Raw genomic sequence first — 71,010 nt, 5'->3', positions numbered from 1 at the left:
AAATATGAAGATTAATAACAGAAATGAACTATAAAGTAAAGCAAACCAGTGTTAGAATGGAACTCAGCCCTTGAGTTTGGATACCCTCGTACTAGTTGATGCAAGAACAATTAAAATATAACAAGCTGATGAACAATAGTATAAACGAAAAAGAGAATTATATTGCTTTTATATCTGTGAACAGTATGTCCTTACAAATGGCTAATACTCCCCTTTATATAGTAGAGGAATTCTACTTATGGTATAGCTCTAATTACAGAAGGAAATCCCATTATTAGCTAATTAACCGTTCCTAATTTGATCCGTTCCTATATTTCCGCCATGATCTTCGACCAGTCACGGATATTTTGCCTTTTTGTTATTATGTTATCTTCGATCTTGCTCGATCCCTGTCTTATTCGGTCTCGATCGCTGCTGGCCTCGATCTCGACAGGAACCTCGAATCCCGAACTTGGTACTTTGTCCTCGTACCTTGGTCTGATCCACTACGGGACCGACCTTCGATGCAGCTCCCTGGTCCCGATCAGATAGAAAAATTGGGCGAGCTCGGTTTTAACCGTATACAGATAGTCCCCTCGATTTTTGGAGTGTAATGACAAGAAAAAAATTGAGCCTTTTATTTTTACCACGACCTGCCATGACGTCACCGTCATGATGTAAGCGATGGAAGTGACCGAAACATCCCGTCGGTACAGTTCCCCAAGTTATTAATGTGTATGTATACGGTCGAAATAGATTTTGTCCTTCGTATGATTGATCGAGATCGAAACATAACGGATCGAAGAAAAACTTCGTAATATCGAGACGGGTTCTGGAGAGGGTACAAATAAGCTCCAGATTTCAGGTATAGGTCAAACACCGAGTTCGAAGTCATTATCGAGCTCGGTCCTGAATCCAGCTATGATGAGATGATTTCGAGCTTAAGGGGCAGAGGACAACCGGGATCGAGTCCAAATCTTCACCTGATCCTGAGTACATATTGAGTTCTAGAAGCAATACCAACCAGCACCGAGGCCGATCGAGCTCGAGCTCACAGACATGAGCCGTTGCAAACACACTAAGGGAAAGAATCTCGGCGGAAATTATGGAAAAGGTGATTTATCATGGGTTCTCCACTATGTATTTTTAATTATATCTAAAGTAGGATCCTCCACTATAAAGAGGATGGCTACATTTCTATAGAAGGCAGTGTTTTGCTTACATTGTAATTCAGGCACCATATTCTCCTATATTCAAGGATTATTTTTTTAGGATTCATGAATTAATTCATTTTGCTTAGTCCTAAAAATTATCTTTTTTCCAACCATGTTTTTATTTTGCATTCTTTGCAATCCATATTTGATATTTCTATTTGTCTTTACGATTTGTATTAAGCTATACCACATATCCTTAGAACTACGTACAAATTCAACTCTATCCGTTTTTCGGGTAAACAGTTTGGCGCCCACCGTGGGGCTAAGGATAACAGTGGTTATTTGATACGAATCTGCAAAAAGACACTGTTTTGCACTTGTTTCTAAAAGTATCTTGGATTTCGGATTAGCAACAACTAACTACCAATCAAATGGCCTCACCTATCGACAACGAAGCTGGTCTTCAAGATGAGAACAACAACTTGACAGCCAGTACCGAAAGAATACTATCAATGTCGTTGGAGCTCGAATCGAAGTGCCGATATATATCAATTTGCATGTGGCCATTGAGGCGAACCTACATTCTGAACCTGAAAATAGCATTCATGGTGGCACTCGCTCTGCAGCTCGAGATACCCATAACGTCGAGGAAAACGGCTTCAGCTTGCATATGATTTTCGAAATATTGCAAGCTCAACAGGAAGCAATAGTTCAGTTGCAGATCCAAACCCAACTACCGAGCAGGCCGGAGGCCAGTCCACCTCGAGAAATTATCCACAGAACGGAGCAAACCATAGTGAGGTCAAATGAGCAAGGATCGAGGACTACTCCTGAAATTGCTAAAATACTCGAAGAGGTCACAAAGCGAGTTGAAGCCAACGATAAAAAAGTATAAATATATAACTCCAGGGTCGATTAGATCCCGGGAGCTCCACTAATGATAAAAGGGTTAGATTCCAAAAAATTCGTGCAAAAAACTTTTCCCTCGAGCACAGCCCCAAAACCAATCCCCAAAAAATTCCGTATGCCCAAAATTCCCAAATATAACGGAACGACCGACCCCAACGAACATGTCACCTCTTACACGTGTGCCATCCAGGGCAATGATTTAGAAGACGATAAAATCGAATCTGTGTTGTTAAAAAAATTCGGAGAGACCCTCTCGAAGGGAGCAATGATCTGGTATCACAACCTACCACCGAATTCCATCGACTCGTTTTCCATGTTAGCAGATTCTTTTGTAAAAGCATACGCCGGCGCCATAAAAGTCGCAACAAGGAAATCAGACCTTTTCAAGGTAAGACAAAAGGATAACGAGATGCTGAGGGAGTTCGTATCTCGTTTTCAAATGGAACGAATGGATCCGCCACCAGTCACAGACGATTGGGCTGTTCAAGCTTTTACTCAAGGTTTGAACGAACGAAGTTCGACGGCTTCATGCCGGTTGCAGCATAACCTAATCGAATACCCAGCCATCACATGGGCCGACATGCACAATCGGTACCAATCAAAAATTAGGGTCGAAGATGATCAGTTGGGGTCTGAACCTGCTGCTCGAAAGGATATTAATCGAGAACAACATCCGATCATGGATCGATACCAACCGTATAATGGAAATCACAGAATCTGTGAATCGAGACATAACCCCAGACAAAATAACAAAAGAAGTGATCAAGGTCAAGGGTCTCGGGGGCTGATGAACAAAAGTAGGTTCGACAGGCCTGCCAGATCTAAGGAAGCGCCTCGGTTATTGAAGTATAACTTCAGCATTGATACATCTACCATCGTGTCAGCTATCAGACGCATCAAAGACACTAAATGGCCTCGACCCATGTAGACCTATCCTGTCCATAGGAATCTCAATCAAATGTGCGAATATCATGGCACGCATGGCCACAGAACGAAAGATTGCAGGCAACTAAGAGAGGAGGTAGCCTGGTTATTCAACAAAGGGCACATTCGAGAATTTTTAAGTGATAGGGCAAAGAACCATTTTAAAAACAGGGATTTCGGCAAGAAAAAAGAACAAAAAGAACCACAGCATGTCATTCACATGATCATCGGCGGCGCCGATACCCCTCAAGGACCGGTGCTTAAAGGCACTAAGACATCGATTGAGAGAGAAAAGCGATATTGAACTCAGGATTACGCACCCATAGGAACTTTGTCCTTTAATGATGAAGATGCAGAAGGAGTCATACAACCTCATAATGATGCACTGGTAATATCCGTACTTATGATAAAAATTAAAGTTAAGCGTGTGTTAATTTATCCAGGTAGCTCGGCCAACATCATTAGATTGAAGGTCGTAGAATAGCTCGGTCTACAGGACCAGATCGTATACGTAACCCTGGTTCTAAACGGATTCAATATGGCATGTGAAACCACCAAAGGCGAGATAATTCTACTGATAAATGTGGCCGGGACCATCCAGGAAATGAAGTTCCATATAATCGAAGGCGACATGAGGTACAACGCCCTTTTTGGAAGGCCATGGATCCACAACATGAGAGTTGTACCTTCGACCCTACACCAGGTCCTTAAATTCCCAACATTGAGGGGAGTCAAAAAAGTGTACGGAGAATAACCGGCCACAAGAGAAATGTTTGTCCTCGAGGAAGAGAATCCAATATCCTCGCCTTCGTCAATAAAGGGATCGGGCTCAAAAGGGGAACGAGATGCCAAATAGCAATCACAAACATCAGCTTTAACTCGACCAAAAAATCAGAAGATCGATGAAGATGATGATCAAAGGATCCCTCGATCCTTCGTGGTTCCCGATGATTCCGACGCTACCAAATCAACGATTGAGGAATTGGAGCAAGTCACACTAATCGAGCACTGGCCCGAATGGAAGGTATACCTGGGAATGGGGTTGGCCCCTGAACTCAGGAAAAAACTTATTCAATTTATTATCGATAACATAGATTGTTTTGTCGGTACCATTTAGATATAATAGGGATCCCACCGGATATAACGACGCATCGGCTAAGCTTGGACCCTAGGTTCAGACTGGTGAAGCAAAAGAGAAGACCCCAGTCCGAGGTAAAGTACACATTCATAAAGGACGAGGTAACCAATCTTCTCAAAATAGGGTCCATTCGGGAGGTGAAATATCCTGAATGGTTAGCCAATGTAGTTGTAATGCCTAAAAAGGGAACAAACTTAGAATGTGTGTAGATTATAAGGATTTGAACAAATCATGACCCAAAGATTCCTTCCCGCTGCCCAACATCGATCGCATGATCGATGCCACGGCCGGCAATGAGATACTTACTTTTCTCGATGCCTATTCCGGGTATAATCAAATCCAAATGAACCTGGAAGACCAAGAAAAGACTTCGTTTGTCACCAAGTATGGAACATATTGTTATAATGTGATGCCCTTCGGGCTAAAAAATGCAGGAGCTACTTACCAACGCCTAGTAAATAAAATGTTCGAGGAATAAATAGGTAAGTCAATGAAAGTTTATATTGATGACATGCTAGTTAAGTCCCTGCGCGCAGAGGACCATTTGACCTATTTGCAGGAAACATTCAAGATTTTAAGGAAATACAACATGAAGCTCAACCCCGAGAAATGTGCTTTCGGGGTCGGTTCGGGAAAGTTCTTCGGCTTCATGGTGTCAAATCGGGGGATCGAGATTAACCCCGATAAAATCAAGGCCATCGAATACATCGCCATCGTAGACAGCGTAAAAGCCATACAAAGGCTAACGAGACGGATTGCAGCCTTAGGCCGATTCATTTCAAGGTCGTCAGATCAAAGTCACAAATTTTTCTCTCTACTCAAAAAGAAGAACGATTTCGCTTGGACCCCGGAATGCCAACATGCAATAGAGTAATTAAAACGATATCTATCGAGCCCACCACTTCTTCATACTCCAAAAACAGATGAAAGGTATGCAATTTCCCGTTTATTATGTAAGTCGAACCTTAGGAGAATTTCCCGTTTATTATGTAAGTCGAACCTTAGGAGAAGCAGAAACTAGATATCCGCACCTAGAAAAATTCTCACTTGCACTGATAAGCGCCTCTAGAAAGTTAAGACCGTACTTTCAATGTCACCCCATATGCGTATTGACCACTTACCCGCTTCGTAATATTTTGCACAAGCCCAAACTATCAGGCCGATTGGCCAAATGGGCCATCGAAGTCAGTGGGTATGATATCGAATATCAACCCTATACGGCCATCAAGGCTCAAAATTTAGCGAACTTCGTGGCCGATTTCATGCCGACCCTCGTACCCGAAGTTGAAAAAGAACTCTTATTGAAATCGGGTATGTCATCCGGGGTATGGACCCTTTTTACGGACGGGGCTTCGAACGTGAAGGGGTCCGGGCTAGGCATCGTTTTAAAGTCACCCACGGGTAACACTATTAAGCAATCTATCAAAACTACTAGGTTGACTAACAACGAGGCCGAGTATGAGGCCATGATTGCAGGTCTCGAGCTAGCTAAAAGCTTGGGAGCAGAAGTCATTGAAGCCAAGTGTGACTCTTTGCTGGTAGTAAATCAAGTGAACAAAACCTTCAAAGTTCGAGAAGATAGAATGCAAATATATTTGGACAAACTGCTTGTCACTTTGCACCATTTCAAAGAATGGACTTTACAACATGTTCAATGAGAGCAAAACATTAAGGCTGATGCACTTGCAAATTTGGGATCATCGGTCGAGGAAGGCGAGATAAGCTCAGGGACTGTCATTGAACTCTCGAGATCCGTGATCGAACAAGGTCATGCCGAGATAAATTCTACAAGCTTAAACTGGGATTGGAGTAATAAGTATATTGAATACTTAAAGACTATAAAGCTCCCATCAGACCCTAAAAATTTGAGGGCCTTATGAACCAAAGCTGCTCGATTCACATTAATTACAGATGGAACGTTATACCGAAGGACATTCGATGGACCATTGGCAGTATGCTTAGGTCCAGGAGACACCGACTACGTCCTACATGAGGTGCACGAAGGCACTTGTGGAAATCACTCTGGTGCCGATTCATTAGTCCGAAAAATAATCATGACAGGGTATTATTGGATTGATATGGACAAAGATGCAAAGACATTTGTTCGAAAATGTGACAAATGTCAAAGGTTTGCACCAATGATCCATCAGCCCGGAGAATAACTTCACTCAGTCCTATACCCATGGCCATTCATGAAATGGGGAATGGATATCGTCGGCCCCCTGCCATCGGCCCCAGGTAAATCTAAGTTCATTTTATTTATGACTGACTATTTCTATAAATGGGTTGAAGCACAGGCGTTCGTGAAAGTAAGAGAGAAAGAGGTTATAGACTTTATCTGGGATCATATCGTATGTCGATTTGGGATACCCAGCGAAATAGTATGTGACAATGGGAAACAGTTTGTCGGTAGCAAAGTGACAAAATTCTTCGAAGACCACAAAATAAAAAGGATATTATCAACACCATATCACCCGAGTGGGAATAGACAGGCCGAATCAACAAACAAAACTATCATTCAAAACCTAAAAAAGAGGCTGAACGACGCTAAGGGAAAATTAAGAGAAATCCTACCCGAAGATCTTTGGGCATATCGAACAACATCAAAATCCAGTACGGGGCCCCGTTCTCTTTAGTATATGGCTCCGAAGCCTTGATTCCAGTCGAAGTCGGGGAACCCAGTGCCAGTTTTTGATATACAATAGAAGAGTCAAATAACGAGGCTATGAACACTAGCCTCGAATTATCGGATAAAAAATGAGAGTTGCTGTCGTCCAATTGGCTGCCCAAAAGCAGTGAATCGAAAGATACTATAATCGAAGAACCAAGCTTCGCCATTTTAAACTCGGGGACTTAGTGCTAAGGAAAGTCACCCTCAATACCCGAAATCCAAACAAAGGAAAACTAGGACCGAACTGGGAAGGACCTTATCTGGTTCTCGAAAGCATCGGAAAAGGATCTTACAAGCTCGGTATTATAAACGGCAAATAACTATCAATCAATTGGAATGTGTCGCACCTAAAACGATACTACATTTAAAGTACGACCCTCCCATATTCGTTTATATTCCGAAACTAACCCATGCAGGAGTCCGATCAGGAGCTAGGATGGATCCTTCAATACAAAGCCCTAGGTCTGAAAGCACGTGTTGCACTCTTTTTCCCTTAGACCGGTTTTATCCAAAATGGTTTTTTCAGCAAGGTTTTTAATGAGGAAACCATTGATCGTGCTAAACTTAGAAATAATTCGACAGTATCCGAGGCCTGTTCATAATCGACCTCTAATACTGGGGGGCATTAGCCCTTAAATATATCAAGTTCTGATGCAAGAAAGTTATTTCGTAACAACAGGATTCCAATAGGAAAAGTTGTAAGCGCCAAATGGTCAAAACGAACCATGCTCATGTAGTTGGCCCGAGCCCTGACGCAAAACATGAACACATGTATAATGACTTGCAAAGAAAGTTCTCTTCTTTACCGATATCTTATATCCAAGAAAGATTTCTCTATTTCGAGATTTATTATGCAAACAGGATTGAGATAAATCTCCGAGTTCGAGCAAGCACTCACTCGACCATTATGCCTACGGGCTACATTACTTCGAGTTCGAATCATTCACTCGACTACTAAGCCTACGGGCTACATTACTTCGAGTTCGAATCATTCACTCGACTATTATGCCTACGGGCTACATTACTTCGAGTTCGAAACATTCACTCGACTAATAAGCCTACGGGCTACTTTTGTTCCGAGTTCGAGCAAGCACTCACTCGACTATTATGCCTACGGGCTACATTACTTCGAGTTCGAAACATTCACTCGACTATTATGCCTACGGGCTACATTACTTCGAGTTTGAAACATTCACTTGACTAATAAGCCTATAGGCTACTCTTATTCCGAGTTCGAGCAAGCTCTGACTCGACCATTATGCCTACAGGCTACATTACTTCGAGTTCAAAACATTCACTCGACTAATAAGCCTACGGGTTACTCTTATTCCGCGTTCGAGCAAGCACTCACTCGACTATTACGCCTACAGGCAACATTACTTCGAGTTCGAAACATTCACTCAACTATTACGCCTACGGGCTTATTACTTCAAGTTCGAAATATTCACTCGACTAATAAGCCTACGGGCTACTCTTATTCCGAGTTTGAGCAAGCACTCACTCAACTATTATGCCTACGGGCTACATTACTTCGAGTTAGAATCATTCACTCGACTATTACACCTACGGGCTACATTACTTCGAGTTCGAAACATTCACTCGTCTAATAAGCTTACGGGCTACTTTTGTTCCGAGTTCGAGCAAGCACTTACTCGACTATTATGCCTACGGGCTACATTACTTCGAGTTCGAAACATTCACTCGACTATTACGCCTACGGGCTACATTACTTCGAGTTCGAAACATTTACTCGACTAATAAGCCTATAGGCTACTCTTATTCCGAGTTCGAGCAAGCACTCACTCAACCATTATGCCTACGGGCTACATTACTTCGAGTTCGAAACGTTCACTAAACTAATAAGCCTACGGGCTACTCTTATTCCTAGTTCGAGCAAGCACTCACTCGACTATTATGCCTATGGGCTACATTACTTTGAGTTCGAAACATTCACTCGACTATTACGCCTACGGGCTACATTACTTTGAGTTTGAAATATTCACTCAACTATTACGCCTACGGGCTATATTATTTCGAGTTCGAAACATTCACTCGACTAATAAGCCTATGGGCTACTCTTATTCCGAGTTCGAGCAAGCACTCACTCGACTATTATGCCTACAGGCTACATTACTTCGAGTTCGAAATATTCACTCGACTATTACACCTACGGGCTATATTATTTCAAGTTTGAAACATTCACTCGACTAATAAGCCTATGGGCTACTCTTATTCCGAGTTCGAGTAAGCACTCACTCGACCATTACGCCTACGGGCTACATTACTTCGAGTTCGAAACATTCATTCGGCTAATAAGCCTACGGGCTATTTTTATTTCGAGTTCGAGCAAGCACTCACTCAACTATTATGCGTATGGGCTATATTACTTCGAGTTCGAACCACTCACTGAACTAATAAGCCTAAGGGCTACATCACACTTCAAGTTCAAACAATAACTCAACTCGACTACTAAGCCTATGGGCTACTTTACTTCAAGTTTGAGTAAGCGCTCACTCGGTTATAAAGGCTACGAAGACCAAATTCGATCAAATTGCCAAAATCTTTTTGAAAACATTCATAAGGCATGAAAAAAATGTTCACAAGGCAGGAAACAAAACAGAAGCAAGTCGGTAAAACAAGAAGATATTTATAAATATATATATACAAAAGATTGTTTACATAATTGATTGCAACATAAAAACAAAGGGCTAAGTTTCTTGGCTATCTCCGAGATCGGTCTCTTCTCCATCGGGCTCCCCCCCATTCTCGGACCTACTCTTACTCCCATCACATCATCATTATCATCATCGTCATCATCGGAAGCTAAGGCTTCAGCATCGGCTTTGAGTTCTTTAGCGCTTTTTATCTCTTCAGCGAGATCGAAACCTCGAGCATGGATCTCCTCTAGGGTTTCCCTCCGAGATCGGCACTTAGCAAGTTCAGCGACCCAATATGCTCGAGTATCGGTGGTCTCGGCTGCCTCTCTTTCTTGGACCTGGGCAGCTTCAGCATCGTCCCGATAGATGGCCACGAGTGCATCTGCATCGGCCTTTTCCTTTTCGGCATCAGATTCGGCCTTGGCAAGTTCAGAGGCCAATCGAGCCTCGAGCTCCTCTATTCTTCTTGCTTGAACCGAGCCTTATTCATTCATTTTTTGAAGTTGGTTTTCGGCCGATGATAATTGGGTTGGAGAAGCTTCTTTCTCTGCAGCAAAGCGGTCCATACCTTCTTTCCACTTCAAAGACTCCGCTTTTATCACATCGACTTCTTCACAGAGTTTTCCGATCATCTCAATTTCCTGCTGCAGCTGTGAGACCGAAAGATTAGCCATCATTCCGGTATCAAGCCCATAGGCTTTTAAAAGTATTATTACCTGCTCGGACAGATCGGTCTGATCTTGGTGAGCCTTGGCCAACTCAGCTCGGAGGTCTTTTATTTCCTCTCCCCTTTTCCCTAAGAGGAGTTTTAGGGAGTTCCTTTCCTCCATAACTTATTGAAGATCGGCCTCGTATTGACGTACCTCGGTTTGGGACTGAGAACATGCTTCTCGATGAACTGCCGCAGCCTGCAAAGAAAGAAGAAACGAAGCTAGAAAAGAAAAGCAAACATAAAAGTAATACCAACAAAATAATTTAAGGCTTACCTGATTCAAAGCCTGTTGCACCCCCGTGAAAAAGATTTGATGCATCACTAGTACCGGCAACGTCCTCGATACCGGTAAACAGGTCACGAAAAGGATCCTCTCCATCATGAGGCCTATCTAGTTCGAGGGCCCCCAAAGCTTGGGCTTCCGGAATTGCCCCTGCGGAAAAATCAGGGAAGGTTGGCGAGTCTTCGATTGCTATTTCCCTAAGTGAATCACTTGGAGCATTCTCTTCGGTTCGAAGAGATTCAAGGAGAGCCTTTTCAAACATATCCCCCATCTGTTGGCTTCGATGGGAAGCATTTTCGATCTAAAACAACTCGGGGACTCCGCCCAACCATATAGTCCTGAGCAGTTGCAACTGGCTGGGCTGGTGGTGCCCCCAGTGTCTGGAATCCCTGCACCACCTTCTCTGCTGTGTGGGCGGCGGGAGTCTGAGCACCTCCCCCAGCCTGAGAAGTGGTTACTGCGGCCGGAGCAGAGATCGCCTGAGCAAGACTGGTACACGTAGTCAGGATCTGAGCTAAGGCCTCCTGAAGTCCTGGAATCACAATGGGCACTGGTGGTGCCTGAGCTGGTCCCACACGCTCATCCATAACTGGAGCCTGCTCCCGAACTGGGGCAACTAGAGGATCTGCAGGTGCTGCCCTAGCTGCGGTGCGAGTTGCACCTCTACCCCTACCGCATCCTCTATCGCGACCTAGGCCTCTCGCAGCCCTAACTGATGGTACCGGTGGTTGTCCATCCTGCCCCATAGTACGCGTCCTTACCATCTATGAGAGAATTAGAACAACAAAAATTTAGTTACTAGAATCAAAAGATTCGCACGACAAGAATTCAAGAATGTGAAATTTCCTAAGGGTTCGGCAGCCTCTCGAAGATAAGTATAGATGTCTACCATCATCGATCCAGCTGCCTGTGGAACGTCGGTGGTCTTCTTCGTTCGGGCCGCCAGTGCGGACCTATTATTTTCTTCTTCTTCTTCGTCTTCATCCCTTAGACGTAGAACTGATTCTACAGTCAAAGGAATGGTATTCTTCTTCGGCTTACAAGCCGTCCTCTTCTTCGGTTTTGGATCTTCGGGAACGGAGGCTCTTTTCCTCTTATTTTCTTTCATCGGCTTTGGGACAGAGGCCGAAGCCTCATCCTCAACGGACGAGGGCCTCAAAACCACATCTTTGCTCATACCTACATATGGGTAATTTTATTAAAGTATATGGAAATCATCTCGTCTGAACTACCAAAAAGTACGAGAAAGGGGCTAACCATGATATTTGGCCTCCCATCGGCCCTTTGACAAATCACGCCATGAGCGCTCGGCGTATGTGGAGGTCGAAGCCAGAGCTCGTACCTAGTTCTTGAGATCAGGAACTTCTCCAGGCATCCAGGGAACTGCTGCATCACAAAAAGAAGAATATCGGTGAGAAAAGAAATGAAAGGGCAAAATAGAAGGAAGTAACAACAGAATTACACTTATGCTTCATATTCCACTCCTCGGGAAAAGGCATCTTTTCAGTTGGAATCAGGTCCGAAGTCCTTACTAGAATGAACCTGCCCATCCAGCCTCGATCCCTATCCTCGTCAATTCTCTAGAATAGAGCCTTGGTAGCCCGGCGTTGAAGTTTTATTAACCCTCCTCAAAAAAGGCGAGGACGGTACAATCGTATGATATGGTAGAGGGTGAACGGCATCCCCTCGATTTTTTTCACAAAGTATCGAATCAAAATAATGATCCGCCAAAAAGAAGGATGGACCTGGCCTAGGGTTATTTGGTATTGATGGCAGAAGTCAATAATAACAGAGTCAAGGGGACCTAACATGAAAGGGTAAGTATACACACTTAAAAACCCTTTGACGTAAGTGGTGATATCTTCGTCAGAAGAAGGGTTTATTATTTCCTTTTTCTCCCAATTGCAATCTTCTTTAGCTGTTTGAGGTGCCTCTCAGTTATCAAACACATGTACCTCAATACTGGATCACATCGGCGGGGAATCGATGAGCCTTTATCGACCTTAAAATCAGAGGTAAGAACACACGCCCCAGGAACGCACTCCTCAGGTCGTGGCTCTACCGGTGTTTCGTCGGCGATAGACTATGAAGATGAAGCTTTCTCTTTCTGATGAATGGTTTCTGATGTTTTTGCCATTTTTGAATTTAAAGGTCGAGAATAGAAGAAAGTGACAAAGAGGAATCACAGATATGCGAATAAACTCAGAGGGTACAAAAAAGAACTTAGGAAATTTGGAAGATTGAAAATGTAAAAGTGGTAAATGGTAAAAGGAAGGGCTATATATAGATTAAAGTAATGGCGGTTCAATATCAGCGGTGGCCAACCACCGTCTGACATGCATTAAATGCCTTGAAAAACTAAATCGACGGGACAACTATCACGTACGTCATGATCAAGCCCAATGTGAACGTCAGCATATAATCCAATCGAGCCATCGAGAAATCATATCGTTTCTCACCACATCCTTCCCGAGAAATGAGGGGACTATCTGTATACGGTCGAAATAGATTTTGGCCTTCATATGATTGATCGATGTCGAAACATAACGAATCGAAGAAAAACTTCGTAATATCGAGACGGGTTCCGAAGAGGGTACAAACAAGCTTCAGATTTCAGGTATAGGTCAAACACCGAGTTCGAAGTCATTATCGAGCTCGGGTCCAAATTGAACTATGATGAGATGATTTTGAGCTAAAGGGGCAGAGGCTAACCAGGACCGAGTCCTAATAATCACCTGATCCCGAGTCCATATCGAGTTCTAGAAGCAATACTGACTAGCACCGAGGCCGATCGAGCTCGAGCTCACAGACAAGAGCCGGTGCAAACACACTAAGGGAAAGAATCTCGGCGGAAATTAGGAAAAAACTTATTTATCATGGGTTCTCCACTATATATTTTTAATTATATCTAAAGTAGGATCCTCCACTATAAAGAGGATGGCTACATTTCTGTAGAAGGCAGTTTTTTGCTTACATTGTAATTCAGGCGCCATATTCTTCTATATTCAAGGATTATTCTTTTAAGCTTCATGAATTGATTCATTTTGCTTAGTCCTAAAAATCATCTTCTTTCCAACCTTGTTTATTTTGCATTCTTTGCAATCCATATTTGATAATTCTTTTTGTCCTTATGATTTTTATTAAGCTATACCACATATTTTTAGAACTACGTACAAATTCAACTCTATCCGTTTTTCGGGTAAATAGTGTATTAGTTGGTGGTCGGCCACTATTGTCCTTGAGTCGTCGCCGTGAATCCCATAAATATGCCTCTTTTTACATTTTTTCAAACTTTACCTTCAACCTTTTCTAATCTCCAAAGCTTTTTACATCTTCTAAGTTCTTCATCTGCAAATCTACGATTTTCACTGCTAACCTCTTCTTAGAACACCAAATCTTATCATCTCCATCTATTTTTAACTTCAAATCCAAATGGTGAAAACGTCAAAAATAGTTCCTTAAAAGGAAAACGCTTTTTCATCGTGTTCAGCCGGCGACAAAATACCGGTGGAGCCGCGCCCTGAGGAGTGTATTCCTGGGGGGTGCGTCCTCACTTCTGACTTTAAGATCGACAAAACTCCATCGGTCCTTGTCGATGCGAGCAAATGTCGAGGTATATATGCTCTATAATTGAGAGTTTCCTTAAGCAGGTGAAGAAAGACTGCAACTGGCAAGGAAAAGAGGTGGTGATTCCAACCCCCGAGGAAGACATCACTACCCATGTGGAAGGGTTTCTGAGTGTTTACACTTACCCTTTCACGCTGGGCCCCCTCGATCCCATTATCGTCGATTTCTATTGCAAGTATCAAATAACCCTAGGTCAAGTCCATCCCTCCTTTTGGCGGATTGTTATTCTGCTCCGATTTTTCGTAAGCAAAGTCAAGGGGATTCCTTTCACCCTCGACCACATCATCAGGTTGTACATCCCCCGCCTCTATCAAGGCAGGTTAATAAAACTTCAACGTCGGGCTACCAAGGTGCTGTTCTCGAGCATAAATGATGACAAGGACCGAGGTTGGATAGGGCCGGTTCATTTGAGTGAGGACTTCCGACCTAATCCCAGCCGAGAAGATGCCATTTCCCGAGAAATAAAATATGAAGCGTAAGTACAATCCCACTGTTAGCTCCTATTTATTGTTTTGCTCCTTTGCTTCTTCTCATCGATATCCTTTTCCATGATATAGTGGTCGCTTGGATCCCTAGTGCAATTCCTAACCTCGAGAGTTGGGTTCGGGACCTGGCCTCGACATTTACGTACGTCGAGCGCTCATGGCGCGATTTATCAAAGGGTCGATGGGAGACCAAAAATCATGGTAAGCCCGTTTTCCATGTCTTTGAGATTTTTTTAAAGCATTTCTTACTTAATTTCCTTTCATACAGGTCTTGGCAAAGATGCTGTCATGAGGGCCCTATCTGGTGAGGAGGAGACTTTGATCTTGGCACCGACACCGGCAAAGGATAAAAAGAGGAAAAAGATCTCAACCTCCGAGGATCGAGAACCTAAGAATAAGGCGGCTCGTAAGCCGAAGAAGAACATCATCCTTCTGATCGAAGACTATGTTCGATGTCTAAGGGAAGAAGATAAATAAGAGGAAGAAGACGAATCCGGGCTGGTGGCCCAAGTGGGAATGAGCACCGAGGCCCCAAAGGCCACTGAATCGGTGAAGACTGCAGAGACCCCATCTTAAGATGTGTGGGTCTCAGGAAGAGACTTGGGCGAAGTCCCCGAGTCATCGAGGATTGAAGATGCCTCCCACCCTAATGAGACAACGATGGGTATGGCTGTAGGGGCTGGTCTCGATGCCCCTCGAGATGGAGAGAACACCCCAAGTGATCCACTTGGGGCAATAGAAATTGGAGGCTCCCCGCTGCTCCCCTCATTTTCTGAGGAGATAATTCAAGAGGCTCGGGCCTTGAAGGTCCTCTCCATCGAAGGAGCCCACGGAAGGGAGGACCCCTTCCGAGATTACTTTACTAGGGTCAAAGATGCTACCAGCCTGGGCGACTTGGAGGTCTCGAGAAAGGATTCGTATGAGGTATCGAGCCTTTTCAATGAAGCGCGACAAGCTCTGAATCGAGTAAGCCTTAACTCCCTTTGTTGGTATTACCCTTGTGTTCATTTTTCTCTTCCTGTCTAACTTTTTTTCTTCATTCTGCGTAGGCCTCAGCGCTTCATCAGAAAGAATTTTCTCGGTCTTGAGCTGAGCTGAGTCGGTAAGAGGCCTACATTCAAAGGATTACCGAGGAGAGGAATGCCCTCAACCTTCTCGGTGGGCAAAAAGAAGAAAAGATCAAGGACCTCCGAGCCGAGTTGGCCACAGCTCACCAAGATCAGACCAACCTGATCGAGCAGGTAATGAAAATCTTAAAAGCTCATGGGCTCGATTCGGGAATGATGGCTAACATTTCAATCTCACAGCTGCAGTAGAAGGTCAAGAGGATCGGGCAGTTCCGCGAGGAGGTCAACATGATGAATGCGGAGGCCTTGGGGTGGAAAGAAGGTATGGACCACTTTGCTGCACAAAAAGAGACAGCTCGAGCCCAATTGTCATCGGAAGAAAGTCAGCTTTGAGGCATGAAAGAGAAGAGCTCGTCTCAAGCAAAGAAAATAGAGGAGCTCGAGGCTCGGTTGGCTTCTGAATTTGCAAAGGCCAAATCTGAAGCCGAAAAGGCAAAGGCCGAGGCAGATGTGATCATGGCCGTCTACCAGACCGAGGCTGAATCCGCTCAAGTCCAAGCGAGAGAGGCATCCGAGATCGCTCAAACTCGAGCACATTGGATTGCTGAACTCGCCAAATGCCAATCTTGGAGGGAAACCCTCAAGGAGATCCACGCTCGAGGTTTCGATCTTACCGACGAGATAATAAAGGCTAGAGAGCATGAAGCTGATGCTGGAGTGCGGGCCTCTTCCGATGATGATAATGATGAAGGCAGCAAGAGCGGGTCTGAGAATGGGGAGGACCTCAATGGAGAAGAAGCTGCTCCTGAGAAAAATTAGGAATCTTAGGCTTTTTCTTTTTTTATTTTTGTACGGGACCCTAATCGGTCCTTGTAAATATCTTCATATATATAAAAGATCTTTTTTCTGTTTCATTCACACTTTATGAAAATATTGCTCATAAGTTTGAGGCGTAGGCAACTTGATCGAAGCCGGACTAGTGTAGTCTTAATCGAGTGAGTATTTGCTCGAACTCGGAGTAGGGTGACTCTTAGGTTTTAATTGAGTGAGGATGATTTCTCGAACTCAGAAATAAAATGGCCCTTTAGGCTCTTGAATTAGGCCGATACGATAATACTAAGAAGAATGGATTTCTCCCCATTTTCGGCATAAAACGTTTATTGTTTAATCATATAAAATCTATTGTACCTTAGCATGAAATAAGGGATTTGCTCGAGAGTTTGAATGATTCCGTACCCATTAGGGTTTTCAAGGGTCGATATTATCGAGACCCTTTGTTTCATAATGCCTTAGCATAAAATAAAGAATTTGTTTGAGAGTTAAGTTGGACTTTGTACCCATTAGGGTTTTTGAGGGTCGATATTATTAAGACCCTTAGTAATTCAGCCGAGGGTAGCCTTTTTAATCGGTTTATGAAAATATTTGAAGGCCTGTTTTATAATTGAAATCGGACGTCTCCAAACCGTGTTAATTTGGCCGTAGCCTTTAGCTTGGGATTCACCTTTTGGGCTTGTTCCCCTGTTATACTTCGAACTTGTTTGAAGTATCAGTCCCCGAGTAGGGTGTCTGTGGCCTATAAAATCGAGTGTTTCCTTTTTAACATCTTACGATCTCGAGGTTTTAGTAATTCGATCATGTCAATTTTTTGGATGGCAGTCCCCGAGTGCTGGGTCAATTGTTCGAACTTTAGTTGTGACCGGCCCTTAAGTCAGTTTCCACAATAGATCACAAACACAATATTGTAAAGTAAAACTTTATCTACGACATAAAATATCTGGCAAGGAAAAATAATTTTTTCAATAGATTAACATGTGTACATGTTTGCCATTAGGGCTCGAGTAATCTAGATGGGCATGGTTCGTTCGACCGTTTGACCCTTACAAAATTTACATATCGAGACCCTATCGGCACAAAGTATTTTCCTTGTAACTATCCGAGGGTAATGCCCCCCAGTATTCGAGGTTGATTGTAAAGGAGCCTCGGATACTGTTGAATTGCTCTAAGTTAGCACGGACAATGGTTGCCTCGTTAAAAACCTCACCGAAAAACCCATTTAGGACAAAAATCGGTCTAAGTGAAAAAAAGTGCAACGCGTGCTTTCAGACCTAAGGACTTTGTGTTTGAAGAATCCTTTGATGTCTTCGATTAAACACCTGCAAATTATTAGTATAAAATATAAACGAAAGTGGAGAAGGTCGTACCTTAGCAGTAATATCGTTTGAGGAGTGATATGTTCCGATTGTTTAGTAATTGTTCGTCGTTCATCATGCCAAGTTTGTAGGATTCATTTCCGATGATATCGAGGACCTGATACGGTCCCTCCCAGTTCAGGCCAAGTTTTCCTTCGCTTGGGTATCGAGTATTGAGGGTGACCTTACTCAGAACCAAGTCCCCGATTTTAAAGTGTCGGAGATTGGCTCTTCGATTGTAGTACCTTTTGATCCGCTGTTTCTTTGCGGCCATTCGAATGAGGGCGGCTTCCTATTTTTCATCTAGAAATTCGAGACTTGTATTCATAGCCTCGTGGTTTGACTCTTCTGTTGCATATCGAAACCTGACGTTAGGTTCCCCGACTTCAACCAGGATCAGAGCTTCGGTGCCATATACTAAAGAGAACGGTGTTGCCCCCGTACTAGATTTTGGCGTTGTTCGATACGCCCAAAGGAATTCGGGCAATATTTGACTCTTTTTTCCCTTAGTGTCGTTCAGTCTTTTCTTTAGATTTTTAATGATGGTCTTGTTTGTTGATTTGGCCTGTCCGTTCCCACTAGGATGGTATGGCGTTGACAGGATCCTTTTTATTTTGTGATCTTTGAGAAACTTTGTCACTTTGCTGCCGACGAATTGCTTTCCATTGTCGCATACGATCTCGGCAGGCATTCCGAATCGGCATATAATGTGGTCCCAGATAAAGTCTATGACTTCTTTCTCACTAATTTTCTCGAAAGCCTCTACTTCAACCCACTTAGAGAAATAGTCAGTCATAAACAAAATAAATTTAGATTTACCTGGGGGCGATGGTAGAGGGCCGAAGATATCCATTCACCATTTCATGAATGGCCATGGGGATAAGACATAGTGGAGTTGCTCTCCGGGTTGGTGAATCATCGGCGCATACCTTTGACATTTGTCGCACTTTCGAACAAACTCTTTAGTATCCTTTTCCATATCGGCCCAATAATATCCTGCTCTGATGACTTTGTGAACCAATGATTCGGCACCGGAATGATTTTCGCAGGTGCCCTCGTGGATTTCTCGTAGGACGTAGTCGGTATCTTCTGGTCCCAAATATATTGCCAATGGTCAATCGAACATCCTTCTATATAGTGTTCCATCTTTGGCCAATGTGAATTGTTCAGCCTTCGTATGTAGAGTCCTCGATTCCTTAGAATCCGATGGAATCTTCCCGTTCATTAGGTACTCGATATATTTGTTCCTCCAATCCCATGTCAGACTTATGGAGTTGATTTCAGCGTGGCCTTCTTCGATTAGTGACCTTGAAAGTTGTATGACAGTCCCCAAGCTAATCTCGTCGTCTTGATGACCCAAAATTTTCAAGGGCATCGGCCTCGCGGTTTAGTTCTTGAGGCACATGCTGTAATGTCCATTCTTTAAACCGATGTAGAGTCACCTATAATTTGTCCAAGTACATCCGCATTCGAACTTCTCGAACCTTGAAGGTTCTGTTGACTTGGTTTACCACAAGCAGGGAGTCACATTTGGCCTCGATGACCTCTACTCCCAAACCTTTAGCTATCTCGAGACCTACGATCATGGCCTCATACTCGGCCTCATTGTTAGTTAACTTGGAAGTTTTGATAGATTGTCTAATTGTATTACCCGTGGCGGCTTCAAAACGATGCCTAGCCTAGACCCCTTCACGTTCGAAGCGCCATTTGTAAAGATGGTCCACACCCCCGATGATGTACCCGACTTTAATAATAGTTCCTTTTCGACTTCGGGTACGAGGGCTGGCGTAAAGTCGGCCACGACGTCCGCTAAGATTTGATACATGATGGTTGTTCGGGGTCGATACTTGATATCGTACTCACTAATCTTGATGGCCCATTTGGCCAATCGACCCGAAAGTTCGGGCTTATGTAAAATACTGCGAAGGGGATAAGTAGTCACCACACAGATCTGGTGATGCTGAAAATATGGTTTTAATTTCCTAGAGGCACTTATTAGGGCAAGCGCTAATTTTTCTAAGTATGGGTACCGGGTCTTGGCCTCACCTAAAGTTTGACTAACATAGTAAACAAGAAATTGCGTACCTTGCTCTTCTCAAACTAGGACCCCACTTACCGTGATTTTCGAGACTACTAAGTACAAGTAGAGTCGCTCGTCCGCTTTCGAAGTATGAAGCAGTGGCGGGTTCGAGAGGTACCGCTTTAACTCTTCCAATATTTGTTGGCATTTCGGGATCCATGTAAAACTGTTCTTCTTTTTGAGCAGTGAGAATAACCCGTGACTTCTATCTGAAGACCTCGAGATGAATTGGCCTAGGGCGGCTATGCGCCCTATTAATCTTTGTATGACCTTAACATTGTCCACGACTGTGATGTCTTCGATTGACTTGATCTTATCGGGGTTGATTTCGATTCCCCGATCAGATACCATAAAGCCGAGGAACTTGCCCGAGCCGACTCCGAATGCACATTTCTCCGGGTTGAGCTTCATGTTGTATTTCCTTAGTATATCAAAGGTCTCTTGCAAATGTGTAAAATGTTCATTTGCTCGTAGGGACTTAACTAGCATATCGTCAATATAAACCTCCATTGATTTACCTATTTGTTCTTCGAACATTTGATTTACTAAGCGTTGATAAGTAGCACTAGCATTTTTTAGTCCAAACGGCATTATATTATAATAGTAGGTGTCGTACTTAGTGATGAACGAAGTCTTTTCCTGATCCTCCGGGTTCATTTGTATTTGATTGTACCCCGAGTAGGCATCGAGAAAACTAAGGATCTCGTGGTCGGCCGTGGCATCGATCATGAGATCGATATTCGGCAGAGGAAAAGAGTCTTTAGGGCATGCTTTGTTTAAATATTTATAGTCTACGCACATTCTAAGTTTATTTTCCTTTTTAGGGACTACGACTATGTTTGCTAACCATTCAGGATATTTTATCTCCCGAATGGATCCTATTTTGAGAAGTTTGTCTACCTTGTCCTAGATGAATGCATGTTTTACCTTGGACTGGAGCCTTCTCTTTTGTTTTATCGGATGGAACTTCGGGTCCAAGATCAGTCGATGTGTAGTGATCTCCAGCGGGATCCCTATCATATCTAGGTGGGACCAAACAAAACAATCCATATTATTGATAAGCAATTTAATGAGTTTTTCATTAAGCTCGGGGGTTAACCCCGTACCGTGGTATACCTTTCGATCAGGTAGATGCTCGATCAGTATGACTTGCTCTTGCTCTTCGACTGTCGATTTGGTGGCGTCAGAATCCTCGGAGATTATGAAGGATCGAGGGATCCAGTAGTCATCGTCCTCATCCGTTCCCTGCTTCTCCGACTGAGTCGAGGCCGGTGGTTATGGCTGTTATTTAGCTTCCTATTTTTCTTTGGACTCCGATCCCTTTATTGACAAAAGCGCTAATACCGGTATTACTTCGTCAACCGCGAACATCTCTTTGGTAGCATGTTGTTCCCTATACACCATTTTTATCCATCTGGTGTTGGGAACTTCAACATTTGGTGAAGGGTTGAGGGGACCGCCCTCATGTTGTGAATCCGGGGTCTTCCGAGCAGTGGGTTGTATATCATATCGCCCTCGATCACAAGGAACTTTGTTTCTTGAATTGTTCCAACTATATTTAATAGTAGGATGATTTCACCTTTAGTTGTTTCACTCGCCATGTTGAAACCATTGAGAATCCGAGTTGCGGGTACGATCTGATTTTGTAGGCCGAGCTGTTGCACGACCCTTGATCGAATAATATTGGCCGATCTTCCTGGATTAATTAAAACATGTTTAACCTGAATTTTATTCATAAGGATAGTGATTACCGAAGCATCATTATGGGGTTGTGAGATCCCTTCTACTTCCTCATCTTTGAATGATAAAGTGCCTTCTGGCACATAGTCTCGAGTTCGTTTTTCCCTGGTGATTCATACTTTAGTGCGTTTGAACACAGGCCATTGTAGAATATCGACCCCACCAACGATCATGTGAATCACCTGCTGTGGTTCTTCTTGCTAATTTTTCCTGTTCGCATCCCTATCTCAAAAATGGTTTTTAGCTCGGTCGCTCAAGAATTCTCGAAGGTGACCCTCATTGAATAGACGGGACACCTTCTCCCTTAGTTGTCTACAGTCTCCGGTTCTATGACTATGTGTACCATGGCATTTGCATATTTGGTTGGGGTTTCTTTGGGATGGATCGGTTTGTAGGGGTGTAGGCCATCTAGTATCTTTGATTTTCCCAATGGCTGACACAATATATTTTGTAACCTTTGTTGATGATTTTTCCCGAAGAGTGTGGGTGTATACAATGAAGAGGAAAGATGAAGTGTACTTCTTTATCATGAAGAACAAAAGATAGTATTCTACATATTGCTCTCACGTAGGTTTGTTTCTAAAGCTAAGCAAAATTAGTTGGAAAGACATAGATCATTAGAAAAAGAGGGCAAAGAGTAAGGATTCTAATTACTATCCAGATCCTCTCACTTAAAGAAAGCAAGGGATTATTGAAATTGTCAAAAGTCCCACGTCGGTGAATGACAATTTTGAATGGGAATTTCACCTTATAAAAGGAGGTCTAATGTTTAGGATTTTAGTACACCTCTCATTTGCCTTTTATCTTCTTAAGGCATTTGTATCTTCTCTCTTTAGTATTATTTTACTTGTAATTTTGGAGTGGAATAAAATATTGATTGTGTCCGAGGAAGTAGGCAAAATTGGCCGAACCTCGTAAATTCTGGTGTTCTTTTATTGTTGTCTTATTGTCTTGTTTATTATTTAGTGGTTGTCATAATTTTTGGTATAGTAGTTGTGACTCATTCACGCTATATACATTTGGCTTGCGCAACAGGAATCATTTGCAGCTTGACAATCCAATCAAAGCAAAAAGCAACAACCCCGCCATACAATTAACAATAGTTCATGTGCGAATACTACCTGCTATAGTGCTCGATAATGTATGCAGGTCTAGGTTGTTTTGATGCTTACCATAGGTATGGGCGTATGGCTATTGACGAGTGTGGCGACAATCAAAATATTCACGGTGGATGTCTACAATTGAAATCTTTGATAGATTTGTTCAAAACGTGGGTAGAGTTTTCCTGATTTATTTTTGAAATTTTTATATTTTTATACACTATTTAAAACTTTATTACCCTTCCTATTCAAGTTTTAATTTAATTACATCCTATATACACATTTACCAATTATATACACTTTAGAAATTAAATGAGTATCCCTTTATATTAGGAATCAATTATTTCTCATCCTTATTTTCTCTCCCTCTTGCGCTCTCTCTCTCCGTCTCTCTCTCTCATGTGCTCTTTCTCTCTACGTCTCTCTATCTCTCAAACCGAGTGTACCTAATGTATCTCACCACAATGCCAATACCCACCAAAACCATATTCAAGGGCTCCCTTCTGGTGCATCGCATCAAAATATTCAGTTTTCTGACGACCATACATCCAATGTTTCTGATGTATATCGAGAGTCCGGGGATTATCGGGTGTAGCATCGTTCAACGAATGAGGAATGGCCTCTAAACCAGTTGCTAGCCAGCCCTCCATCTCAGAGCCTTCGAATTTAGATTTTCAAAAATTATTATTTGTTTGGATTGGGTATTGTTGCAAACAAATGGGAATATTATTTGGAGTTTATATCTCAATTTTGAGGGTGTTTTAGTGAAGATTAGACTTGATTTTGGCTGAATTTCAGATTGAAACTCGAAGAAGAAGAAGAAGAAGAAGAATGAAGAAGAAGAAGAAGAAGAAGAAGAAGAAGAAGACATGACATACATTGTACTTACGAAATTGTAGTAAAGTTGTAGTAAAATTATAAAAAAATTATATTCTGTTGTTTATATTTTTTTTTATTTAAATATTGTATGATAGTTGAACAATATTATTTAAAAATTATATTTAAGTTGTATGATAATGTAGTTGTATATAACTGGGTAGAAATAATGTATGAAAGTTGTAGATAAGTTGTAGATAAGTTTTATAATATATAATTAGTTGTATGAAATTTATTTTTACTATGTATAAATCAGATACAAAATATACAAAGACATATTGTATAAAATTTATATAAAAATTGTAGTTAAGTGGTATGATATTGTAGGTGTATATAACTGGATAGAAATAATGTATAAAAGTTGTAGATAAGTTGTATAATATATAATTAGTTATATGAAATTTGTTTTTACTATGTATAAATCAGATACAAAATATACAAAAGACATATTGTATAAAATTTGTATGATATTGTAGTTATATTTAACTATGTAGAAATAATGTATGAAAGTTGTAGATAAGTTATATAATATATAATTAGTTGTATGAAATTTATTTTTACTATGTATAAATCAGATACAAAATATACAAAAGACATATTGTATAAAATTTGTATAAAAATTGTATTTAAGTTGACTCTTAACCAAAGGAAGTCAACTCATTTAAAGTGAAAGGAAACGAAAAAGAACAAAAAAGGAAGCAACTGAGCGGTCATTCATTGTGCTAAAGCTAGAAAACATTAGCTCATCGTGTTTAAGCTATCTAACGTAACAATAACCCAGTTTAGAATTTTACGTTGAATTACCCTGCATCAGCAGAAATGGAAATGAATTTTGCAGTCTAATATTATTATTTTTTTGACAAATTATTACCCCATCGAGTATGTTTCTAATAATTACATTAAATACCATGGAGTTCTATACCATTGTGCAAAGTCCTTACAAATTATTAGTAATACTAATAACGACACAAGACAGAAGCAAAGAACTAGAGATAGGGTGATGTTGGGAATGGAAATTGGCCAAACTCATTGGTAGATGCACAATGATCCATTTGGGCATAGCTATCTAAGTACCCAGCGGTGACAGGAATATCTACAAAATCAGAAGGCATGGTGATTTCTATATTTTGCCATGAAGTAGTAGAAGACGAGATATGGGGAGAAAGATAGGGTGATGGTACTCAAGATATGAGGGATTAGATTCTTTAAATCCCTAAATATAAGTTCAATCTGGAGAGAAGAGGGGAGAGAGGAGAGAAAAAAGGAAAATGGTGTAACTAAATCCTTTGATTGAAGTCACAAATAATGGATTGAGAGCCTTTTAAGGTGGATTGTATATATTTTGTAACTAAAATATGTTTAGATCGGGTAAATACCAAAACATGGGTATTTTTCATAATAAAGTTTCAAATAATGTATAAGAATGAAAAAATCCCTTTATTTTTCTTACTAGTTACTATTAGCCCGGCGATACCCGGGCCCAATTGTATAGTTAAGGCAATAAAGTTGTGCTACTTCATTGGCCTGATTCTATCTCTTTTCGTTCCATTTGAAGAAAGGAAGGATCCCAAAGAATCGATCTTTCTTTTCGTTGTTGAATCTCTCTTTGATTAATCAATGTGTGATATTCCGAATCCTCATTACTAATGGAATCCAAATGATCTCTGGATTGATCAGAAGATCCTTTCAATTGGATAGAATTCGTTACTTGAATGAAACTAGATCTTGTGGAATCATATTGAATATTTGACGATACATTCTGTACCTTGATAAAAAATCGATCCTTGTTTACCAATCACACATTGTCTAACCAAATCTAATTCTCTCTCGATACGTTCCTCAAAAAATCCGATTCGGGCGGATTCTTCCCCCAACTAACGAAGAGATCTTGGCGGAATTGCCACATAGAAGTATAAGTAAAAATTTCTTTCAAACTCCACAAAATATTGTTGGGTATGTTTATCTCTTTTAAGTATTATTGGATTGACTCTACAAATCTAATCCAAATGAAATAGATACAAAAAATGGGAGAGTGAGCTTCTCTTCATGCATGAGCCTTTAACATAAAAATGTCCAAGATTAAGCAGAAAATATGGCAATTCATTCTTCAAATTTATTTCTAGTTTCTAGAATTATTATTAGTATATTATATGTAACGTTATTGGCTAGCTAAGGAAGGGCATTACTGTAGCTGCCATGCAAATTCTCACACAGTAGCTTCCTTGCCTAACTTTGTACCCCTCGCGTCCCCACGGGTTTCCATCTCCACCTAACCGTTTATGTGTGTATAATTTTAATAATTCCTAACATGCAATTTGTTATTTAGTTTTAATCTATGTGTGCCAAACTTTTTTTGGGGGTTAAAATTCCTCCTTTATTTATGTTGTGTGCATTCTTTAGCAAATTATGACATGTAATTTGTTTGAATTTTTGTGTGCAAAACTAATACTGTAAATATTAGTTGAACTTTTTCCAACAAGTTTTTGCTAAATAATTATAACTTAGGTAAATAATTTTAGTACCGCTTATACGAAAAGTATTTTGGACTTAACCATTATTAATTATATTTAACTTATTTGTTGTTATTAATAATTTAATATTGAAGGATCTTATATAGTTCAAATTTATGACTTTATAATTTGACATTTAATTACTTACATATGTATAATATCTCGAAAAATGAAAATACTTATAACAAATAATTTTGGTAGTTAATTCATATCTAAATGAATTAATTAGCACAAAAGAAGTGCTTTCACGTTAAAATCTATGGATTCCCAATTCTTTCACCAATTTCAAGCTATGAGAATTTAAAGAAATCTCCAATTTGTGGAGTTCTCCAATTGGGTCTCCAAATCTTTCACTAAACTTTGCTTCATCACTGTTAAGATTTTCTCTCATTTACTATTAAGATTTCAAATGCAACTAATATTTTCTAAAGCTTAAAAAAGAAAAAAGACTCCCGTTAATTTTGGGATTGAAATTCACAAAAGGGTCAATAGAATTGCTAGTAATTAACATGGTCATGCTACACTTTTGAATTGCTTTGAATGACCAGAGTTTGTGTAATACAACAAAACAAAGTTTGAGAATATATATATATATATATATCAATGCATCGCTTATACAACAGTCCACTAAAATGTTATAACTAAATATTAAATTTTAAATTGATATGATATACCTTCCAAATTATGTGTAGAGATGGAAGTGCTGTGGTCACAAGGCTGCAAATTGAGTGACACGTGAAAAGGAGGTTTAAGTGGGGTCTATGCTTTTAGAAGACTTCACTATATAGTCTGAGGACACAAAAGGAATTATACAAAGTGTGTTAGTGTGCCAGTGTTTTTGTTAGTGTGCTAGTGTTTTGCAAGGAAAGAGCAGCATGAAGTACAAGTCTTAAAGCATGAAGACTGCTGAAATACCAAAAATGTCCCTGGCTGGCAAGCTAGGATGCGCATTCTCCCTTATTAGATGGTATATTTAAAAGTAAATCTTAAATCAGTAATGGTGATGATCAGGTTGAAGCAATGGATCTAGTATCCTTTCTCCCCCTTTTACTTCTTCAACTAACAGTACTAAAGTTAATTATTAACATATGTCAAAGTTAAAGGAGCAATATCACACATTTAAATTGAGGACTAAAATCAGAATAAAATAATAATTCAGGGATCAAAAACGCTTTTGCCCTTAAAAGTTTTCTGGGCCCCAAAATTTTGGGAGCCTAAAGCAAAGGCTTAACCAGCCTCCCCTTGAGCTGCCCTTGGGTTATGCCAATAGATTTGCTCTCCTGCATAGCTTGTTGCTTGCTACGTACTATATTTCTTCTGTACAATTTTCAAGAACAGGGGGGTTAAGTAAAACACTATACACTTATCAGGAGTATCTTCCCTTCTCAATTCCTTCTTCTTCTTTTTTGGGTCCAATCAACGCAAATCCCTGTTTCTTCTAATGGTAATCATATTGCTAGTGTTCCTTCACTGACTTGGTTCTCATCCGAAGAATCTGGAGGCTGAACTTTGCCTTTATTCACCACACGAGAAAATCCATAGCCTAGAGAACTTCCACTAGTTTCACATAGCTGCAAAACAAAATCCCGTGGGCAGCATAAAATATCTGACAAAATCTGAACTATGAAACCTCGTACAACGTTCCAAAAGCTAAGACAAGTAGTGCATGTATAATTTACCTCTGTAAGCTCAGAGAGGTGGCGGGACCTAAACTCGTTGATTGTTGCCGCTATCTCTGACATTGGCAGCTTAGCCTAGAAGACACAATATATTCTTAGAATTTTATTTGCTTCATGATGGTTATAGATTGCCAAAAGTAGACTACAAGGAGGTCGAGACGCAAAATGCAGTGCGCAGCAAGATTATTGCATCAGAAGATCCAACAATTGGTCCTTCCCGTCAAGAATGTTAAAGTATACAGTAGAACAAATATCTATCCAATCATGAATTATGATACGCATTTCAGCTTTGAGGTATATCATTTTCTAAAAACAAGTTTGAAAAATCACTCTAATTTAATATTTTATTAAAGGGAGGGGATTGTGGGCAATTATGCAGTTGCGAAGTGCTTTAAAATCACTGTATCACATAAAGAGGTAATAGGCCACCGAATTTGTATGAAACCTTGAGAAAGCCATATGCTATACCATTCTGAAGGACTAGTGTAGAATGATACATGATGATAAGCTATTGAATCATCATCCATATCACTCTACAGTATTGGGACGAAACTTCTCAAATTAGAATTTGGTTATACTGATCAATTACTTACCAGCTTAAAAACTAAATCAGTCAAAATGAGACAAACAAGGGCCATCAATTTTCTTTTCTTTTCTTTTCTTTTTCCTAACTGAGGTGCTTATCAAATCTACTTTTTTGATGAAGTGGTGCTTATCAAATCCACTTACTTGTGCAAGGACAGCAGCGGCCAACTGCAGGCTTGGTTCCAAGGTCTCAGGCACAACCTGTAAAAGTTTTTATCCACCTCAGTTAATGCATTGTTCATCATTTATCCAACCATCAAATGTGCAACTATTTCCTCTTTTATGCATGATATGTTACAACTACAAAATTTTACCATAGCACAACATAATACACCAGCAATAAAACAAAATTTTCAAGACTCAGAATCCAAATGTTATCAAGAGATATACAGAATGCTAAGTGAAAAAATATGAACGAGTTTCCAACGAAAAGATCAATAGCAGAAATTAGAATAAGAAAGATACCGCTGTTGCTCCAGCCTTTTCTAGATTGAGGCCATGATCCACATCATGAGCACGTACAAATGTTTTCACATTGGGAAAGTACTTGCTCAAGGCCCAAACAGTTCTGTAATTTGCACCGGGAGTATCTAATGTTATTGCGGCAGCACATGCTCTTTCAGCTCCAACTTTATGTAGAACCTAGTAATCGGAACACAGAATGTCAAAATAAAATATCCGAAATGATAATCTTAAGTTCAGGAATTTGCTTTACCTCTCGGCTACCAGCATCACCAAAGTATACAGGAAGGTCAAGTGCACGACCAACTGCAACTCGTTCACTGCATTTATTATAGAAACATCTATTAAGATGAGCCTCAGGATATTCATGATAACTGATAACAATTGGAAAATTTAAGTGAAAGCAACATTTCCTGCACCCTCCGCCCCCACCACCACAAAGAAACCTTTCTTATAGATGCAGTAATCAAGTTAATACTTGTTGATGCTCTAATAATCAACTGCTGAATATCAAAGTACTCTAGAGCAATATGATGATAGTCACGATCCACTTACAATCAAAGCTCCAGCATATAAGGAAACTCTAGTACCCTTTTATGTTTTTGAGAAATTCATGTAACCGTGTCTACATAAGATACTGCATTCAGCCACACAATCCATCTTAGTTAAAGAGTACTATAGAGAGCAACATTACAAGCTTTGGATGGGAACCAACTTTGATTCTAATTCATATCTGATTTGCTATGTTGCTCGGACTCGGGTGCGGGTATCCGATCCGGGTGCGGATCCAAAGGTCGGATCCTTCATAATCTAAAAGATTTGGGGATACGGGATCCAGATACGGGTGAGGGGATTCGGCGAAAAATAATTCAAAATTCTAAAGATAGATTTATAAAAATATCCTAAATCATCAGGTGTGAAGATCCAGATACGGATACACATTTCACGAATACGGGTCGACTATTGAAGTTATGCCATTTCCCATGTCTTCAAATATGTACTAACTTTTATCTTGAGAAATCAAAGTCCCATTTTTTTCCTCAAACTTGTCCATGGATTGTGGTCAAAGTATCTGATGTCGGGTTGACCACATTCGGTATGAATCTCACACCCTTACCCTTACTAGTGTCATGTAGACACGGGTGCGGGCTGAAATGAGGAGTCCGCGCAACATAGCTGATTTGTGAAATAATCTAAAAGTTCTGTGAGAATGAACGGAAGAAAAATCTATTTTTTAACAATGATGCAATGAGCTCTATATATAATACATATTCTACTCCTACTACATATAGGACTAAGACTATTTACACATAACTATCTAACACTCTCCCTCAAGCCGATGCATACAAATCATATGTACCGAGGTTGTTACATATGTAACTAATATGAGGACCAATGAGGGACTTGGTGAAAATATCTGCAAGCTGATCATTCGACATACAAGGCCACTAGACTCCCCCTGAGCAACAAAACCAGGTGGTTGCTGATAAACAAAAGTTGGCCGAACAGTTGCCGGAAAAATTTGAAAATAGTGAGACTAAGCCGAATTCCACACTACAAAATAGATTCTAAAACACCACCAGAATACACAAACTTTTTCTGGAATTACTGTTCATGCCGGAAAACCACTGTTCATGTCGCAAAAAAATAAAAGTTGTCAGAATTTGATGTAATTTATATGGGTAGGTTCGGAATCACTGGACGAGTAAGTTGTCCTGAGAAGTTTTGTCAAAAAATGGCCGGGATGGCTCACACGCGCCGGAAAAGTTACTGTAGCTCGCCGAAACCCTAGTTCTGGCGGCACGTGACTTTCTGCCGTAGCGATTGACTGGGGTTTTGTCGTCTTACTTTTCCGAACAAGGTGATAGTGTTGGTTTTCGCACAACACTTACCAATGAGGAGATAACGCAAATCAATCTTGAATCGTCAACCGGAAAGACGCACGGTTACTGACTTTTCTGTTCCGATGGGACTGGAATTTTTAGGGTTTGGTCGCACAAGGGTTTCAGATCTGATGGTGGTACTGGTATATGCATAGTACCATTGTAGCAGTGATGAACCCTGGGAACAAGACGAAATTGCCGGAAAATTGCACGGCAATGAGATCTTTCTTCCCGAATGTCGTTGGAATGACGCACAACGATAATTCTCACTGAAGCTCTGATACCATGCGAGAATGCACGGAAGAAAAATCTATTTTTTAACAATGATGCAATGAGCCAGTGTTTTTGAGAGTGAGAAGCGCAAAAAAGCGACAGGGGCTCCCCTCGCTTCAAAAGCGAAGCGCACGCTTCATTGAAGTGAAGCGCAATTCTTAAAAAATATAATGTAAACCTTGCAAAGACACAATATAAATAATCAAAAAGTTCAATTTAAAAACTCAAAAGTAGGTACCACCAAATCCTCCACAAACCATAGGAAAAGCAAAATCAAAGCTACTATAATATATATAATAATTAATTTTATAAACTGAAATACATATTAAAAAAATCAAATAAACTAAAATATAACACACACACACACACACACACACACACACACACATATATATATATATATATATATATATATATATATATATATATATATAATAATTAATTTTCTAAACTGAAATACATATAAAATTAATCAAATAAACTGAAAAATATAACATATATATATAATAATTAATTTTATAAACTAAAATACATATTAAAATTAATAAATAAGAAGAATAAAAGGGGGGAAAAAAAGAAAACCAGCGCCTGCCCTAGCTGTGCAGACGCTGGACGAGAAAAAGTGAAAAAGAGAAGAGAAGAAGAAGGAAGAAGAAAGAAAAAAAGATAAAATACCTTAGCAGACGCTGGACGGGAACAAGAAGAAGAAAGAAGGAAGAAGAAAGAAGAAAGAAAAAAAAGGAGAAGAAGAAAGGAGAAGAAGAAAAATTACCTGGAGGAAGTTGAAACCCTAGCAGCAGCAATGGTCGATCAATTTGGGAAGAAGAGAGAAATGGTCAATTTGGTCTTTGGGGTCTGTTTTGTATAATAAAAAAACAGACCCAAACTTTTTTTTAAAAAAAAAGGCCCCTCTGAACAGAAGCGAGCGCTTCTGCGCTTCACGATCGCTTTGTCGCTTCGCACTTCTTCGACTGAAGCGAGCCCTTCATCTGGTCGAGTCGCCTCAGGCATGGAAAAGCGAGCAGCCATCGCTTCGCGTCCCTTCTCGCTTAAAGATCGATCGCTTTTTAAAACACTGCAATGAACTCTATATATGATACATATTCTACTCCTACATATGGGACTAGGACTATTTACACATAACTATTTAACAAGTTCAATTAAGGACTTCTCTGTTCTAGACCAGTTTCCTCAGTTCTCTGGCTTGGCACTGGCACTCTTACAGGAAAACCATCATCTGCTTCTCTTTCACTGTCATCCCTTGGATGCATGCATGAATATGAACATTTTATTTAGATAGAGAAAAACAAAAACTTTTACTTTAATATCCTAAAGGTTGATAATGACTGATGACTCACAATTAACAAACTATATAATATCTTATAAAGAAAAACCATTTTCTTGCATTTGGTCAGCTATAAAGATCTGGTGGCTTTTAAGAGTAGTTGATAGTGGAGGTGCTGCTTCGTAAGTTGTGAAAAGAACCATAGTGGTGAGAAAACTTGAGCACGGCATAGGAATATAGAGATCTGAGGCAGAAAGTCACTTACACCTCAAAAGATATAAGTTCTTCCTCCTGCTTTTTTTCTTTTCTTTTACGAAAAATATAAAATTTTAGAACCACCATATCAGGAAATGACACTATGGAAGAAAAAATTCTATGTCAGCTTAACAAACAGCAGATGAAATCTTCACTGAACCTACAGGAGCTGAAATCAGTTGAATGTGAGTAAAAAGAGAATCATACCTTCGCACATCAAGTGCAACAAACGGAATCAGTCGCTCGGAGAGAAGTTGGGCAATGATCTGTTAAGATGAAAACTAATTCAACAGGCAGAAGATGGAAATAGCTTCATTGTTCCAAAGTTTGAAAATCATTCTGTCAAATGATCAATTTAACCAATTCATGAAGCACGGGGCAAAACCTGGCCAACACGACCAAATCCACAAATAATGATATGATCCTGCAAATCATCTGTCTGCGAAGGAAAAAAGGTACTATCAGTCTACACCTTTTATTATGCAATAAATTTAAGTCAGTGAAATCTTCATTACATTTACGAAGGTAATAATCCAGAAAGATATCATTAAATGATGTAGTCCTTCAAGTAATGAGCTTTGGTAACTGAATATCTGTTACTTCTCAGACAAATGATCTTCGTAATAAAGGCTGACATTACCAATAGCAATTAAATTTAAAGCAAAGAAGCAATAAGTTAAAGAACAAATTAAGTATTGAACACTTAAAATTAGAAGAAGAAAAAAATTATGTTAAATAAGCTCGGAAGGAAAACAAAGTGAGGCATAAGGTTCAGCGGAAACCTAATCAGATGATGATATGAAGCTATAATTCAATAGACAATATTTTCAAGGAAAAAAAAATCTTTGCATAGAGAAACTGCGAGGGTCCAAAAGGCTTAGTACCATAACACTGAGGCATGGGACTTAAATAGCAACAACAAAGTAGAGCACAAAACTTAAGAGATGAACCAGGATCAAAGAAAGGCACTGAAAGGAGAAAGCAGACAGGGATGAAGAATGAAGATGAAGAAATTTGAGGTAGGGAAGAGGAGAAAAAGGAAGCTTTTCTATCACCAAAATTCCAGTTTTCCTAGTCTCCACAACTTTTTTTTTTTTTAACAATAGTATTAACTATTAAGACCCCTTAACCTTAATCCTTTAATTCCAATACCCTGTTACTATTGACAACCTGAAACCAAACTGTCAAAAAATAAGATTTTACGAACATGTAAATGGTTTATTCTCGCTTAAAACCAAAGAAGAGAGATTGTGCCCCCAAGTAGGAGACTATACCTCACTTTCCACAGGCAATAAACTTCGCACATCGTGCAGCTCAAAACGAGATGCTATTAATTGGCCTCCAGCAGCTAGATATGGCGTGAGGGCCATTGAAATTCCAACCACAAGAAATAGCAGAGATGACAAGTGAGGAGACATTATACCCTGGAAAAAGAAAAGCAAAATCATGGAGAAAATTTAATTAAATAAGATAATAAACTTATTCTAATAAGATATATTTTTATCATGGGGCAAAGATCCTCAGAGAGCTTAGCATTGTACTGTTCAGATATGTTGCAGCTCTGAATCTATTTAAGGGTAGCTATGAGAAAGAACAAGTCTCTAAGAGGATTTGTAAAATAGAAGTAAGACAGCGGCCATAGATAGAAACTGGAAGGATTTGATGGTAGTTTGTCTCCACTTCCCCAATAACAGGATCTCACTAGCTCAACATTTGATTTCAGCACACAGGTCAATTGTAGAAAAGGTCCACAATTCCTTGATAAAGGAAGATGCTGTTTGAACAGCATAGCAATAGAACGGAGAAAAAGAAATGGAATAAAAGAATTTTATTAACGGCTCAGAATTGCTTGTAATAGGTTAAAGCTATCAGAGATAAACCTGGTTAACAGCTTCACCAAAAGCTACAAAGGCAAACTCTCCACCAGGAGCAAGCAGAAGACCAACTCTTATTGCCGATACAATTGAAATACCAAACAGTTTACCAACTAATGCAACCAAGATGGTCTTGCCACCAATTAGAAGTCCCAATGAGCCCATAATAACTGGAAAGTTTGAAAGAAGAAGCTTGGGATCAATGGACATTCCAACCTGCAACCAGATGATAATTGTTCAGTTTTGAAGTCACAAAGTAGCACTAGTTATAATAATTTATTCATAAACGATTCTCCCTTCAGCCTGGATAAAAGTTGATTAAAATAGATAAAATGTTACTGAGAAGTACATTCATTCAAAGAGAACAACTCAGGAGAGACAACTAAGGTCTACAAGTTGGTGCTAGAGATTGCAGAGTGAGAATCTTTAAATGTAAATAGCACCTTACCAAGACCTATCCTACCTTAACTCCAAATGACAAATTGTAGGATTAGAAAATAGCATTCACATTGTACAATAAACAAGATTGTCACCTACCGTCATGAAAAAGAGACCCAATAGGAGTCCACGATATGGAGCAATATCTGATTCAACTTGCAATGAAAATTCAGTTTCTGCCAGAAGCAAACCAGCTAAAAATGCACCTAAAGCCATTGAGAGGCCAGCCTGAATTATTTACATCAGATAACACATCATAGCGTTAACAAGATAACAGTTCTAACAGAATTGGGCAGTATTCATGAACACATAAACAATGTGATCATAAGTACCCTGGCTGTCAGAAGACTAGTCCCAAGGATAACAAGAAGCGTATTTGCCGAAAATATTTCTGCATTTTGGTTTTCTGCAATCTGCTTATAAATAGGCCGCAGCAGCTGAAATTGGAATAGAGAACAAAAATATTAACGTCCTCACATTACAGCAATGTATCTTACAAGACTTGCAAAGTGAAAAACGGAATTAAAACCTATTTATATTTTGCAATAGATAAATATCAAACCCTACTTTAATAATGTATAGACAAAAGCAAATGAAAGACTAAAGTCCAAAATATCGTAAGAGATGTAGTTAGAACTTAAAAATTATATACTAATCAGAAGCATTTATAATATTGGAAGTGATTCTACATGAACAAACACCTTACCAGACGTCCTCCAGCAATAATGGCAGTGATGGCTACAATTGCCTTTACAGCAGCCAAACCAAGGGCCTCAGCTATGGCTCTGAAACCAACCTAAGAAGAAATAAGTTCTGTTATAATAATGGCAGTTTGAGAAAACAGCTATAGTGTAACTCACAGCTATCAAAAGCAAAGAATGTTGTTTTCACGTGTGACTTTAGGGGATTAGCTATTGGCTCTCAGTTTGGTGAATATTACAGGTCCAGTTCACATAGCTGGAATCGTAATTATAATAAACACAAAAATTTTAAATAATTTTTCCAGAAGACAAGACGGTAACAAGAGTCTATACCCCTCCTTTTGATGAATTTGGTGAAATTAGTGGTATCAGTATGAGTAGAACAACCACCGCCAGATCCTGGAGGATAAAGGGAAGAATTTGGTTAATCATATCAGAAAGAAAAATCTAAAAGTACCGCAGCACTGACTGTCATCATTTCAAGTGCATGAGAGCAGCCTATATGTGATGGCAAGTAAATATATGTGATTCGCGTGTATGCATAGATACACATAATATTCCAAGTTTCACCCATCTCAGGAGAAAGATGCGACAATTTTGTACTGTCTCTATGCAGATACCTGAAAGAGTAATACAGAAAATGTCGCTCGTCCATGCCGTGATGTGCTCTCACCTCGCTCCTGCAATACCTGCAGATATGCAACATAATAAATTAATTACTAAAGTTTCATTTTTCGAAGAGGGAGGGTCACAGGCACATAGACAAAGCCAATTATAGATAAACTACAATTCCTTGATTGTAGTAAATATGGTGAATCAACAAGGAAATGATAAGAAAAACTCCAATGCTGATTTGATATCTCGGCATCAACCCTTATCTAGCATTATAGCTTCTGGACTTTTGGGGAACATAGCATAATAATATTGCCTGCTTAAGCATTAACTTTAATTAGAGTGTTGAAACGGTCACCAAATCAACGTACTTAATGAGTACAACAAACTACTCAAACGCTAAATCGCCCATCATTCATCCAGCTAAATCGCCCATCATTCATCCAGCAAGGAAGACCTGCTAAATATATAGAAGGATTTACCTGGAGGACAACCGCAGTGGAAGATAAGGCAAGACCATTCCCAATCACTATTGCAGCAGGTCCAGCCTGCCCGGCAACAAAATGAGCAACTAACCCGACCACAACAGCTGTCACTAAGACCTGCGTTCATTTGAATATATTAATAATTAGTGTGGAAACCTAAAACGTTGAGACCATACTCTATAAGCATTATGGAGGGGGCTTAACAACTCCCAAGTGCTCAATTTTTTTCAATTACCTGAGCAGTACCCAACCCAAAAACGTATTTCTTCATTGAACTTAGTCTCTCAACGGAAAGCTGTCAAAGAGAATACAAACAGAGGTTATTAAGGCAGTATTTGTAACACATTCAGAAAGAAATAAACTAGTCAATTTTCCTAGACTGTACCTCTAGGCCAATGTTAAATAGCAGGAAGACAACTCCAAATTCAGCTATAGCCTTGGTCCCATGTACATGACGTATGATAGAAAGACCATAGGGTCCAATCAAGATTCCAGCAGCCAAATACCCAAGAACAGGACTTCCTACACATTATAGCAGACAGAAGATGAACCATTAACAAGAAACAAGAGTACGTCTGTCACAGAGGAGCAAAGGGCACATATCTGTGACATACATCAAGGTCACCGAAAACTAAGTGTCTAATAATCAAATATCATTTTTCAATTTTTAGAACATGTTCAAGGAAAGACCTACGAGGAAACCTTTACATCAAGAACAAGTTTGGTGAACAATTTAACATAAGAAGCCCCTAGTCACTGTCCTCATGCGATAAAAGAAGGTAGCAAAATTCAATTACCTCCTGGAATTTTCTGGAAGATCGGCACAAAGATAACACTTGCGAGCAATAGCCATAACATGTCAAAAAGAGAAGCTTCCTCCTCATTTATCTGAAATGAGCAACAACACCATTAGCAAGTAGAAGTAAAGCCCCTTCCTAACAAAATGGTGATTGCAGGCGTTAAACTAAAGGGAGTTAAAGAAGCATGCCTCTTGATGAGGAAGCATCTCCATTAGTGTCTTAAGTTTCTTGGGCAGTTTTCTTATTTGTCGAACCAGAGGTCTTGCATTTGTTGAAACCTCATCAATGCTGGTGGTAATGATGTCTGGCTGCTGAAACGACTGAGAAATTCGCTCTGATCGATTGACGTAAAAGGCAATTCTGTGACAGACGTCAAAAGCATATCAAGTACCATAAACAAGCTATACCAATCTAATGGTACAAAGATTGTATCCTAACGAGGCACTTATACATGCAGCTAGAAAGAAATAGCTTCATCTTTCAAAAGCAACAAAGAATGAACAGTTTTATAGTAGTTGTACCCTGCTCCCATCAGTAATGAGCCAACCACCAGCTTGGGCAATTGCTTCCTTGCAGACTCCATGAGATTGTGGAAAACTGAAGCAGGTGTGAACTCTTCACCATCTGTGGGAAATGAGAAGAAAGATGCAGGCAAGAAACGGGATGATTTCTTCAATAATGCTTTGGGAGCATTAAGTGAACTGTCCCTAGCTGATTCCTTGTTGACCTCCTGCCTCAGACTTTGAACACTTTTTGGTTTTTCTGTATCAGAATCAGAATCTTTTGAGGAGTCTAGAACTAACTTTCTATCTTCTTCATCACTCTCATCAGAGATACGTGACTCCTCAGTTGACAAAGGCCCACTTGCCGCCCAAGCATCCTCCAGTTGTACCTCCCTATCTATTTCAATAACACTATCGACTGAATTTCTAGGGAGTACCTCATCCTCGCTAAGGGTCCCATCGACCAACACTTGCCCTTGAGTAGATGATCCATTCTGTAAAACTGAAGTTTCTGGGGAGTCAACAATTGACACAGCTAGGTTCTTCTCGGCTTTCTGCAAAGCGATCTCCGCGTCACTGACCCTTTGAGTAGCCTCCAGCTCATAAGCAACAGCTTGTTCAGCTAAAAGCATTATGTTTGCAACATCTTCCTCGGCTTTTAAAGCATTGTTTTGTGCTTGCTCAGCTAGCTCATTCAGTCTGTCAACCTCCTTTTGCAGCTCTTCTTTTTTATTCTGCAGACGCCTCAACTCAGCCTCACAACTTCCAAAACGGTCCAGACACTCCTTTATATCTTCCTGAGCAGCTAAGAGTGCTGCCTCTTCCTCCATCAATGAAGTTGAATCTTCCCCTTTGCTATCTTCAGACGTTTCTGAAGACATAATTCTTTGTTTTGCAGCTTGTACTGAATCAAGAGCAACCTGAAGCCTTGCCTCAGCAAAAGAAAGGGCCATTGTTGCTTTTTGAACTGCTTCTTTAGCGACCATCTCTTCACTTACAATCTCTTGAACACTATCAAGTTGTTTGTTTACATCATCCCAGGCATTAGCCGCTTCATCTTTTAACGCTATAGCAGCTTCTGATATCTTCTGTGCTTTTTCCTCAAACATTGTGCTGTTCAGCTGTGCAACTTCCAAATCCTTGAGTGCCTTCTGCAACAACTCCCTTAGTTCATCCAAATTATCTCCTTCTGTTTCTTCTTCTTTATCTTCCTCCAACTCAATTGCGCAACTAATTTCCGCGATTCCATTAGTATTAGCACTCAGAGCTCCATCTTCAGCACTCTCACTGGACTCCACATTTCTACCATTACCATCGATAAACGCAACTGAATCATTTCCCTGACACCGAGGCAATTTCACTCCCCTAGAAGCCTTACGGCGCATCAAATTCCCACTTGAATCGGACTTCCACAAAGCACAATTAAATCGTATCCTTGAATATGCTAAACTATTATCACTACAGGCCACACTCCGTTTCAACCTTTTCCCCAGCCTATTCTTACATAAAACCCTAGCATTTCCAAGCAATTTATGATTCAACCCTACATCACAGCTGTTTTTCCTATCTAATATCCTGTAGTTCAAAGCTTCACCACAATGTGAAGCATTCGGCTGCCATAAACAGTAAGCAAAGCCCATCCTCCTCTCCTCTAACACACTAAACGTCAAAAATACACCAAAACAATGCCGCCAATTCTCATTACCTCAAAATCAAACCCCTAAAAAACAAATAAAGCAAGTTTTCAACTTCAATCAACAAACAAGTGAAAATTAATTCATAGGAGCCACAAACAATCAGTTAAAATCACCACAACAAATATTTGCAAGCTGAAAAAACTGAAAGTGATTTCGCGATTAATCAACATTCCGTTTCGATACATATACTGAAGTTAAAGTTGACAGTAGTGAAAATGAAGTAAAACAGAAGAGAGAAGTTTGAATATACCGATAGAAGTGACAGTTTCAAGTTCTGAGAGAAGAATATCTATGGCGGAAAATTAGGTCAGAAAATGATTGGATTGACTTTGCTTATTGGCTCTTCCTATCAGTTTTGATTTTTTATAGCTTTGTCCGAAGAACAACCTTTCGTTTGCGACTCTGCGGTTACTTGAAAAGTTGAAATAATGAGAAGAAATCTTTTCTTTTTTTTCTTTTTCAGGTTTTGTTTTCTCCCTCCATTTGGGGAACATGACAAAATTGGATTAGAGGGTTTATTGGTGGATATTCCATTTTCTGCATTTACACAATTACCCTTCTTCTTATTGTTTTGATGGAAACTTCAGATACAGATATATAGTCATGTGATAAGAAGTGGCTGAAGTACTCACCTGAAGTTCTTTTTTGGCCTTCTTTTTTCTTTTTAAGAACTAACCCAAATATAATTGTTTATTCCTATTTTTGCTTTTAATCAGTATATAACCTATACATAATGCTTTAAAAAATAAACAATTAATAAACCGGTTATTTTTGCCAGATCCCTTTTTTTCTATGTACCTGCCTAAAGTAGTTTTACCTTTTCAACTTTATATATGTAAGTAGGTTATAGCAATTGATGTCATCTTTTTCTATGGATGGATAGGGTTGTTGCAAGTTCAACATGTCTAAATAAATATACTATATATTTATATATTTATGCACATGGTATTGGTATATGATTTTATGATAAAATTGTTTTACTAGTATCATAATTTATTGATATTGGTGTCCAGAACGATTATGAAATCCTAATAAAAGATGCGCTTACCCCGAGGTCAAGCTAAGGCCCATTGTATTGTAGATTAATAGTTGAAAATAAGACGGGCTAGCCAGTTTTTGGATTGATAATCGAAAAATAATCAGCATTTGTCAAGTCATTGAAAAATAGTCATTATTTTGCTGAAATACAGAAAGTTCCAGCATAATATGCGGGATTATGGAGCTCCTGCGTATAAACTTCCAGCGTATTATGTTGGAACTCCAACCACGGAAAGTTCCAGCATAATATGCGGGATTATGGAACTCTTGCATATAAACTTCCTGCATATTATGTTGGAACTCCAACACATTATGCTGGAAGCTCATATGTAAAAAAATTCGAACTCTAGCATATTATGCTGAAATATTTCTGAATTTTTAAGGTTGTTTTTGTTCAGATTTTATCTTTACATGAAAAAGTGATTAAATTTCTATCACTTTTGAAACTGTGTCTATTTTTCAATTACCAGCTGTAAATCTGACTATTTTTTATTTTTTTCCCGATTAATAGGCCACGTAATTGATTCACATGCCGATTTGATATATATATATATATATATATATATATATATATATATATATATATATATTGCCTTGTCCTGCAAGTGGATACACAAGCATAATTTTCAGGAGTCATGTTATAAGACAGAAAATGCTTAGGATTGATACCAATTGACTCCTAATTAAGCTAGAGGTGAATAAAAAAGAGTATAAGTTTAAGTATCATGTACTGGTGTTGAGATTCTTCTCTTATTGTTCGTAACTCTATTTGGTTGTACTCTAAACATAATTATGAGGATTGGAACCCTCTTTGTTTAGATTGAACTTTGGAATTGCTTTAAATCTTGATTATTGATAATAATTCATTTTTCTTTAAATCTTTGTAGTTTTGGCTCTCTCATGTCGCTTTAAGCTCAATTAATTTCATATACCAATTGTTACCTTAAAGGCTTAAACCTTTCAGTTTAGAGACTGAAATTCTTTTTGCTTGAGGGCATAACTCAATTTTCAATTTGCATAAGTTCATGACTGTAACAAGGTTTTCCGAATATTATAATCAGCTTGAATTGGAAGGAACAAAAGCAGTGAGAAGGGGCCAGGAGTTAAGTTTTTATCGTTAATGGTCATGTTGTTTCGTTGGAATGAATTCAGTCAATAAATTTAATTTGAATCAGCTAAAAGTTCCTCTCAAATATCATAATATGTATTCCAATATAAATATAATAGTTACACAAGCGAATTACTTATAAGGTAAGTATATATCTCATTTATGTTTAAAAAATCCACTAAGCATAAGTAGACAGGTTGACGAAGACCTGCTTAACTCACTACTAAAAAACTGCTTAAATTCGTCCACGAAAACCGATCGAAATCGGTCGGCAATTGAAAAAAAATGACCGATTTCCGATCGCTTTTAATTAGTCGGAAAAATGATGGTCGCTAACGTGTTGCGACCGAAATCGGTCGAAATTTTAACTTTATTTACCGACCGAAATCGGTCGGTATTAATTAAAAAAATTTATTTAATTTTCAAATACCAACCGAAATCGGTCGAAATTTTAAATAAATAATAATTTTATTTAAATATATAATTATTTATAAATTATAATAAATTATTAATTTATTTAAATAAATAAATTTAAATTCATAATTTCCGACCGAATTCGGTCGGAAATTTCAAAATTCTGGAGATTCCATTTTCGGTCGGAAATTTTGAATTTCTGGGCAAAAAATGATATTTCCGATCGATTTCGGTTGGTTTTTCTGGGTAAAAACTGGGCAGAAAATGCCTGCTTTTAAGCTACACCACCTACCAATTACAACCAATATTCATCCTATAATGGCAACATTATATTGCTGCCATTCAACCATAATTAATCAACAACAACAACAATTAACTAGCAACAACAACAATTAACCAACAACGCTAATAACAACCACAACAACAACGCTAATAATAACAACAACAATACAAATGTTCAATAACAAAATAATATCAACAATACAATCATCATTCAAAACTAGTCTCAACTAAATATTGACAAGTTCAATATTTTATTTAGCAATACACACCATTCAATGAGTGTCTTATATTGCATCATCTCTATATTCACTACTAGAACCTTCATCGTCGGCATGGTTCGTAGGATCACAACGAGAAGGATTAGCACATGGGGAAGGCTCACGAGACCGGGGAATAGGAAAAGCACCACTAGCAAGAAGATTGGTCAGATGACCTTGAAGGAGATTAAATTGTCAGTCCCTCTTTTCTAGCTGAACTTGAAGGTTACCAAATTGTTCATCTCACTTTTGTTCTCTAGTCTTTGTCTCTTCAAGCTCTGTTGTCAGCTTTACGATCTTCTGTTCCATAGACGAGATAGTCGACCTATCAATTGCCTCGCCTTGGACGGAAGTCCCTATACCTTGCAATTCAGCCCTGTAGTGCCGAAATGATCTCTCTGGAAGGTCGTATGCTATCCCCTTTTTAGGACCACCGACAACATCCAACCATATCCTCTGCGCTTTTTTGTCTGAAATGGGTGGTCGCTCGCCTTGCTCATTCGGTGGCAAGCTCTGAGTGTACTCCTCCACAGTAATCTTGTAGCGACCCTTTATTTAGAAGATAGAAAATTATTAACTATATAATATTATAAATATTTATAGTAGTTATGAAACTTACATATGTAGTCTCCGCCCAGTCCTCGACCCATCTAGTTGGATCTGTCGGTGCCTTCTTCTTCCGGATGTGAGTCTCCACGAAGAACTCATCATGAGTCATCTTCCTCCCATATTTTTTTTCCTACAAATATAATAAAACGTGTTAACTAAATTAACATATATAAATATAGTTCGATAAAAATAGATGTAAATATTTTAAGGAATTACCAGTAGTCTTCTCGTAGCCCTCATGCTCCTTGCACCCACACAGTGCAAGGAGTCACGGAGCTCGTGCAACAAATGTTCAACCAATTTAAGGTTTTAATACAATTCTTATCTATTTAAGCATTATATTAATAATATTTTCATCTAATGTTACATACTTTATTTGCAGACTAAGTGTGTCTGGGAGGACCGGTATAACAGTGAAATTTGTGAAAATTGGGAGTTCAAATGCTGTAAGAGACTATCTGATTCCTTCTCATCCGCTCGAAAGAAGAACAAGAAGCTTTCATGGGTCCTACCACATTTATGGAAGGATCTGATGAGGTATTGGACCACCGACAAATTCGAGAAGAAAAGTGAACTGGGAAAGAAGGCCCGAGCATATGAGAAGGTGGAAAGTCACTCCAAGTCGGATAGGGTGCATTATACAATCGGCCAAGAATTTCAGTGATTGTCTTTGTAACCTGATGATTAGGTATGAACGTGCAACATAGCAATTACATTAAATAAACAAGAGTAGCTATTATAATTCAGCAAAAATAAAGAAGTAATAAATAAATCTTACTCGTTGTCCTCAGGCCTGATGATCATCCTATGATAACGATCATACCGCACTTCATCTGGATCATCATCCTCCGATGAATCTGAAGCGTGCGCAGAAGGGGAGGCATCTGCCTCAACGCTACTATCCCAAAGACGAAGTCTAGAAATGCTAGGAGACGAACTCCGTGGAGAGGGAGACGGGGTCCCTGATGAAGATGGTTGCGATCCACACCCCTGGATCGATCTAGACCCTTGCTGCGATCCAGACCACTGCTGCGATCCTGCAGGCTGAAATCTAGATGGATGCGATCCAACTGGTGATGAAGCAAATGGAGCAGATGACGGGCATACTACATGGCTCTGTGACTGCTGACTCGATGGACCCATGTAACTACATGTAAGATCGTATAGAGGAAGCGGTGTATACCCCTGTGGCGGAGAATGGTAATAATATTGCTGAGAGAGCGAATGGTGGGTAGTATGATGAGTAGATGGATGTGGTGGAATAGTGTCACGACCCAAAAATCCTAACCTGTTGTGATGGCACATATCTCAGTACTAGGCAAGCCGACAACATCAATAACCGTCGATTTCCTTTAAGTTTGAAAACATAATGTTTAAATACAATACAAAATCCCACAAATACTGATACGAACACTCCCCAAAACCTGGTGTCACTGAGTACATGAGCATCTAATATGAATACAAGTCTGGAAAATACGGTCTATAATAGTCTAAGACCAAATATAGTAAATAAGGAGATAGGGAAGGAGAGGCAAGGTCTGCGAAACACGGCATCTACCTCTGAATCTCCGAAAAAATCAACTGTGCGAGAGAATCATCACCCGCTATGTCCAGAAGCACTTGAATCTGCACACGAAGTGTAGGGTGTAGTATGAGTACAATCAACTCAGCAAGTAATAATAATAAATAAAGAACTGAAAGTAGTGACGAGCTTCTCAGCTAAGTCCAAATACAATGCTTTCCAATATAAAATAGTAGACATGCTCTCAAGTTCAACATTTAAGATTTCACTAAAATTTCATATCAAGTTTGACCGAAACAGAAAATAATATTTTTCCAAAATCTTCAAAATAGTCTTATATGACAGCTGAAATGCAACAAATAATGAAATCAATGTGTCCTCTCAGAGTAACAGTCACCCAGTCCTCCCATTCACTCCAACCTCACAATCACTCATTCCTCACAATCACTCATCACTCGGCACTCGCACTCGGTAGGTACTTGTGCTCACCGGGGGTGTGTACAGACTCTGGAAGGGCTCCTTCATCCCAAGCACTATATCCAACCAATCATGGCAAAAATCAATAAACATGTTGCGACGTGCAGCCCGATCCATAAATATCCTCACAATTAGGCCATCGGCCTCACTCAGTCATCAACCTCTCCAGTCTCACGGGCTCTCAGAAATCATGATAAGCAGCCAAAAAAAAGTGATATGATGCATCAATAATAAATAAGAGAGGCTAAGGTATGATATAAAATGATAAAAATGACTGAGCAAAAATTTACTATTTGAACATATTATTCAACCATAGAAATGACCCCAGTGGGTACCAATAATAACAACATATGTATAAATATGATTTTTAATACGAGTTTCAGCTCAATTTTCCCTATCACGTAGAGAATGTACGGATATCAATAGATAATTCAACTACACAATTCCATCGAATTTGAACAAGTCACAATTCCTACGGTGCACGCCCACACGCCCGTCACCTAGCATGTGCATCCTCTCAAAACCACTCACATAACACATAATCCAGGGTTTCATACCCTCACGACCAAATTTAAAATTATTACTTACCTCAACCCGTGAAATTATTTATTCTGTAATGTCTTTTCCTCGTGAATTGGCCTCCAAACGCCTTGAATCTAGCCACAAATAATTCGATTCAGTCAATAAAATTTATTAGAATTAATTCCATAAGAAAATACTAATTTTCCATAAAATCCGAAAATTAGCTCAAAAATCGCCCGTAGGGCCCACGTCTCAGAACCTGAAAAAAGTTATAAAATATGAATGCCCATTCAACAAGGAGTCCAACCATACAAATTTTACTCAAATCCGACATCAACTCGACCCTCAAATCTCCAAACTAAACCAAGAGGGCTTTCACAATTTTTCCAACTTAATTCACCGATTATATATTAAAAACAACCATGGATTCGGGTAATTTAACCAATATTGAGTTAATAACACTTACCCCGTTATTTTCTCTGAAAATCTCCCAAAAATCGCCTCTTCCCGAGCTCCAATCCGTCAAAAATGGAGTCTCATTTTCAGAACTTAAACTCTCTGCCCAGTCCTTTGCTTTACGCGATCGCAAACATTCCCACGCGATCGTGAAGAACAGTTTTCCACAACCCAGATTTAACCCTACGCGATCGCGATGCACAACATCACAGACCAACACGATCGCGTACTCGTCCACGCGATCGTGAAGAATAAAACACATGACTTCTACCTCTGCTCCACTTACTCTACGCGAACGCGACCTTCTTCACGCGTTCGCGAGTCACAAAAATCTCGCGATCGCATACCGCTTCACGCGATCACGAAGAACAAAACTCAGCAGCCCTCAACTAACCTTATGCGATCGTGGATATCCCCATGCGATCGCGAAGCACAAAACCTCTACTGACCAACTAAGCCTACGCGATCGCAGGCGCACTCACGCGATCGCGTATAAGGAAGTTAGGTGCAGATATCAGAAAAATTCCAGTAGTTGTTTAAGTCCAAATTTTTATCCGTTAACCATTCGAAACTCACTCGAGCCCCTCGGGACCTTAACCAAATATACCAACAAGTCCTAAAATATCATATGAACCTAGTCGAACCCTCAAATCACCTCAAACAATGCTACAACCATGAATTACACCCCAATTCAAGCCTAATGAACTTTGAAATTTTTAATTTCTACAAATGACTCCGAAACCTATCAAATCATATCCGATTGCCCTCAAATTTTGCACACAAGTTTTAAATGACATAACAGACCTATTCAAATTTTCAGAATCAGATTTCGACCCCAATATCAAAAAGTCAACCCCCCGGTCAAACTTTCCAAAAATTTGACTTTCGCCATTTCAAGCCTAATTCCACTACGGACCTCTAAATAATTTTCTGGACACGCTCTTAAGTCCAAAATCACCATACGGAGCTATTGAAATTATCAGAATTCTAATCCGAGGTCGTTTACCCATAAGTCCACATCCGGTCGACTTTTCTAACTTAAATTTTTAATTATGAGACTAAGTATCTTATTTTACTCTGAATTCCTTCCGGACCCGAACTAACTAATCCGATATGTCATAAATCAACTGTAAAGCATAAATTTGGTAGTAAATGGAGAAACAGGGTTATAATACTCAAAACGACCGTCCAGGTCGTTACATCTCCCCCCTCCCCCCTCCCCCCCAAAAAAAATAAAATGTTCGTCCTCGAACGGGTTTAGAATCATACCTGGAGTCTTAAATAGGTGTGGATATTTGCTCTGCATCTCCTGCTCAATCTCCCAAGTAGCTTCTCCAATTGGCTAGCCTCTCCACTGTACCTTCACTGATTCTATGTTCTTTGACCTCTGCTTTCGAACCTGCCGGTCTAAAATAGCCACCGGCTCCACATCATAAGTCAAATTACCATCCAGCTGCACTGTATTGAAATCCAGAATATGAGACGAATCCCCGACATACTTTCAGAGCATGGATACATGGAATACTGGATGAACACCTAATAGACTAGGTGGCAAAGCAAGTTCATAAGCCATCTCTCCAATTTTCTTAAGTATCTCAAAAGGCCCAATATACCGAGGGCTCAACTTGCCCTTCTTACCGAACCTCAACACACCCTTCATTGGTGAAATCTTGAGCAAAACCTTCTCCCCAGCCATGTAAGCAACATCACGGACTTTCCTGTCGACATAACTCTTCTATCTAGACTGCGTCGTGCGAACCCGTTCCTGAATCACTTTAACCTTCTCCAAAGCATCGTGAACCAAGTCAGTACCTAATAGCCTAGCCTCACCCGACTCAAACTAACAAATAGGAGACCGACACTGTCTCCCATATAATGCCTCATACGGAGCCATCTGAATACTCGACTAGTAGTTGTTATTATAAGCAAATTCCGCGAGTGGCAGAAATTGATCCCAAGTACCCCCAAAATCAATGACACAAGCGCGCAACATATCCTCTAATATCTGAATAGTGCGCTCGGACTGTCCGTCCGTCTAAGGGTGAAATGTTGTACTCAACTGAACCCGTGTGCCCAATTATCGTTGTACTGCTCTCCAAAACTGTGATGTAAACTGCGTGCCCCGATCTGAAATGATGGACACTGGCACACCGTGTAGGCGAACAATATCGCGAATATAAATCCCAGCCAACCGCTCCGAAGAATAATTAGTACCATCTGGAATAAAATGCACAGATTTGGTCAACCGATCTACTATAACCCAAATAACATCAAACTTCCTCAAAGTCCGTGGAAGTCCAACTATGAAATCCATGGTAATACGCTCTTATTTCCACTCCGGAATTTCAAGTCTCTGATGCTCGTACTTTACCTGTTAACAATTTAAACACCGAGCTACAAACCCAACTATATCTTTCTTCATTCGCCTCCACCAATAGTGCTGCCTCAAATCCTGATACATATTCGCGGGACCTGGATGAATGGAGTACCGTGAACTGTGAGCTTCCTGGAGAATCAACTCACTCAAACCATCTACATTAGGCACACATAGCTTGCACTGCATTCGTAATACACCGCCATCCCCAATAGTGGCCTCCTTGGCATCACCGTGTTGAACCGTGTCCTTAAGGACAAGCAGATGGGGATCATCATACTGGCGCTCCCTAATGCGATCATATAAAGAAGACCGAGAAATCATACAGGCCAAAACTCGATTCGACTTGGAAACATCCAATCTAACAAACTAGTTGGCCAAGGCCTGAACATCCAAGGCTAAAGGCCTCTCTGTTACTGGTAAGTATGCTAAGCTGCCCAAACTCGCCGCCTTACGACTCAAGGCATCAGCTACTACATTAGCCTTTCCGGGATGATAGAGAATGGTGATATCGTAATCTTTAAGCAACTCTAACCACCTCCGATGTTGCAAATTAAGATCTTTCTGTTTGAACAGATGTTGTAGACTCCGATAATCAGTATATATCTCACACTGGATACCATATAAGTAATGCCGCCAAATTTTCAAGGCATGGACGATAGCCGCTAACTTAAGATCGTGGACCGAATAATTCTTTTCATGTACCTTTAACTGTCTGGACGCATAGGCAATCACCCTACCATCTTCCATAAGCACTGCGCCGAGACCAATACGCGATACGTCACAATACACAGTATAAGACTTTGAACCTGTAGGCAACACTAATACTGGAGCTGTAGTTAAAGCTGTCTAGAGCTTCTGAAAGCTCTCTTCATATTTATTCGACCACCTGAACGGAGCACCTTTCTGGGTTAATTTAGTCATAGGTGATGCAATAGACGAGAAACCCTCCACGAAGCGATGATAATAACCGGCCAAGCCGAGAAAACTCCGAATCTCAGTAACTGAAGATGGTCTGGGCCAATTCTGAACTGCCTCTATTTTCTTTGGATCCACCTTAATTCCTTCACTTGACACTATATGTCCCAAGAATGCCACCGAACTAAGCCAGAACTCACACTTAGAAAATTTGGCATAAAGTCTCTCCTCTCTCAGCCTCTGTAATACAATACCCAAGCGTTTTGCATACTCCTCCTGGCTACGTGAGTACACCAGAATATCATCAATAAATACTATGGCTAATAAATCAAGATATGGCTGGAATACACTATTCATCAAATGCATAAATGCTGTTGAGGCATTGGTTAGCCCGAAAGACATCACAAGAAATTCATAGTGGCCATAACGAGTTCTGAATATCGTCTTTAAAATATCTGAATCCCGAATTTTCAACTGGTGATACCCCGATCTCAAATTAATTTTGGAGAACACCCTCGCTCCCTGAAGTTGGTCAAATAAGTCATCAATACGCGGTAAAGGATATTTATTCTTGATTGTAACTTTGTTCAATTGCCTATAATCAATGCACATCCGCATAGTACCATTTTTCTTTTTTCACAAACTGAACCGGTGCACCCCAAATTGACTCACTGGGCCTAATAAACCCCTTTTCAAGGAGTTCATGAAGTTGCTCTTTCAATTCTTTTAACTCGGCTGGTGCCATACAATACGGAGGAATAGAAATGGGCTGAGTGCCCTGCACCAAGTCAATACTGAAATCAATATCCCTGTCGGGTGGCATACCCGGCAGGTTTGCAGGAAATACATCAAAAAAGTCTCGCACAACTGGTACTGAATCAATAATAGGAGTATCTGCATCCACATCTCTCACAAAGGCCAAATATGACAAACATCCCTTTCCAACCATACGTTGGGCCTTAAAATAAGAAATTACCCTGGCAAGTCTGCAGGAAATATATCCGAAAAGTCTCGCACAACCGGTACTGAATCAATAATAGGAGTATCTGCATGCACATCTCTCACAAAGGCCAAATATGACAAACATTCCTTTCCAACCATACGTTGGGCCTTAAAATAAGAAATTACCCTGCTAGGGACATAATCTATAGAACCTCTCCATTCAACCTTTGGCAACCCCGGCATCGTCAACATCACAGTTTTAGCATGACAGTCTAGAATAGCATGACATGGAGACAACCAATCCATACCCAGAATTACATCGAAATCAACCATATTGAGAAATAAAAGATCTACTCTAGTCTTCAGTCCCCCAATGGTTACCACACAAGACCGATATACATGGTCCACAATAATAGTATCGCTCGCCGGCGTAGATACACGAACAGGTGAAACTAATGACTCACGGGGCATATCCAAATAAAGAGCAAAGTACGATGACACATATGAATAAGTGGAACCAGGGTAAAATAATATAGAGGCCTCTATATGGCACACTGAAACAATACATGTGATCACTGCATCTGAAACAACAGCATCTGGTATGGCAAGAAAAGTATAGAATCGGGCCTGACCGTCAACTGATCGGCCTCCCCCTCTTGGGCCACCCCTAGTTAACTGACCCCCACCCCGAGCTGGCTGGGCGGGTGGTGAAGTAACTGGTGCTGAAGTCGTAGTCTGACTCTTCTGCTGCACTAGACCTCCCGAGCGATGAGGACACTATCTTCACATATGCCCAAATTCCCTGCACTCAAAGCAGCTCCCCGGTACTGATGGTGGTGCAGACTGAATCGGGCCCCGAGAACCAGGATAACTGCTAGAAGCACCAGGTGCAAATGAACCCTGAACTGAAGGGGCACAGGATGAACTCTAGGCTGGAAGGGCGCCGACGGATGGCTGACCCTGATGAGAATTGTATGAACCATGGCTAGATGATGCACCATGATGAACTAGACGACACGTCTGAGCGTGTCTATAAGGACCAACCTACCGCGGTAAAAATGACCCCTGAAGGAACACCGCTGAAATCACCTGGTCCACTAGGCCTCTTGGCCTCCCTCTCTCCATGTTCCTAACTACGGACCATCTCTATCTGCCGAGCAATGTCAACTACCTCATCAAACGTAGCACCCGATACTCTCTCCCGAGTCATAAGTAACCGCAACTGATACGTGAGGCCATCAATGAACCTCATAATCCTCTCCCTATCAGTGGGAACCAACCAAACTGCGTGACGAGCCAACTCAAAAAATCTCATCTCGTAATGCGTCAAAGACATGCCATCCTTACGTAACTGCTCAAACTATCTGCGCAGCTCCTCTCTGTGTGACTGTGGCATAAACTTCTCCAAAAAGAGAACGGAGAATTCCTTCCATGTAAGTGGTACCGCACCAACTGGCGTGCGCCTTTCATAAGCCTCCCACCATCTGAAGGCAGCCCCAAAAAACTCAAAAGTAGTGAACGAGACCCCACTGGTCTCCAGAATACCCGTTGTCCGCAGCATCCGCTGACACTTATCCAAAAGTCCCTGAGCATCCTCTGACTCAGCACCGCTAAATGATGGAGGTAGAAGCCTACCAAACCTGTCAAATCTCTTCTGCTCATCTTCTGCCATAACAGGAAATACCTAGGCCTGAGTAGTTGCAGCTGGCTGGGCTGGTAGTGCCCCCGGTATCTAAAGTCCCTGTACTACCTGGTCTGGAGTATGGGAAACAGGGGTATGAGTACCTCCCACGGCCTGAGAAGTGGCAGGTGTGGTTTGAGCCGAAACCACCTGAGCAAGACCAGTGCAAGCTGTCAATATCTGGGCCAAAGTTTCCTGAAGGCCTGGAATCACAATGGGCACAGCTGGCACCTGAGCTGGAGCAACTGGCGATACCATAGGTGCTGCTTCAACCGCTGCATGAGCCATACCTCGGCCCCGGCCTCTATCACGGCCTCGGCCTCTCGCGGCCCTAACTGGTGGCTGACCGTCCGATCCGGTAGTACGTGTCCTCACCATCTGTGAGAGAATAGAGTAAAAGAAATTTAGTTTCCGAAATTAACAAATTTGCACGACAAAATACAAGAAAGTGAAATTTTCCTAAGGGTTAGGTAATTGTGGCCAAACCTACACCACTATAGAGTGGCGAGGATGGTCGATGCAGTTTTACCCAACGAGGTCGGGATCGATTTCCACAGGGAGTTAATTTGGCTTCGATTTGGGTATCTAACTAATCTAGATGTGCGTGTTATTCCTAATTGCACTTCCAAACATTATTGCGATTGACTCTATTCTAATTTTATACTATTGAATACTAAGTGTAAGCTAAGTACAATATTTTGGGTGAAAGTTTTCAAGTGTTAAAAGGCACTAGGGAAGTGACTTCCGCCTAGGTGAGTATCTAATGGGTGTTAAGAATCTAGGACAAGCTTGTTATGATTGTGGTCGTGATATAACCATCACACATAAGTGCTCACTCTATACCTCTCGGTAGTTTGAGTGACTTTGCCCGATTTGGCTTTCTCAAGCCCAAATGGGTGTTCATACAATACAAGTGAAATTGGCTCAAGTCAGGTATTATCATCTCTAGGTTTAATCCTTTAATTAGGGCTATCAATCTCTTAAGTTCACCCCAATTCCTTGTTAGCCTAATTTTTCTAGACTTAGTCCCTCTTTCTCAGGATGAGCCTAAGTCATAAAGGCATGAGTCAGTGTTTGCAACCACTAATTCTATAATTTTAGTATGAATTAGGCTAAATATTACTAACCCATAAACAATTAACCCCTAAAATTCAAGACCCATTAAATAACCACACTAGGGTTGGGTCACAACCCTAGCTATGGGGTCTAGCTACTCATAATAATAGCAGAAATCAAAGATAAAGATTAAATATAAGCCATAATATTAAAGTACAAGATGAAAATCTAAAGTTTGAAGGTAAATCTACTCTAAATTTGCCCCAAAAGGGAAAAACCAGTCGTTCCCGTGCTCTACTAAACAAAACTTAACCTAAGAATGTCAAAAAGGTCTATTTATACACAACTAAAATTTTCGGAAAAAATGCCCCTGCGGAGGATTCGTGGACGCATAATTCTGACCGCGTCCGCGCTTGAGCTTTCGCGACCGCGTAATAACGAGCATGGTCCACGTTTCTTCAATACTGGGCATCGATTGGGCTTAGTTTTGTGGACCGTATAATTTCAATCGCGTCTGCGTGTGCTTCCATCTCGGTCGCATAATATTGACGTAGACCACATTCTTCAGTTAAGCCCGACTTGCAGGGTCTCTGAACCTCAAGATGCGATCTCAGTGGAATTTCCTTCGCGTTCACGTAAGATCAATTTGCGGCCGCGTAATTTGGACGTGGGCCGCGTTCTTGATTTGAGCCCAAACTGTAGAATCTCTGAACCTCGAACCCCGCTCTTAGCGAAAATCCCCTCGCGGCCGCGCCAAAGATTTCGCTGCCGCACTTTTCCAATGTGATCAACGATAATTTTAGTACTGAAAGAAGCTTCTCTGAATCTACTTTCGTGGTCCGCATAATAGTGGCCACCTCAGTGATGGTCCTTACGCGGCCGCGCTTTTCTTCCGCTCTCAGCGCTCCAGTCTCAGCCTTGGATTCGTGCAAGTTTGACTCCTTCATGAGGTGATTATGACTTCTTTGCCTCATTTTGACCAAACCCTACAAGCAAGCACATTAAGTTAGTTTTCGGGAATACCTTTACGCATTTTTGACCCAAAACCTAAGTAAAAGAGAGCAAATAATAGGCTAAAACTCTAGTTATCAACTCCCCCAAACTTATGCCTTTACTTGTCCTCAAGCAAACAAGGTAATTCCCACATCCACAAGAAAAAGAAAGGACAATTTCATCTTTCCTAAGGTGACTTCATCAAGCATCAATTGGGACTAACAATTACCCTCAACACAAATGCATTATCAACAACATCATGCTATGACTTCTTGAGTTCCATAGTTCTAATGTGACACAAAAACATCAAGAGTTGACTCAATTCATCAAGGAAGCTCGCTCTCTCACGTAGGTCATTGTGGATCCCAGATCCTCCCCCTCTACTCTCCATGAGCTAATCTCACCTTATAGAATGTGACATTCAAAACAGGGATTGTAAAGAAGTGCGCTCATCACTCTCAGAAGAATGTCACAAGTCCGGCTCTAAGTACCATAAGCTTGCCCCTCATGTAAATCACCACTAATGTAAGCTCACTCAACTTGAAATCCTATAGGGCTTTAGAGGGATGTAATGAAGGCCTTTTGGATCAAGGTAGGACATAATGAACTATGATGGTATCATCTTTTCTTAAGCACTCCATTTTCTCATTTCGGCTCATATTTTCTTGACTCTTTTGAGTCATTTTCTTCTTCCTTAGGGGAACTAGAGAGACACATTGTCACTCTTTCTTCTTCATGACAATCATTTTTCTCATTACATGCCTTTCAACATTGTTTTCTTGAATCCTTTCAACCTTTACTTTCTTTTTGACATGCTTCTTTTTGGTTTTTTATCCTTTTCTTTGCCTTTCCTTTTCATCAATTCTTTTTGTTCTTTGAACCTTTCATCACTTTGAAATTCCTCGTCTCTCCCCAAACTTATGTTTTTTTTGCCAAATGTTCATCATGAATTCTAAGGAAAGATTGGGTGCCAAGAGAGGGTCATTATAAAACGGATAAGGGCTTGTAATGTGGTTATTGAATGAAAAAGGCTTAGGCTCAAAGAGGTTGACTAAGGATATCATAATGGTAGGCTACGGAAGTTTTCAAAGTTCAAATGGGACCAAAGAGATCCTATAATCACTTCTCAAGTCGAGCTACACTTAGAATTTTTCCTAGAAAAACATTCAGGGTAAGTTCTAGACTTGTTGGCACGGGACTTGGACTTGCAATTCAATACCTCACCTCTCAAGCTACTGGATTGTAAAAGAGAATAGATTCGAGGGCCCACAACAACCCTAGCTAAGATTGAAGATCACAGATGGCTCACAAAAACCACCTGATGATAGTTTTAGTCAACTCAAGAGTCTAAAGGTCACAACTATAGCTAATCTCATCAACAAACTTGTCTCTAACCATGAGGTCGAAGGTAAATGTGTTAGTGCCAAGTGAAGCCTACTTGGGACACTTTTATTCATTACTACTATATATCAAAACAGAAAGAAAAACAGACTCAATCCCTTAAGAAGGTTGTCACGCCATCCATCGTTGGGAAGAGCCACCCGGTTCACACAACATACACCTTTGGAAAGAACCGTGGCATTAAGAAAACCAAAGGCTTATTGATCACACAGAAATGTAAAAAAAGGCTACAAACTCAAAAAGAAGCTACTAAAGGAAGTAAGAAGCTAAGCTATTAAGGAAAATTACAAAAGAAGCTATAAAGTAAAATACGGAAAGTAAAATGAATATGTACAATAATGGAGTGAACCGAATATATACAAAATGGAGATGAATATATACATGAAATGGTAAAGTTATATACATACCAAAAGTGAAAAATAACGAAAGTGAAAATAACGATAAGTAAAAATAAAGGAAAATAATATCATAATTATTACATGCCAGTCATCAAATCAAAATAAGACCACCCCCAAATAAAAGATAGCATTGTCCTCAATGCTAAAAGCAAAAATAAGATTAGGGAAGGGATAAAGAGTAAAGAATCTCCCTATGTGATCTCTGACTACATGGGATCAGGCTCACTAGTGGGGACCTCGGACTGCATAGGATCATCAACTCCCTCCGGGTCCTCCAACTGTATCTCCAGGTCCTCTAACTGGGGCACCACAAATTCTCTCACCGGTTCTCTGTCAGCCTCCTGCTCTGATGCTTGTGTTGTCTGTGCTGCATGGGCAGTCTCCTCCATAAGCAGGTCCAGTGGAATATCTCTGGTAGAAGTGAACTTATCTACCTCCTTCTTCAGTAGCTCCACAGACTCTTTTGAAGCTTGGGTATTCTTCATCTTTTTGACCTGCTTGCCCAGCTCCTTGATCACCTTCCGATGAGTATCTAATGTCTCCAGGATTTTCTTTTGGTTGTCCAGGAGCTTCTTCTGGTTGTCCAGAAGCTCCTTTAATGAATCCTCCACTGATGGAGGTACCTGAAGCTGTGTTGGGGCTACCTATGTTGTGACTGCACTGGATAAGACAGACAGCTTTGATGTAGCTGCCTGCAACCAGTTATTGACACTGGATAGCGTCTGAGAGACCCGCAGTGAAGTCTGAGGATATGCGGAAGATGAGGGCACAAATAATGGGGTTGTGACAGATAGCCCTTATGAGGGAGGTGGCATAGCAGCCGAAGAAACCCTCCGTTGTGGAAGGCTCAGAAGTAGTGGCCACTACCCTTGGCTCTTCAGACTGGCCAGTATAGGTAGTGGCTTTGCCTTTGGACTTTGGGTTGTCTGCTCCCTGAAGGCTGTACCAAGAGAAGGGCCTTTTCGGCTTCACCTTCGTTTCAAAATGTCTCCCCTCAACCCCCTGGTCCTCTAGGTACATAGTGATGAAATTGGGGTAAGGGTAGGACCTTTATTCCTTCCCGATTGCCTTAGATATATTCTGGGCCATGAGGTTCCCCACATTTATTGGGTACCCCGCCATGATGGACGCTATGAGGATCGCCATGGAGAGTGGAATGTCACTGTCATGCTGTCACGAATCAAGGCGGCTGCAGACGAAGGTGCCCCACCCTTTGGCTTCAAAGCTAAGGGTGTTTCTGGCAATTGAGACTCCCGGTGTAAACCAGGCCGGTGTTGTCCCTGGTATGGCTATCACCTCTGCTACCCATGGATGGGCTGCTTCATCTAATGACAACTTCTGTATGTATAGAGTAGCATCTACATCATCAAACCCGGCATATGTATTCAAAGTTTTTCCATCGAACCGTATCTTCTTATTTCGTACCTTAGTCACATGGGTACCCTTTTTGATGTGGGCAACATTGGCGTAGAATTCCTTGACTAGGTACTCATTTGCTTCCGGTAGTTTGTTGGTGAAGAATTTCCACCACACTCTTTCATCAAATTGTCTCTTCATATTCGGGTTGTGAGGGAGAAGGTCTCTTTCTATGAAATGTCGCTCAAGGGTGAGAGACCTTTGTGGCCACCATTCCCGAAATTTGTGGTAGGCCTTCTCACTCACGAACCTATCTTGCCAAACTATCGGTTTCCTTGATGTAATCAAACCCCCTTATGGGTATCACCTCATCTCCCGTCGTCCGAAACCTCTTCTCCATCATCAATATCAATAGGAGCAGCTGTTGAGGCTGGAGTTGCAGCAGATGGGAGAGATGGTACTGAAGTCTCACTACCTCCTTCTGAGCCATCAGACGACTCAGATAAGGAGGTGGGTTGATTGACAAGGCGGAAAGGTTGAGATTGAGCCTTAGGTTGTTGTGCAGATTCTCCCTAGAAAATCTCCTGGGAAGGGAGGTATTCACTAGTATCCGAGGAGTCAGCCTGAGGTCTCACAAGTGGGGCCTTTTTGCTAATAATCTTCTGAGGTGCTAAGGGTGCAGTCTGCTTCCCTTTGCCTCGGCCTTGGGAGGATTCTCCCCTCCCTTTTAATTTGTCGGGACCACCACGAGATCACACCATTATCTGCACACACAATTAGTGAAAGATCATTAGTATTGGGGTTCAATGAATCCTTAAAGAAATGCAGATGAAATGAAACAGTACTTCTCAAAATAGTGCACTGCAGACCGCGAAAAAATGGGCACGGCCGCGGACGCAGAAGGACCATCGCGGACCACGGAAGGGCCATTGCGGACCACGTAAAAATTGGTGCGGCCGCGAGGAGGTTGGACTCAGACTACCAAATCTCTGAACATTGGTTTCCGCTGACCGCGAAATAATGGGCACGACCGCGAAACAATAGACGCGGACCGCATAAAAATGAACGCAGATGCGAAATCAATTTGTTAATTCTGTGAAGCTCATGAACGTGGTCCGCGAAATTATGGACACGGCCACGTAAAGTCAACCACTGACCGTGGAAAAATCACCGCATCCGCGAACATATAAGCCTACCCAGTTCGCAAAAAACCATGAATGCGGACCGCGGTCCGCAAAATTCAAATCATACTGGCATTGATGAATTATTTAAGACCTAGGGTTTCACTTAGTTCAAACATTTAGGCAATTAACAGGCATAGTGAACAACCATATCCCCCATTAGGCATTAAACATTACCCACATGCAATTTTAGCATCAATCAAACATCATTTTGAAATCATGACATGTGTTAAACCCTAAAAAAAAAAGTAAAACTAGAAGAAAAGAAAATCAAAAGATGAAATTAATGTAAAGATATTGAGCATACCAGATGTGGATTTGTAGTAGGAAATTGCTTCTTGATTAATGATATATGAAATTGAAAGTGTAAGAAGGGGAAGATGAACAATGGTCTATTTCAGTGAGAGTGTGGGGTTTGAAAAGTGTAAAAGTCCTAAGGACTTCCTATTTATACCAACCCCAGAGGTCCCACCGACTTACCTGAGCGTGGTCCACGGAATTCCACCGCGGTCTGCGCTTTTTACCTTTCGAAGAGCCTTTTAAGAAACAGGTCCGCTGAGAGCGGATTAACGGGCGCGGCCGCGTAAGATCAATGCGGACCACGAAATTATGAACGCAGACGTGAATACAACTTCAGAGAGTTGAAATTTTGGACTTTTCAAGTCCGCGTCGGCTGACAATTTGCGCCCCTGCAAAAAGCTCTCGCTGACCGCAAAATTTTGAGCACGGTCCGCGTAATTCCACACACTTAGGCAAATTTTTCCAGCAACAGTCTTGTACTACACAAATAATTCTAACACAAAGCTCACAACTAGTTAGTTCAAAATAAAGCCCGATCTAAGAAAAAAATCAAAATAGAAAGAAAAACACATGGGTTGCCTCCCAAGAAGCGTCTGATTTAACGTCGCGGCACGACGCATGTTACCAACATCATTGAAAATTGATCAAGGCCACCATATGGCTGTCATCAAACTTGCCGAGGTAATGCTTCACTCGGTGCCCATTAACTCTGAAGATTTCACCATTTTTGTTTTTCAAGTCAAGAGCACCAAACGGAGTCACGTGCATCACCTCAAAAGGGCCACTCCATTCTGACTTGAGCTTTACCGGAAACAGTCGTAACCGGAAGTTGAAGAGAAGAACCAAATCACCCTCCTTGAATTCCTTGTTCCGGGCATATTTGTCGTGCAAGTACTTCATCTTGTCCTTATACAAGGACGAGTTGGAATATGCATGAAACCGGAACTCATCTAGTTCATTGAGTTGCTCCACCCAGAGATTGGCTGCAACATCCCACTCAAGATTTAACCTCTTCAGCGCCCACATGGTTTTATGCTCTAATTCAACCGGCAAATGGCACGCTTTTCCAAATACCAACCGGTACAGATACATACAAATTGGAGTCTTGTACGCAGTCCTATAAGCCCACAAAGCATCGTCAAGTTTCCTTGACCAATCCGTCCTATTTGCATTGACAGTTTTTGATAATATGCTCTTTATCTCCCTGTTGGAGACCTCAACTTGCACACTAGCCTGGGGATGATAAGGGGTTGACACCTTATGATTGACACCATACTTGGAAAGTAAAGTGTCAAAGGCCTTATTGTAGAAATGAGAACCCCCATCACTGATGATTGCCCGAGGAGTGCCAAACCGTGTGAAGATATTTTTCTTTAAGAATGCTACCACACTCCATGCCTCATTGTTGGGAAAAGCCAAGGATTCAACCCACTTGGAAACATAATCAACATCCACCAGAATGTAAGTGTTACCACACGTCAAAAATATCGATCTCAAGAATAGTGGTGAAAGGCATTTCATCCTTCTTGGAAATTCCACCAGCTCTTTGGCATTCATCACACCTATTAACAAGCTTACTTGCATCTCTATACAGGGTAGGCCAATAGAATCCACAGCTAAGAACCTTTGAAGCAGTTCTCGCCCCACCATGATGACCACCGTAGGGCGAGGAATGGAAAGCATCAAGAATATTCATTTGCTCCTCTTCTGGGACACATCTCCGGATCAGACCATCATTGCAAATCTTGAAAAGATAGGGCTCGTCCCAATAATAATCCAAGCTATCCCATTTGAGTTTCTTCCTTTGGTTAGAAGAGAGCTCACTCGGGACAATGCCAGTTACAAGAAAGTTAGCCACATCGGCGAACCAAGGCATACCATTCAAAGACACGGAGAGGCGTTGTTCATCCGGGAACGAATCATTAATTTCGAAGCCATCGTGGGGCCTCCCCTCCTCTTCTAAGCGGGACAAGTGGTCTGCCACTTGATTATCACTTACTTTTCTATCAATGATTTCAAGGTCAAACTCTTGAAGCCGAAGAACCCATCTTATCAACCTAGCATTCGAGTCCTTTTTGGTCATCAAATAACGGAGTGTCGCGTGATCGGTGTGCACAATCACTTTGGCACCCATGAGATATGGCCTGAACTTTTCCATGGCGAAGAAAATGGCTAATAACTCTTTCTCGGTCACTGTATAATTGACTTGGACGTCATTCATCATTTTGCTTGCATAATAGACCGGATGAAATATCTTGTTGACCCTTTGCCCCAAACCACTCCTACCGCAATGTCACTAGCATCGCACATGAGCTCAAATGTTAAGCTCCAATTCGGTGCGTTAATGATGGGGGTGGTTGTCAATTTATACTTGAGAAGCTCAAAAGCTTTCATGCAATCTTCATTGAACACAAACTTTGCATCCTTTTCTAGCAGCTAGCACAAGGGATTCACCACTTTTGAGAAATCCTTGATGAACCTTCGGTAAAACCCCGCGTGCCCAAGAAAGCTTCTAACTCCCTTGACGGAAGTAGGAGGAGGGAGTTTTGAAATAACTTCAATCTTCGCTTTGTCCTCTTCAATACCGTTCTTTGAGATCTTATGGCTGAGGACAATGCCCTCCTCGCCCATAAAGTGGCATTTTTCCCAATTAAGCACTAGGTTGGTCTCTTCACATCGGGCCAATACTTTATCAAGATTATCCAAGCATTCTTCAAATGAGTCCACCACAACACTAAAATCATCCATGAACACTTCGAGGAAGTCCTCCACCATATCCGTAAATATTGCCATCATACGCCGCTGAACGGTAGCCGGTGCATTACATAAACCAAACGACATCCGTGAGAATGCAAATATGCCATACGGACATGTGAAGGTGGTTTTCTTTTGGTCTTTCGGTGAACTGAGGATCTGGTTGTACCCTAAGTACCCATCCAAAAAGCAATAGTAGGCACGCCCGGCAAGTCTGTCCAACATTTGATCAAGAAAGGGCAATGGAAAGTGGTCTTTGCAGGTCACTTTGTTCAGCTTTCTGTAGTCCATACATACCCTCCATCCGGTGACAGTACGAGTGGGAATCAACTCATTTTTCTCATTTGTGACCACAGTCATACCCCCTTCTTCGGCACACATTGTACCGGTGAAGTCCATGAACTATCCGAAATAGGGTACACAACCCCTGCATCAAGCCACTTGATAATTTCCTTCTTGATGACCTCTTGCATAGCCTCGTTCAACCTCCTTTGATGTTCCACGGAGGGTTTTCATCATCCTCTAGTATAATTTTATGCATGCAAAAGGCGGGGCTTATACCTCGAATGTCAGCCAAAGTCCATCCAATTGCCTTTTTCCTTCTTTGAAGCACCGCAAGGGTGGAGTCTACCTGCACGTTAGTTAGGCAAGCAAAAAGAATAACAAGTAATGTGGAAGAAGGGCCTAAGAATTCATACCTGAGGTTTGAAGGCAAATGCTTCAACTCCAATGTTGGTGGCTCCTCCATTGAGGGCTTTGTTGGTGGAGTCTTCCGGTTTTCCAAGTCCAAGGAAAGTTTACGGGGCCCATATGAGTAGGATACCATTCCTTGCAACGCATTTGCACATTCAACCAAGCCTTCCTTTTCATCATCCTCATGGTTTAACAACACAGCTTCCAAAGGGTCTTCCATATTGATCATGGCACTCGTGTCATCAACTATCACTTCCGTCACAAGATCCACAAAAGAGCAAACTTCATTGCTATTTGGTTGCCTCATTGATTTGCATACGTGGAATACAACTTTTTCAACGCCCACTCGGAAGGTAAGATCCCCTGCTTCCACATCAACCAATTCCTTCCATGTTGCTAGGAAAGGTCTCCCTAATATTATAGGCAACTCATAGTCGACTTTGCAGTCGAGAATCACAAAATCAGTAGGCAAAATAAACTTGTCGACCCGGACTAGAACATCATCAATAATACCAAGTGGCCTTTTCATTGTACGATCCGCCATTTGTAATCTCATGGAAGTAGCTCTTGGTTACCCAATATCTAATGTCTAGAACACGGAATATGGCATCAAATTAATACTTGCTCCCAAATCACACAAGGCTTTTGCAAAATCGGCGCTACCAATGGTGTATGGAATTGTCAAGGCACCGGGATATTCAAGCTTTGGTGCCATCGAGTGCACAATGCCACTCACTTGATGAGTCATTTTGATGGTCTCACAATTCATAGATCTCTTCTTAGTTATCAAGTCCTTCATGAACTTGGCATATCCTGGCATTTGTTCGAGAGCTTCCACCAAGGACACATTGATTGACAAACTTTTCATCATCTCAATAAACTTCTTGAATTGGTTTTCATTATTTTGCTTTGCAAGCCTTTGAGGATACGGTGGAGGAGGCCTTGGCAAAGGGGCCTTGGCTCTAGGCACTACCATTTCCGGTATGTCTATCACGTGTTCCCTAGACGGGTTCGCATCATTTTGAGTCTCATCCATGTTGTCATCAATATCGATACTCACTTTATCATTCACATTCTCATCATTGGCTTGAATCTCATCATCTTCTTGCAACACAACATCATCACTCACAATCTTCTTTGGATTAGAGGTACTTGCATCTCCACCTCTACCGCTTCTTGTGGTCACCGCCATAGCATGACCTGTATTGTTCCCACCCTTCGGGTTTACTACCGTATCACTTGGTAGTGTCCCCTTAGGGCAAGTATTCAGTGCTTGAGAAATTTGACCCATTTGTACTTCCAAGTTGTGAATAGAGGTAGTATGGGAGGCTATTTGGGCATCGGAGTCAGCATTCCTTTCGATCATTTGCTTGAACATACTCTCTATCCACCCCATCTCATTGTTTGAAGAACTTTGCCCTTTAGACGAATATGGAGGTGGATTGTTGGGTTGTTGATACATCGGGGGCCTTTGAAAGCCCGACCCCCGGCTGCCTTGATTATTATTATTCTAACCCTCTTGGTTTTCATTGCCGCCCCAATTGTTATTGTTGTTCCCCCAATTGTTCGAGTTGTTGTTGTTTCCATTGTTTCAATTCCCTTGGCCTTGGTTGCCCCAATTTTGATTGTTCCCTGTTGATCTCCATTGTTGATTTGGAGCATTGCTCCGTTGACCATGGTAGTTATTGCCATATAACACTTCCTCACTTTGATCATCATAAGAATTGTCTTGATTGTAACCACTACCACTTTGCTCATATTGATCTTGATTGTTTTGCACTTGTTGACCACGTTTTCTCCTCTTGTTGACCATGACATTTATCCCTTCCATGGCATTTACTTGCTTTGTCCCTTGAACTTGCTGAAGCTGGGCCTTTGCTAACTGATTCATAGTAGTTGTCAACTTGGCTGTGGATTGTCCGTGATCATGAAGTTCCTTGTGAAGATGGATGACATTAGGGTCACCTTGAGGAACATTTGCCTGACTCTGCCAAGATGAGGATATGTCAGCCATCTCATCAAGTATGTCACAAGCATCGGCATAAGGCATTTTCATAAAATTTTCCCCAGCTAGCTGATTCACCACACACTGGTTGGTCGTGTTGATGCCCCTATAGAATGTCTGCTAAATCATTGCTTCAGTTATATCATTGTTTGAGCATTCCTTGACCATTGTCCGGTATCGCTCCCAGATTTCATGTAGGGGTTCATTAGGTTCTTGTTTAAAGGCTAAGATCTCATCCCTCAATGCTGCTATATGACCCAGTGAGAAAAACTTGGCTATAAACTTTTCTGCCAACTCATCCTATGTGTGTATGGAGTGGTTGGGTAGCCTCTCGAGCCAGTCCAAAGCTTTCCCTCTAAGTGAAAATGGGAAAAGTCTCAATCTTAGAGTGTCCTCCGACACGTTCGTCTGCTTGCTCCCCCAGCATGTGTCTACAAAACCCTTTAGATGCTTGTATGCGTTCTGATGCGGAGCTCCAGTGTAGAAGCCCCTTTGCTCCAATAGGGTCAGCATGACATTTGTAATTTGAAAATTGCCCGCCCGAATCCGGGGCGGGAGAATTGCACTTGCGTAACCTTCATTGGGTAACACCCGGTGTGCTGCCCGTGGAGGAGGTGGGGGAGGTTTTGGAATGTTGTCATTAGCCTGGCGGCCTCTTCTTTGGACTTAAGGTTCTAGATTAACCTCATCCTCACCATTGTCATCTACCTCCTCCCCCGGAAGAACATGTCCGAGAGCATCATTATGAGCCATTCGGTACCTAAAGCGATTGATACATAAAAGTTAGAAAAATAGAAGGAAAGAAAAACAAGACACACAAATAGTTAGATAGATAGCCAACGCCGTCTAACTCCCCGGCAACGGCGCCAAAAAGTGATTGTGGCCAAACCTACACCACTATAGAGTAGAGAGGATGGTCGATGCAGTTTTACCCAACGAGGTCGGGATCGATTTCCACAGGGAGTTAATTTGGCTTGGAGTTGGGTATCTAACTAATCTAGATATGCATGTTGTTCCTAATTGTACTTCCAAACATTGTTGCGATTGACTCTATTCTAATTTTATATTTTGTATACTAAGTGTAAGCTAAGTATAATATTTTTGGTGAAAGTTTTCAAGTGTTAAAAGGCACTAGGGAAGTGACTTCCACCTAGGTGAGTATCTAATGGGTATCGAGAATCTAGGACAAGCTTGTTATGATTGAGGTCGTGATATAACCATCACACATAAGTGCTCACTCTATACCTCTCGGTAGTTTGAGTGACTTTGCCCGATTTGGCTTTCTCAAGCCCAAATGGGTGTTCATACAATACAAGTGAAATTGTCTCAAGTCGGGTATTACTATCTCTAGGTTTAACCCTTTAATTGGGGCTATCAATCTCTTGAGTTCACCCCAATTCCTTGTTAGCCTAATTTTCCTAGACTTAGTCCATCTTTCTCAAGATGAGCCTAAGTCATAAAGGCATGAGTCAGTGTTTGCAACTACTAATTCTAATATTTTAGCATGAATTAGGCTAAATATTACTAACCCATAAACAATTAAGCCTTAAAATTCAAGACCCATTAAATACCCACACTAGGGTTGGGTCACAACCCTAGCTATAGGGTCTAGCTACTCATAATAATAGCAGAAATCAAAGATAAAGATGAAATATAAGCCATAATATTAAAGTACAAGATGAAAATCTAAAGTTTGAACATAAATCTACTCTAAAGTTGCCCAAAGAGGGAAAAACCAGCCGTTCACGTGCTCTGCTAAACAAAACTTAACCTAAAAATGTCAAAAAGGTCTATTTATACACAACTGAAATTTTCGAACAAAAATTCCCCTTGTGGAGGATTCGCGGGCGTGTAATTCTGACCGCGTCCGCGCTTGAGCTTTCGCGGCCGCGTAATAATAAGCACGGTCTGCGTTTCTTCAATACTAGGCTTGGATTGGGGTTAGTTTTGTGGACCGCGTAATTTCAACCGCGTCCGCGTGTGCTTCCATCGCGGCCGCGTAATTTGGACGTGCACCGCGTTCTTCAGTTAAGCCCGACTTGCAGGGTCTCTGAACCTCAAGATGCGCTCTCAGCGGAATTCCCTTTGCATCCGCGTAAGATCAATTCGCGGCTGCGTAATTTGGACGCGGGCCACATTCTTCATTTGAGCCCAAACTGTAGAGTCTTTGAACCTCGAACCCCGCTCTCAACGAAAATCCACTCGCGGCCACGCCAAAGATTTCGCTCCCGCCTTTTTCCAATGCGGTCAGCGGTGATTTTAGTACTGAAAGCAGCTTCTATGAATCTACTTTCGCGGTCCGCGTATTAGTGGCCACCTCAGCGATGGTCCTTACACGGCCGCACTTTTCTACCGCTCTCAGCGCTCCAGTCTCAGCATTGGATTCGTGCAAGTTTGACTCCTTCATGAGTTGATTATGGCTTCTTTGCCTCATTTTGACCAAACACTGCAAGCAAGCACATTAAGTTAGTTTTCGGGAATACCTTTATGCATTTTTGACCCAAAACCTAAGCAAAAGAGAGTAAATAATAGGCTAAAACCCCTAGTTATCATTAGGCAACCTCTCGAAGATAAGTACAGACGTTTTTGTACCGATCCGCAAGACTCTACTAAACTTGCTCATGACTCGTGAGACCTATGTAACCTACGCTCTGATACCAACTTGTCATGGTCCAAAAATCCTAACCTGTCGTGATGGCGCCTATCTCAGTACTAGGTAAGTCGACAACATCAATAACCCACGATTTACTTTAAGTTTGAAAATATAATGTTTAAATACAATACAAAATCCCACAAATACTGATACGAACGCTCCCCAAAACCTGGTGTCATTGAGTACATGAGCATCTAATATGAATACAAGGCTATAAAATACGGTCTATAATAGTCTAAGACCAAATATAGTAAACAAGGAGATAGGGAAGGAGAGGCAAGGTCTGTGAAACACGACAACTACCTCTTAATCTCCGAAAAAATCAACTGTGCGAGAGAATCATCACCCGCTATGTCCAGAAGCACCTAGATCTGCACACGAAGTGCATGGTGTAGTATGAGTACAACCAACTCAGCAAGTAACAGTAATAAATAGAGAACTGAAAGTAGTGACGAGCTTCTCAGCTAAGTCCAAATACAATACTTTCTAATATAAAAGAGTAGGCATGCTCTCAAGTTCAACATTTAAGATTTCACTGAAATTTCATATCAAGTTTGACCGAAACATAAAATAATATTTTCCAAAATCTTCAAAATAGTCTTATATGATAGCTGAAATGCAGCAAATAATGAAATCAATGCATCCTCTCAGAGTAACAGTCACTCAGTCCTCCCATTCACTCCAACCTCACAGTCACTCTTTCCTGACAGTCACTCATTCCTCACAGTCACCCATCACTCGGCACTCGCACTCAGTAGGTACCTGCACTCACTGGGGGTGTGTACAGACTACGGAGGGGCTCCTTCAGCCCAAATGCTATATCGAGCTAATCATGGCATAAATCAATAAACATGCTGCGGCGTGCAGCCCGATCCATAAATATCCTCACAATTAGGCCCTCGGCCTCACTCAGTCATCAACCTCTCCAGTCTCTCGGGCTCTCAAAAATCATGATAAGCAGCCCAAACATAGTGATATGACGCATCAATAATAAATAAGAGAGACTGAGCTATGATATAAAATGAATAAACATGACTGAGTGAAAATTTACAATTTGAACATATTATTCAACCACACAAAAGACCCCAGTGGCTACCAATAATAACAGCATATGTCTAAACATAATTTTTAATATGAGTCTCAGCTCAATTTTCCCTATCACGTAGAGAATGTACGGATATCAACAGATAATTCAACTGCACAATTCCATGGAATTTAACCAAGTCACAATTCCTACGGTGCACGCCCACATGCCCGTCACCTAGCATGTGAGTCACCTCAAAACCACTCACATAACACATAATCCGAGGTTTCATACCTTCAGGACCAAATTTAAAACTGTTACTTACCTCAAACCGTGAAATTCTTTATTCTGCAATGTCTTTTCCTCGTGAATTGACCTCCAAACACCTCGAATCTAGCCACAAATAATTTGATTCAGTCAATAAAATTTATTGGAATTAATTTCATAAGAAAATACTACTTTTCCATAAAAATTCGAAATTAGCTCAAAAATCGTTCATGGGGCCCACGTCTCGGAACTCGACAAAAGTTACAAAATATGAATGCACATTCAACCACGAGTCCAACCATATAAATTTTACTCAAATCCGACATCAACTCGACCCACAAATCTCTAAACTAAACCAAGAGGGCTTTCACAATTTTTCCAACTCAATTCACTGATTAAATGTTTAAAACAACCATGGATTCGGGCAATTTAACCAATATTGAGTTAAGAACACCTACCCCGGTGTTTCCTCTGAAAATCTCCCAAAAATTGCCTCTTCCCGAGCTCCAGTCCATCAAAAATAAAAAATGGGACGAAGTCCTATTTTCAAAACTTAAACTCTCTGCCTAGTCCTTTTCTCTACGCGATCACGAACATTCCCACGCGATCGCGAAGAACAGTTTTCCACAGCCCAGATTTAACCCTACGCGATCGCGGACTTTCCCACACGATCACGATGCACAACATCACAGACCTACGCGATCGTGGACTCGTCCACGCGATCGCGAAGAACAAAACGCGTGACTTCTACCTCCACTCCACTTACTCTACGCGAACGCGACCTTCTTCACGCGTTCGCGAGTCACAAAATCTCAAAGCTACGCGATCGCATTCCGCTTCACGTGATCGCAAAGCACAAAACTCAGCAGACCTCAATTAACCTTACGCGATCGCAGATATACCCCACGCAATCGTGAAGCACAAAACCTCTACTTACCAACTAAGCCTACGCGATCGCAGACGCATTCACGCGATCGCGTATAAGGAAATCAGGTACAAATATCAGAAAACTTCCAGCAGCTGTTTAAGTCCAAATTTTTATCCGTTAACTATTTGAAACTCACCCGAGCCCCTCGGGACCTTAACCAAATATACCAACAAGTCCTAAAACCCTCAAATTACCTCAAACAATGCTACAACCATGAATTACACCCCTATTCAAGCCTAATGAACTTTGAAATTTCCAATTTCTACAAACGACTCTGAAACCTATCAAATCACGTCCGATTGACCTCAAAATTTGCACACAAGTCATAAATGACATAACAGACCTATTTAAATTTTCAGAATTAGATTTCGACCCCGATATCAAAAAGTCAACCCCCCGGTCAAACTTTCCAAAAATTTGACATTTGCCATCTCAAGCCTAATTCCACTACGGACCTCCAAATAATTTTCCGGACATGCTCCGAAGTCCAAAATTATCATACGGAGCTATTGAAATTATCAGAATTCGAATCCGAGGTCGTTTACCTATAAGTCTCCATCCGGTCGACTTTTCTAACTTAAATTTTCAATTATGAGACTAAGTGTCTTAATTTACTTCGAATTTCTTCCGGACCCGAACCAACTAATCGGTAAGTCATAAATCAACTGTAAAGTATAAATTGGGCAGTAAATGGCGGAACAAGGTTATAATACTCAAAATAACCATCCGGGTCATTACAAATAGATGTGTGCCTAAAAGATTGTTGTCGGCCATCAGCAACAGAGGGATGCAAGTGTGGAGTGGAAGGAAGCGAGGGGGTAGCACCATCATCATGATTAATAGGCCTTTTATCCTTTCTAGACCTACCTCAACCCCTACCGGTCATCTGAATAAATTAAAGAAAATGTTAGAATTGAGAATATAAATCTATATAAGTTGAGAGCGCTTGAAAAAACTAACATGCTAGTCGTCTTCGTCGACGTATCCTTCCTCGTCTGAAAATCCTTCCTCTTCACATATTTCATTTTCATTAGGTTATTCTTCATCCTCATTTTCTATGATTGTTATTTCCTCCATATCAACTTCTTTTAATATGCGTTGAGGATGCTCTAAGTCATTTTCTAACTGATCATCCACCATTTGGTTAACACTTGAGGTATCGTTTTGGTAAGCAACATCTAGCACACTCTTAACTTCCACCCTACCAACAGGCTTTGTTTTGATTACAACCAACCAATCAGTCTTATCCCTCCTCAATGGATATGGAGCATAGTATACTGCCTAACTTTTTCCGTAATTATAAAAGGATCATAGCGATCATACTCCCTCTTTTTATTAACCTCAATTATGTTGTATTGCGAGTGTACATTTGTACCTCTTCTAGTTGTTGGGTCAAACCACTTGCATCGGAAAAGTATGATCTTCTTATTTGGCCAACCTGAATATGACAATTCTAGAATCTCCTTGATCACACCATAATAATCATTTTTCCCATCCTGGTTGCCTTCACCACCTTTGACACACACCCCACTGCTATTACTTTTTTTTTATAATAAATTATAATTTGTTAATACACTCAATTAATCTAGCATAATTAGTTAAGCCTAATTTTCTAAAAGCAATAAACACTAATAGAACAATATTATCCCCTAAATTAATAAACCCTAAATTTCTATCATTAATCATATAATTAGACTCGCTAGACAATGAATTAGTTAAGCCATTCAATTAGACTAATTCAATTATACTAACTCAAGGTTCATAATTT

At 40.7% G+C, this 71,010-nt stretch overlaps 2 protein-coding genes across 2 annotated transcripts; one reads left to right on the top strand and one right to left on the bottom strand.

Annotated features, from left to right (window-relative positions):
• The first annotated feature begins 16,002 nt into the window (after positions 1-16,002).
• Positions 16,003-16,425, top strand: LOC138906482 (uncharacterized). The gene has a single exon (XM_070195353.1). It carries the CDS (start codon positions 16,003-16,005, stop codon positions 16,423-16,425), a length of 423 nt encoding a protein of 140 aa, XP_070051454.1.
• Positions 16,426-27,198: 10,773 nt separating this feature from the next.
• Positions 27,199-40,097, bottom strand: LOC104089841 (K(+) efflux antiporter 2, chloroplastic-like). The gene is made up of 21 exons (XM_009594845.4): positions 39,884-40,097; positions 37,955-39,656; positions 37,622-37,793; positions 37,431-37,521; positions 37,019-37,155; positions 36,869-36,928; positions 36,631-36,750; positions 36,157-36,225; positions 35,870-35,935; positions 35,542-35,631; positions 35,168-35,272; positions 34,935-35,063; positions 34,404-34,613; positions 33,798-33,947; positions 32,909-32,962; positions 32,731-32,789; positions 29,081-29,147; positions 28,831-29,007; positions 28,510-28,566; positions 27,781-27,855; positions 27,199-27,672 (listed from the first exon to the last, which is right to left on the bottom strand). The coding sequence occupies exons 2-21, from the start codon at positions 39,574-39,576 to the stop codon at positions 27,550-27,552; spliced, it is 3,633 nt and encodes a 1,210-aa protein (XP_009593140.1). The 5' UTR covers positions 39,577-39,656; positions 39,884-40,097; the 3' UTR covers positions 27,199-27,549.
• Positions 40,098-71,010: the final 30,913 nt, after the last annotated feature.

This window comes from Nicotiana tomentosiformis, chromosome 1 (genome assembly GCF_000390325.3).
Source record: "Nicotiana tomentosiformis chromosome 1, ASM39032v3, whole genome shotgun sequence".
NCBI lineage: Eukaryota > Viridiplantae > Streptophyta > Magnoliopsida > Solanales > Solanaceae > Nicotiana > Nicotiana tomentosiformis.
The sequence above is the reverse complement of the archived record's forward strand: the minus strand, read 5'-3'. Positions and strand labels throughout refer to the sequence as shown.

Bases quoted from the DNA above. Each gene is read 5' to 3' on its own strand.
- LOC138906482 (XM_070195353.1), top strand. From the start codon at position 16,003: ATGAAAGAGAAGAGCTCGTCTCAAGCAAAGAAAATAGAGGAGCTCGAG.
- LOC104089841 (XM_009594845.4), bottom strand. From the start codon at position 39,576: ATGGGCTTTGCTTACTGTTTATGGCAGCCGAATGCTTCACATTGTGGT. The intron at 35,632-35,869 runs GTATAGACTCTT...ATTTCTTCTTAG, and splicing joins CAAATTCATCAAAAGGAGGG to GTTGGTTTCAGAGCCATAGC. The intron at 27,673-27,780 runs GTAAATTATACA...TTTGTTTTGCAG, and splicing joins ACCTCTCTGAGCTTACAGAG to CTATGTGAAACTAGTGGAAG.